Source organism: Papaver somniferum, chromosome 10 (assembly GCF_003573695.1).
Source record: "Papaver somniferum cultivar HN1 chromosome 10, ASM357369v1, whole genome shotgun sequence".
Lineage (NCBI taxonomy): Eukaryota > Viridiplantae > Streptophyta > Magnoliopsida > Ranunculales > Papaveraceae > Papaver > Papaver somniferum.
The window spans coordinates 71,869,655-71,941,743 of record NC_039367.1 but is presented as its reverse complement, the minus strand read 5'-3'; the positions used below and the strand labels follow the sequence as shown (position 1 = coordinate 71,941,743).

General features: G+C 39.6%; 4 protein-coding genes and 1 pseudogene across 5 annotated transcripts in view; 3 read left to right on the top strand and 2 right to left on the bottom strand.

Annotated features, from left to right (window-relative positions):
• The first annotated feature begins 9,382 nt into the window (after positions 1-9,382).
• LOC113314980 (lipoamide acyltransferase component of branched-chain alpha-keto acid dehydrogenase complex, mitochondrial-like) lies at positions 9,383-13,681 on the top strand. Its single transcript, XM_026563308.1, has 9 exons — positions 9,383-9,835; positions 10,113-10,259; positions 10,362-10,487; positions 10,882-11,282; positions 11,522-11,769; positions 11,882-11,970; positions 12,683-12,910; positions 13,145-13,319; positions 13,426-13,681. Exons 1-8 carry the CDS (start codon positions 9,665-9,667, stop codon positions 13,256-13,258), a joined length of 1,524 nt encoding a protein of 507 aa, XP_026419093.1. The 5' UTR covers positions 9,383-9,664; the 3' UTR covers positions 13,259-13,319; positions 13,426-13,681.
• A 16,248-nt stretch (positions 13,682-29,929) lies between these two features.
• LOC113319728 (60S ribosomal protein L18-3) lies at positions 29,930-31,800 on the top strand. Its single transcript, XM_026567973.1, has 5 exons — positions 29,930-30,022; positions 30,107-30,196; positions 30,295-30,423; positions 30,549-30,731; positions 31,484-31,800. The coding sequence occupies exons 1-5, from the start codon at positions 30,020-30,022 to the stop codon at positions 31,637-31,639; spliced, it is 561 nt and encodes a 186-aa protein (XP_026423758.1). The 5' UTR covers positions 29,930-30,019; the 3' UTR covers positions 31,640-31,800.
• A 709-nt stretch (positions 31,801-32,509) lies between these two features.
• Positions 32,510-65,044, bottom strand: LOC113319107 (annotated as a pseudogene).
• A 1,978-nt stretch (positions 65,045-67,022) lies between these two features.
• On the top strand, positions 67,023-67,797 carry LOC113318140 (putative invertase inhibitor). Its single transcript, XM_026566266.1, has one exon. The coding sequence runs from the start codon at positions 67,094-67,096 to the stop codon at positions 67,673-67,675; it is 582 nt and encodes a 193-aa protein (XP_026422051.1). The 5' UTR covers positions 67,023-67,093; the 3' UTR covers positions 67,676-67,797.
• Positions 67,798-67,909: 112 nt separating this feature from the next.
• The window catches only part of LOC113318139 (condensin-2 complex subunit H2-like), a 4,345-nt gene continuing 165 nt past the window's right edge, over positions 67,910-72,089 (bottom strand). Inside the window, exons 1-11 of one of the 2 annotated variants that reach the window (XM_026566264.1) lie at positions 71,739-72,089; positions 71,530-71,629; positions 71,295-71,407; positions 71,050-71,192; positions 70,509-70,956; positions 70,196-70,371; positions 69,948-70,118; positions 69,676-69,780; positions 69,076-69,177; positions 68,760-68,924; positions 67,910-68,534 (exon numbers count right to left, since the gene is read on the bottom strand). The exon at positions 71,739-72,089 is cut by the window's right edge and continues 165 nt beyond it. In XM_026566264.1, coding sequence (XP_026422049.1) covers positions 68,145-68,534; positions 68,760-68,924; positions 69,076-69,177; positions 69,676-69,780; positions 69,948-70,118; positions 70,196-70,371; positions 70,509-70,956; positions 71,050-71,192; positions 71,295-71,407; positions 71,530-71,629; positions 71,739-71,928 — 2,103 coding nt within the window. In that variant the 5' untranslated portion in view covers positions 71,929-72,089 and the 3' untranslated portion in view covers positions 67,910-68,144. The remainder of the gene's footprint in view (positions 68,535-68,759; positions 68,925-69,075; positions 69,178-69,675; positions 69,781-69,947; positions 70,119-70,195; positions 70,372-70,508; positions 70,957-71,049; positions 71,193-71,294; positions 71,408-71,529; positions 71,630-71,738) is intronic. The other variant, XM_026566265.1, reaches the window with a different exon arrangement.

Below are 72,089 nucleotides of genomic sequence, written 5' to 3'. Positions count from 1 at the left end.
AAAAGTTGAGAGAGAAATAACCATGCCTTATCGAAAGAAGTTCGGGTTCAGAGTGATCGAAAGTCTCGACTCTGCCTCACAGAAAGGGTTTATGAAGTGCTCTCAATAATAAATAGCTTTTTATGGGTCACACATGTGTCCAAGTAGGAGTGAAGAGAGAATCTTGCGACACCTTAATGGTAGGAAGGCAAAAACCCTCTGAATTGTTTTGAAAATCCACATCTTTTATTCATTTTGAAAACCTTTTTTTTCTGACGATCTCTAAGAAAAGAAATCAACCACTTAACGAATGTGGGAATATGCTTACTTACCTCGTTATCGGTCGGCGTGCAGTTAGCACCACTCTCACAACATCCATAGAAACGTCTTCGGTCTTCAATCCTTGTCTTCGTCTTCGGTCTTCAACTCTTGATGATAAAATCTTGAACTTCGTAAAATCTTGACAATATGATTTTTCCTCTAATTCCTTGTTGCCTGAAACTTCCATAGGCTTTATTGAATAAATACAAAACCAAACATGAACTAAACAAACCAAAATATGATGCAATGAACTTCTTTCTTTTTTTTTTCACTTTTTTTTCTTTTTTTTTTTTTTTTTTTTTTGAGATGCAAGATAAATAAAGTAAATACAAAAACAAACAAAATATTAAAACTAATGATGGACCTAATAAACTTTTCTCTTGTTTTATTTTTTATTATTATTTTTTTTTGTGACAAGAGAAAATAAAATACAAATTAACAAATAAAAATAAAGATAAAATAAAAATTTAAGTACAAAGGCCATGGTGTAAGTACTTTACCGCTCGATTCTTCAAAACTTGTATGTCTCGATATCATAAACTTCTTGAATTCTCATCTTGATAATATTCGTTCTTGTACAATAGTCTTCAACTTGTAAAAATTCTGCTCCTTGTCTTATTGCTATACTTGAATTTGAAATTTGCTCATTTCTGTTTGTTGCTTGTAAACCTTGAACGTCTTCAACTTTCCTTCGAATTTATGATGCTCCTCTTGTTGATGATGATGGTGTTTCTATGAATCTGTTGGTGTAGAGAGAGATAAAGTGGATAGTGCTAACTGCGAACAAGATTACAAGTGGTATGTAAGTTAGCAATTCGATGTCACCATCATGATTGATAAAATAGCACTCAAGAGATCAAAATAGTGCTTCTATTGGTGGGAGGTTGGGTAGCTCACAATTATACCTGGAGCTTACGTACGGTGACACACACTCTAAAAGCACATATTTAGACACTTTCAAAGAAGTGAAGATCGGTGCCTCTCATGATGTAACATGGATAGCCTCCACTATAGGGGACCACAACTCTACTATCGAATTCAGTCTGCGCCTCATTTTCCACTGGCATGGTTAAATCCAACTTTAACTCTCATACAAGTAAGAAACCCGATCATGTTCTCTGTCATCTCTAAGTTCAGTCACTTTATGAGAATCTCGATGTAATCTTAGCGACATGTATACTATGTGACTCTAAACTAACTACAAGTTGGAGTTTTTTATTCACTAATTTACACAAAAGTTAAAAAATTTGAAGAAAAAAATTACAATGCAAATGCTTAACCACTCCCCCACACTTAAACTTTACATTTTCCTCAATGTAAATTGAGTCATCTAAAGTAAGTCAAGGTGGGAAATCCTACATTATAATGTGACAAGAAATCAGAAAAAGTAAATGCAAGAAAAGAAAAACTAAAAAAAAAAACAAGATAAGAAAAGAAAATAAAAGATAAGAGATACAAAACCAACTGGGTGCCTCCCATGCAGCGCTTGGTTTAAAGTCGTCAGCCCGACTATCTCCTTGTTTGCTAAGCCTTAGCCGGCTTCCAAAACATTAATGGAAGCTCCTAAATCTAACATAGCTTTTGTAAACCTAGTTTTACCAATTGCGCATGCAATTTTGAAACTACCGGGATCTTTCAATTTAGGTGGGAGTTTCTTTCGAAGATATGCCGAAGCATTCTCCCCCACACTCATTACCTCATTACCCGTTAGCTTGTGTTTGTTAGTGCACAATTCCTTTACACACTTTGCATAGCGAGGAGATTGCCTAATTACTTCAATGAGTGGTATATTCACTTGGACCTTCTTAGAAACATCCCAAATATCCCTATCTTGCTCCACCTTTCTATTAGCTTTAACGAACCTGCCAGGAAAAGGTAGAGGAGGAACATAAACAGGAATATGATTTTTAGAGTTGGAAATAGGTACCTCGGAAGTTTGGGAGAAATCAGCATCATTTTCCTCCAAAACTGGTTTCTTTGGGGCTTCTTCTTTACCTGAATCAGTAATTTCAGGTTGCACAAGTCGTGTACCACTTCTAAATGTAATAGCATTGACACCATCTCTTGGGTTAAGAGGTTGGGAAGGGAGTTTCTCACCATTTTGTGCATGCAACTGATTAATCTCCTCATCCATCGAACCAACTTGTGTTTGCAAGTCCTTGACTGCGCCCTCCGTTCTTTGCATAAAAGATTTCAGCAACTCTTCCATATTGGACCCTTGATTTTGAGGTTGTTGTTGTTGTGGTTGACCAACTTGTGATTGCAACTCCTTAATTGCATTATCCGTTTTCTGCTGATTTAAGTTCGCTAGTTGTTGATTTTGTTGTACCACAGACATTAGAGCCTCCACCAAAGTAACCATCTTTTTCAATTCTGAATTTTGGGCTTGTTGCGGTTGTTACACTTGTTGTTGGAACTCACTCGGATGGTTGTAAACAAAACTTGTACTTGCAACTTGCTCGTAAGTGTTGGAGAAAATACTATACGGCTGAGTAGAGAATATAACATTGACATGCTCTACATTCTCATAAGTTGTGCGTGATGGTTTTACAACCACTGCTGCAATTTGTTGCATCATTGCCATCATATTGCTCATTTGTTGACGTAATTCAATAATCTCGTCAACTTGATGAACTCCCTTGGTAGGTGGTTCTGATCCATGACTTGAAAATTGTTGAGAATTTGATGCCATACTCTCAATCAACTCTCTAGCATGTGTCACCGTCTTGTTCATAAGTGCACCACCACTTGCAGCGTCAATAAGATTCCTATCACTTGCTTGGAGACCTTCATAGAAGTATTGGATAATCATTGCGTCACTAAATTAGTGATGAGGGCAGCTTGCTACCAATCTCTTATACCGTTCCCAACATTCATACAACGATTCTCCCACACTTTGTTTCATCCCACAAATCTCCTTGCGAATTTGAGTCGCTTTCGACGCAGGAAAATATCTCTCCAAGAAAAGTTTCTTCAACCCATTCCATGTTGTAATACTACCAGGCGGTAAGTAATATAACCAATCTTTAGCTGCATCGAATAAAGAGAAAGGAAAAGCACGCAACATTCCTTCATCTGCATTAGCCCCATTAGGTATCATGTTTGTCATCAACCATTGAAACTCCATAAGATGCTTGTTCGGATCTTCCCATACACATCCATGGAACTTTGGTATTTGACTGAGCAACCCTGGCTTGATATCAAAAGTGGAAGTTGCTTCAATACACCATCGTTGTTGATCCAACTTCTGAGAAGCTAGCTCCTTGAGTGTACGATTAGCATCACCCATTGCTTCCCTCGGTTTGTATTTCAGCAAGGTACCTGAAACACAATTCTCAAAACGAAATTAAAAACAAAATAAGAATAAGAAACCAAAACAAAATAACAATCGCTGACTCCCCGGCAACGGCGCCAAAATTTGATCGTTGTCGTATGCGTCAAAAATAATTTCACTTTCTTATTTAATCTAAATTAAATATAGTATGTGATAAGAAAGAGTTCGTTCCCATAGAGAGGCTTTTGTTGTTATAAAATTTCAGTTTCTTAGTAACCAAGGGGGGATTTTTGTTTTAGAAAAGCAATAAGAGTAAATCAAAGCAAAGTAATGATTGGAATAATCAATAAGGAGAAGATATTGGTCACGTGATAGTATCATTCACAAACATGTATTTTCATCAATGACTAGAATTGATATTTTAATCTCTCATTTATTAAAAGTCCTAGGATACCTTGATCGCAAGTATATCCCGCTAATTCCCCGATTTCATCACAACCACATTAAAAGATGCATATGTGAATCTTCCTAGAAAGCAACCTAAAGTGTAAAAGCACAATTAAGTTTAACTCCCTAAAAGCACTAAGTTCTATGGAATAAGACTAATCAAGGGAATCAAACGTGTAAAAGCACTAATTCAATTTAACCAAGGTTATGATTCATTTGTGACTAGTAGGATATATCACTACAAGCACTACCCACGATTATGCTACTTAGAATCAGGGATAAACAACTTTTTCGTATTGAAAACCCTAATATAGCTTTAGAAATGAATGCAAATCGGATTGATTCCGGACTCAACCAAACAAACAATCAAATCATATGACAATATAAACCATGAATCATAAACAATAAATTATTGAGACAAAACTAATTCATTGAAGCAATATCATGTTGTGAAATCAACTTTATCCCATAACCAATAATAGTTGTTTAGCTACTCTTAGTTTTTGAGTTCATCATAATCAATAATAAAATGAAGAAGATGAAAAACAAACGAAAGCAAACCCTAGTTTCCGCTCTCCAATACTCCAAGTAGAAAATACGTTCTCCAATGAAGTATAAACTTTCTCTTTTTGTAGCTTCTCCTCTTTCCAAAACTAGGTCTTCAAAACCCAAAGTCCAATACAAAGATGTCCACCGAACCCATATGTGAGGAATACCCATGTGAAATATGTCCCAAAAGTAGTCGCCGGAAAACTGGTAAAATGGTCAGAACTTTGCCGGAGAAGTGACCGGAAGAGAGCTCAGGTGACCAGCAAAGTCAAACCAGTCACCAGTCAACTGGGTCAACTCGGTCAAGGTCAGGCCGAGTCAGCATCTTACTCAGCTGGATGGGCTGTGTGTCCAAGGCCTGAGCCATTGCAATCTTGCACAGGCCAACCCACTGTTGCACCAGTTCTCTGCTAACTCTTTGCAGCATCAACATCCACCAACACCAGTTGCATAACTCCTTCTCTCGCTGTTAACCTTAATATTACAATGGCAGCACCACTCCAGTTTGTGATCTTCCCTGTCTCGGCAAAATATACACACTAACTCCCATTTACAATCCCTGTAGCTTCAGTTCTCAAGCAAACTACCACCACTGAATCAAACCAGATTCCATCAACACTGCCAACAATTCCATTAGCATCTTCTTAACAGCAACACTTCATACAGACAGCTTCAACTCTATCTTCTATTAGCTTCTTTTCCCATGACAACTTCAGTTCACCTGCAACTTCATCATGAACCAAACCCATAGCATCATCCTCATATCACCACCATCACCTGCCATTCATTGTTATCTTTGGCAACACCAACAACATCACCACAAACCATCACTGCAACCTGCAAACAGCCAACACCAGTACCACCTGTGCCTTCAGTTGCACCTCCATTCATGCACCTGCAATGTGTTCATTCAGCACTGCTTATTCTTCTATCTCTGCATCATCTGTATCACTCTGCACCTTAATTGCTTGTAATCTCAACTGCAACAACTTGATTCAAGCACATTTATTCCCTTCCAATGCAGACAACCAATTCATCTCTGCCTAGCCATGGCACCTATAACATTCATTCCTTTAAACTTCAGTTCCACAATTCAGTATCACCAAATCCATTTCCTGAGTCTTGCGCCGCAGTTCAGCTTGAACACAACCGATGCACCTGCAATTCCCATCTGTAGCTACTACCATTTCACTAGCAGCTCACTTCACTGCCTTCCTTGATTTCCAGCTGATTCTATCTGCAGTTCAGCACAAAACCCATTTCATTTCATAGCAGCAACGCCACAACCAGTTTGCAATTCCATCAAGACCACCACCAATTCCACAGACCCATTAGCTCAATCTGTGTTTCTTTCTTGTAAATGCTATCAATAACAGTAACTCTATCTCAGAATCACCTTCTTTACTTCTCGCATCAATCATCAAACTCATAATTTTACACAGTATCATCATCTTGACAAATCCTAACTTCAATTTCTGCTAAAACCCAAATTTCTTCATTAATCTTCATCCACAGTAGCAGACTCGACTTTCTCAGATCTTCTTTCTCACAGAAACCCTTTCAATCTCTCCTTGACTTTGCTTAGCACCATCGGTAAACTCCCATCTAACACAATTTCAGAAACCCTCATCCACAATCTTCAATTCTTTATGATTTTCAGTAACACAACCACATCAAATCCATTTCTCGAGCTTCTCCATCCATCTCAGCATCAAACCCTATCTGAGAGTCTCAGCTTCAGAAATTCATCACAAAACCCCCATCTGAACAGAAAACAATCCTTGATCTTCTCAGCCTTGGAACTCATCAGATCCTCGTTCAATCTACAGAAGCAGCTTGTTTCACTACCACCGATTTCTCTGAATCTCTCGATTTCTCAGAAAGATTATGCCTCCATCTCAGTTTCAGGTGGAGTAGGTAAGAGAAAATAATACAAGAGAATGAATGCTTCTCTGAATTTCAGGGCTAGGTAATAGCCAAGACTTCTATAGACACCCAGCAGAAATATAGGCCACCAAGCTCATATATGGCTTATCGGCTTCGGAGAACCGACAACCTAATTCCTTTCTCAACTCAACTGTCAGTTTTGAGAAACTGGCAGTTCATTCTTCACCTCTATCTCGCGCACCTTAGCCCGCTCCAAGTATAGCTCGCATGTGAATTGATATTTTTGCTCTTTACGCTCCAAATGGAAGTTGTTTCCTTCTTTTGCTCCAAAGAACTCCATTATACCTAATAAACTCAAACTCAAACTCACACATAAGATACATAATTCACAAGAAAAATAGCAAAGAAAGCATAAACTATAGATATAAATGAAGTTGTTTATGACACCTATCATTAGTCACTTGGTGTACAAAGCTTATTCAACAAATATGTGTTTACACATTCTTTTTTGTAATTCAAGACAAACTTCTCACATGCTTGCATGATCAATATATACTGAGAAATTAATATTTATTGGTATCAAAGTAATTTATAACCATGAAAACTAGTTCACGAACTTAGATTTGATAGTAAGATACCTAGCCTTGTTCACCATTATTAAAGTAGGACTCTACGCATACTAGAATTTTAATCTTGGCACATTTATGTCCTAGTTGCAGACATATTCCTTCTCTAAAGACCTAGGTTTCTTGGTGAAACTATATTACGTTAAATCTCGGTTTGACTATTTTTTACTTGATAGTTCTTAGAATATGGAATCTTATCTTGATCATCATAATTCTTGTCTATTCTATTATACGACCATTCAAGAATTATCAGTTAGGGAATAAGATTGATTGAAATTACAAAGTATTTTTCGTCTCAAACTTTGTAATTCCACAAGTATCACATATGCTAGGTTGATATTGTGAGGTAGAATTGATTAGGCATCTATATAACCTTTCAACGAAATTAAGATATCCTAGTTGTTGAGGTTTGCTTGATATCTTCTTTACCTTGAAGATCTCTAATAAGCAAACATATTTCCATTGCCTTGATTATATATCTTTCTAAAGGAAATCAATAGGCTATCTTTTAGAGGTAGATCAGTCAAAAGTCTTCGTTTAGGATGCAGCAACTCCTGCATATGTAATGGATGTCAGCTAGGGTAATCAAGTGCACAAGATCTTGCGACATACATAAGACATAAGGAATACGACTGAAGTTGATTTTTTCTTAGGGCGATTCGGTCTCAACTACATTCCAGTCTGAAGTCTGATAATAGGCTAGTGTTTGTAGCGGCTTAATACAGGGCGGTGTCCCAAACTGGACTAGGTCACGAGATTTTTCTGCACATTGCAGTTTTCTCGTTAACGAAATTTCCGGTGACGTATGTTATTTCTTTTCCACATTATATTGTTTATCTTTATAATAGAGATATCATAAATAGTACGTTGAACAACCTAGTCATTTTCTAAACTCAAACTGTATGGAACGTAAAAGACTTGCTCTTGTGAATTTATATTTTGAAATATAGATTACAAGACTTGTTCTTATTGGAATTTGGTTCGTGTACAATTTGACAGGTACACTCTAGGTTGGTTCTTGGATATTGATTTTTGAGATCGTCCAAATAACTTTTGTTTATGTATTACGTACAATGATCTTTATTGTTGATTTATATTTACAAATTATAAAAAGTTTGTCCATGCAGGTTCCAAAACGAAAAAGTTGGTGGTGTACTTGGTACCCTCACTTTTTCACCTAATTATATGGAATGACGTGTAGATTCTGAATCAAGGAGTTCACTTGTTGAATGAACGATTCTTTTCATAGAAGTTTCACATTTCGTGGTCCCTATTAATATTTTTGATCATATAGTATTCCTTGGCCATGTGATTGATAAGCTAAAAGAATTTAGTAATGCTCTCGATGGACCGGGGAGAAACTCCTGGGACATTAGTGGACATATGATAGGGGATCAATATGCGTAGGCCCAAAGTGATTGTAGGCACTGGGGTGTTGCTGAAGCGGGGTAATCATAAGGGCTCTTTTTCGTCTCAAGTACATTAGATTGAAGTCGCATAATATGTGAAAATATGACAGATCAATTCGGCGAGTATTCAAAATTGGACCAAGTCTTTTTCTGTATTTGTAGTTTTACTCGTTAATAAATTCTGTATGTACGTTTTGCTTTATTTTCAACATTAATTTTCTTTGTTACGGTTAAAGTATAAACACCTGGACCTTAAACACCATATTTATTGTGTGATATTTTGTTTCCTCGTAAGATCACTCAAGGTATGTCTTAATTAGGTTTAACAAAAAAAAAATTGACGGTATACTTAATACCCTCAACTTCTCATGAAAAAAAATGATTTTTCACACAATTATGTTGCCTTACCAATAATGATTTTGTCAAGATTTTTCAACGGTATTGTTAAAATTGTAGATTCTTTAGTTATAAATTGGTTAAGCATTCGTAACGTAAATTATTACTAATATAATGTAGAATCTTTAGTCGCAAATTGGTGTAATCTTCCTAGTATTGATTATTATAATCTAAAGTAGAATCTTTAGTCATAAATAGGTGGACTGTCTGTAACATTGACGATTATAATCGGATCCTTATTACTTCTTTCCGATCTTCAATCGGTTTTATCAATTAATATGCTCCATCAAAAAAAAAAAAAAAATCATGCATATGAAATTATGAACTTGCCTCTTTTGGAAGGAAAAAAAGAAGTGTAATGACACAATGGCATCCCTTTTGATGACCAAAATGATTCATCGGCATTTTTTTATTTGATTCTTGTACCAGAATTAGCCATCACTCTTTAATTACCAAAATCTTTAGCCATCACAAAACATGTATTAACCCAAATAATTAATTAAGCATATCTTTACAAAAGGGGATTTACATGCTAACATTAATCCAACGTGTCAATCCTCATCAACTCCCAACTGTAAAACCCCATACTGATCATATATCATTACATACATTCACGGATTTCATTTCATCTAGATACTTTTAAATCAATCACAACCGTTTGATTTCAAATTTCTTAAAAAATCACAAAAACTCTCTTGATCTCATCAAAATTTTCTCAATTCCCGCTAAACAATTCTTGTGAAGAAGTGGTATATTTCGCATTTCGGCGTAAAATAATGATTTCCAGGCGTATTTTGCAGAAAAAATCATTCATCTCCGGTGCAAGATATGTCTGTAGCGCGTACGTTAATAAGTGTGTGCCACCATCATCATCAGTAAAGAAGACTTTGATTCTAGGGTTTCCACAATTCACTTCTGTTTCGGCTTCTTCACCTACGCAATTCGATGTAAGTTTACGCATGATACTTGAAAAGTAAGCTCAATTTGGTGTTTCCTTAGAAATAAATTGGGTTTGATCAAATTTCTTTCAGGTTAATTAAGATTTATATGTTTTGTTAAATTGATTCTACTGTTGGCTGTGATTATGTATTGTTTACCCGGGTTTGCTTGAATTGTTAATTTCAGTGAAATCTACATAAAGTTTACATCTTTTTCCCTGAGCAAAGAGAGTTTTAGAGACCTATTTATTTATTTATTATTCTATTTGGGTACTAAATTTTGTAGCTGAAGAGTTCATATGCAATAAAGAAATGTGGATTCTCAACTGAAGCTGTACTTGATCAACCAGTGGGTGAGGTAATTGATGTTCCATTAGCTCAAACTGGTGAGGGTATTGCCGAGTGCGAGCTTCTCAAATGGTTTGTGGAAGAGGTGAGTGTGTGTAATCTTGTCTAAGTTAATGGGACTAGTTCATATTGCTGTGGGTGCTGCTTTGTAGAGAGAGACTTATTAGTTGATGTTTTTATGTGGCAGGGGGATCAAGTTGAAGAGTTTCAACCACTTTGTGAAGTTCAAAGTGATAAAGCGACCATCGAAATAACTAGTCGGTATAAAGGAAAAGTCTTGCAGATTCTTTATGGTCCAGGTGACATAGTGAAGGTAAAACATTGTGCTTTTGTTGCATGAATTTTATGGTGCAACAAGTAAGGGTCCTGTTAAAATATCAGCTACAAACTTTTGTGCATATTTCTCCTTTATATGTCCAAAAGTGTAGCGTATAGGAAAGAAAGGCTAGTGAAACAAACTGGTTTCAGATTGAATATGCAGCTATGTTCAAACCAACATTTATATTTATGAAATAGATAGATGGGACATATAACATATATACTGAAGTCATTAAGGTGATTTGCTTTTCCGATATACTTTTTGGTATATGTGTTTTTGTTTTTTCAACTAAAGGGCAAAGTGAAGGAATAATTTCGCGTTTCTGAATGAGTTTACTTTCTTTTGATACATCTTGAAAGCTCTTTGATGCTATGCGCTCAATATGCAGGTAGGAGAAACTCTTCTGAAGATGATTTCTGGATCTCAGGCTTCTACTTTGATATCTGAGGCTTTAAATGAAACACTACCTTTGCCATCTGACACATTTGAAACAGGTAGCGAAGGTGTTTCATTTGATAAGAATCACAAAGGGGGAGTTCTGTCTACACCAACTGTTCGTCACCTGGCGAAGGAATATGGTATAAATATTAATGATATTCTAGGAACTGGTAAAGATGGAAGGGTACTAAAAGAAGATGTCCTTAAATATGCTGCCAACATAGGGCTTTGTCAATTAGTTGCACATCCACAAGCAAGCTCCACTGAACAGCTGCAGATTAAAGAGGAAGACACTGCATGTGCCTTGTCTTTGGATGGATGTAACTTTGAAGATACAAGAATGCCTCTAAGGTAATGCTTCTTGTTCCTTTGCATCTGGAAAAACTTTCAGTTATATAATCATTACTCAAGCACAAACCTTTATAGGCTTCCGAATATTGCCTGCCAACATATTTTAACACTATGAAGTTCTGACATCCTGTTATACTATGTGTTTTAGTTGTTCTACGTTGTATTCTGATACATCAGCATTGTGTATTTTCTTGAATACGATGAAATTTGGCTAGTAAGATATCAATATTTTGGTACAGGGGATTCCCGCGAACAATGGTGAAATCCATGACCATGGCAGCAAAAGTTCCACATTTTCACTATCTAGAAGAGATAAATTGTAATTCTCTCTTGAAGCTTAAAGCATCTTTTCAGAATGACAACTCCGATCCTGATGTCAAACATACCTTCCTGCCTTTCCTTATTAAGTCTCTTTCTATGGCATTAACTAAATACCCCATAGTTAACAGTTCTTTCAACGAAGAGTTGTATGAGGTCATTCTTAAAGGTATAAAGCATCACACTCTCTCCATATCATCACATCCTTAAACAGGTGTTGAAGTTTTTTCCTTATCATGGATTTTGAACTTTCATTTTGAATTTCTATTGGTTCATGGCAGGCAGCCACAATATTGGGGTTGCTATAGCTACTCCAAATGGTTTAGTTGTGCCGAACATAAAGAAGGTTCAATCATTATCCATTTTGGAGGTCAGATATGCTACTTTTCTCATGTTTCTTTCTCCAATTACTTATTGATTTTCTTTCATCGGGTGAAGTATCTTGGAATGTGACATCTATGTACGTCGTTTATATTTGTAATAGAATATCAAGCTTGTACTTGAATATCATAAATATCGTCATTTTAATCTAACTTCGAAAAGCATCCACAGTCAGGGAGTCAAAATGGTATATTTACCATATTAGTTGCGGCAATGGGTATGCGGGAATTTACCATATATGCTAAACTGAAATGGTATATATAACATTCTAGTTTAAATTTCCCAATTAGAACATACAATGTTCAAAACACTGCATGAGAATGAGTGCATGCTAAAACAGCGCTTAAAAGTGTTGTTGCTGTTTAAAACAGCGCCTAAAGAGTTGATGTTGTTTAAAACACCGCTTACCTATTGATGGTGTTTGTTAAAACACCGTGCACATAATTATAAATTCAAACAGTATTCCGTGTTATACACAAAATATCTTATTTTAGAATACCATTTTAAGATAGCTTTGCAATTTGTGATTGTGGATGCTCTACATCATATCTTCTTTCCAATTTCTCTGGAGTTAAGTTGCTCCCAAGTCCCACTTCTGTTTTGTTGAATAGTGGAAACATATCTTGTTCACCATTTTACTCTTGTTTGATATATGTGGAAGTGGAAATATCATGTTAAAGCCTGTTCTCCTATGTTATTAGATAACAAAAGAATTGTCACGGCTACAACAATTGGCATTAACTAACAAGCTTAGCTCTGAAGATATCTCTGGGGGGACGATAACTTTAAGCAACATCGGTTCGATAGGTGGAAAGTTTGGCTCCCCAATTCTCAACTTACCTGAAGTTGCTATCATTGCAATTGGTAGAATCCAGAAACTTCCACGGTTCGCAGATGATGGAAGTATCTATCCGGCATCAATCATGAATGTAAGTAGAAGTATTTTTGCTGTACAGTACTTGACATTCTTCTTACTACTCTGAATCCATATAAAGAACAAATGGACATCAGCTTAAAGATGATACTCATGAGTTGATTCACCACAGTCACATTTTGCTTTGGTCATCGAGTAGTACACATATATTGCAGATTGGAATTTCATCCCTACTCTTATAGGTGGGTTAATCTGATAATGTATTAGTAATGGTGGTTTCTTTTCGCAGGTTAACGTTGGGGCAGACCATAGAATTGTAGATGGAGCAACTGTTGCAAGATTCTGCAACGAATGGAAGCTATTAATTGAAAAACCAGAGCTGCTTATTTTGCATACGAGATGATTCGTGTTTTCCTCATGTTCAGAAGAGTGAAGACAATCCTCATTTGGTTCACATGTGTATGGTAAGTAAGATAATAGTATGTCGTTTACATGAGCACAAACTTTAAGCCCAACATTACCTGAATTGTTTTGATACACCTTATTTATCAATCTATTCGATTATGGCAGGGAACATATGAGAAAAGGAGCTCAAAATGTGATAGATGTTACATGAAAGTTGGTTGCGTTGAGCGTCAAAGTTTATTATGCTAACCGATGATGTTGTAATTTATTAGAACAACAAAAAAAAAGCACAATAAATAAAACTTTACTAGTTTGAGCTTATACCGGTCATAAATGGCTCCTGAACTGCAAATTAAAAGACAACAGCCGAATCTTAAGCAATTCTCGTTTTAAATAAAGATATCAGAAGGAATTATCTCCATGACATGTCTGTTGAATATTTTGCCTACTGGTTTCTACAGCCAAGAGCATACAGTGCCATCTTTGGGTGTTTACCTACAGCCAGGTACAGTACCATCTTTGGGTGTTTGCCCATTTCCCAGGATGTTTGACTTAGGAACAATCCCGGTCCCCCTTATTGACTTTGAATTGCTGTGGCTGGTGTGTTGTTGCTTAAACTAAGAAGCCTGTTTCTGGGTATATAAGAAACTTTTGCGTTTTTCAAATTGACAATTATATCCTTAGCCAATGGTGATAAGGGGTACCCTAGAGGTAGGTACGTTTACCATTAATTTGTTTAATTTACAAAAATATCATTCTACAAAATTAAAAAACTAAGTTTCTCTTTAAGGGAAAAACATAGAGAAGACAAAGAGTATGAGAAACGGCAAGAGAAATTGTATTGATAGGCAGCAACCATATTACATAGCAGAGTATGCTTTATACACAACCATGGAAAAACCCTAACTACCTAGTTGGGCCGCACATTTATGGGCCATAGGCCCTACAACACTCCCCCTTGTGCGGTTCAATAGAACTTCATACGCAGTGCTTCACATATGGTGCTTCGAATGTAGTTCTTCAAATGTCATCATCTCCTTGATGACTTGTGTCGAAATCAATTACCTCATTAAAACTTTGACAAGGGACAAAACTTCACATGTAGTACTTCACATGTTGTCTCTTACTTTACATGTTGTTCATCACATGCAATACGACCTTCACAAATCGATGAGTCTAAGTTAATTGCCTCGTTAAAACTTCGCCAGGGAAACCCAGAGGGACAAAACCTGAACTAAAGAAAAAGAGTACAATATTAAGCAAACTTATAACAAGTTGGACTTGAATATGTTGCCTCATTAAAACCTTGACAAGGAAAACACAGTGGGATAAAACCTTGACGAAGGGAAAAGAGTACAACGTGACAGATGCAAGTAAAGGTGATCTGTTGCAGATGATCACTTTGTCCCCTTGAAGTTGATTAGTTGCTTCACAACTCCTAAGGCAGAAAATCCTTGTGGGAAATACAATAGCCTTAGTTGGGAAATTACTTCCCGGTGTTTGTTGTTGTCTCATTTAAAACCTTGCCGAGCAACAAAACCTTGTGGGAAAAAGTAACCTCGGTGAAGGAAAAGATTTCAACACACCATTAGATGCTCCCCCTAATGTCAGACAATTTTCATTAGTCTAATGCAGTCAAAAGGAGTTTATCACACTTTACTTTGGTGACTTGGATGTTTATAGAACCATGTTGTTGATTCTGGAAGTTACGTTGCTTAACGGACTATCGTGTTTCATTTCTTTGATTCAGATATTTTCAATAATATCAACGCGATCTTTATGTCTTCAAAGTTCAACATACTTGATGCTTTTAGTATTGTCTTGCTAAAAACCTTGTCGAGTAACAAAACCCTTTGGGAAAAACTATTCTCGATCGAAGGGAAAAAGAGTACAACACAATTTCAATTTCGAAGTAAATTATGTCGACATCATATCCTTGGATCCTCCCCCTGATGTTGGCATCTCCCCCTGATTACTTTCAGAGTTTTTCCAGACTGTTCCTTTAGTCATGTACTTTTCGAAACTGAATATCGGTAATGACCTAGAAAATAGTCTACCGTACTCCCCCTGATTACTTTCGTTGGGGAAGCGATTAGTGTTCCTTTATAATCAACAACCTTTGGATTGCACTTTCGTTAGCATTCCTTTTTTATGTCTTTGCATGGATAAAACAAATTTATGTCAATGGTTACTTTTAAGTACATGATTACATTCACTATACCGTTCCAATGACGTTGCATTGGCGCTGAGCTATATCTAGCTAACAAGTTCATTGAGGATGTAACATTTGGTCGAGTACATTATGCTAAGCACAATAATACGTCTATTATACTTAGATAAGGAAAGTTCATCTCCCGAGCCAACTTCGTCATCTTCCTTTAGACGAATTGGTCATTTATGAACATTTGAAACTCGACTAATCATGGGAGTACTAGCATCATGCACGTCCTTGTTAAATTGCCTGCCAATGGACATATGCAAACTGGTGGAATAATATACCACAAGCTCGGTCTTCTAGCTTAGAACATAGATAAGATCGAGATTTCCCAGGATTTTAATCTCAAATTCAGATTTTAAATAGCTTGTAAGATCTCTTATTCCAATAAGATTACTTATCATGTCCATACCGTCGACATAGATAGCTATAATTCTGAATCAGGAACTTATTTAATACGCATGGCACGAAACCTTACTTGTTTATCCCTTCCCAATCAAATAGTCACTTTGACGGGTATACCACATCCGCCTGATTGTTTAAATCAATAAGTGAGTGTTCCAGTGTAACTGCAAACACACTCCGTGGTTTAGAGTCATTCGACTTGGGAAGCAAAACGCCATGATGCACTTTTGCAAATATCTTTGAGTCTAAATCTCCAGAGATAGAACCACATCTACCATGTTTCAAGTTCCTTTGAAACTACCAAGCAAACTAATTAACTGAACATTATAATGTTCAAAAGAGTAAGCGATTCAGGGTTTTGTGAGAAACCTCGCGCCACAAGGTGATTCTTTATACTTTAAGACCTCATTCTTCTCACTACACTTTGTGACAAATAACCACATATGTCCCACAGGCTTTACACTAGGTTGGTTAGCACTACCAAACCAAATACCCATATATTTGTCAAAGAACTAAGTTCTACCTGGATTGCGTAGGCCAAATATGCTATTTATTTGAAATTAATCAAAATAAAGCATGGTTCGATCTCATTGTGCTCTACTTCTGGAGCAACTAGTTACAGATTTCTTCATGGGAGAAAACTATTTCTGCTGGTTTTGGTAAATTTGGGTGTGTGTGTGTGTATGAGAAACGAATCTAAACCCTAAAAAAATGCATTGCACGGGAGTGCTTTTGATTCGAGAGATCAATCTATACAATTTTGGCCTAAACCAAGAAATGGTCGTTCCAGACTTGCTTCGGTCACAAAGTGAAGGAGATGGGGTTGATCTTAGGGAGGGAAGCGAAGAAGGTGTTGAGATTATGAAGGTGTTGGCTGTTTATGACTTGTATCAGAATGATGAACTGGCTTGCACAGTGAAAGTTATCAGTTCTGGGTGTTTTCTGTATACTATGACAACACTTGGTTTTCTCTGTGTCTTTTTCGTGTTGTTTGGAAATAGGCAAAGGACCTATTTATACAAGTCACTGAGAAAAAACCCTCATCTCGTATGAAGTGGAGGAAGTTGAGTGATGGAGTAGTGGGGTCGTGTAGGTGATTGCACGATTACGTCTTAGCCCACTTCCCTCATTATCTTAACTGTCCATGCCTCCTGACACGTTCTTATAAATGGGTGTGTTGCACGCCGCACGCTGTAAACCGCCAGACCAATACCCCAGTAAGTATCCCCCAGTTTGTGACATGCTTGATGTCTCGAATGAGTGGATCGTGGGACCCACATGAAGTAGCATACGGTGCTAGGTTAAATAACTGAGTTATTTAGGAAAATCGATATTCATGAAATATCGTGTATACTTTATGCATGTAATGCATCGAATACAATAAATATGTATGAAGCATCGCTGTTTTAAAGATTAACGGAGTAAGTCGCGGATTAAGCGTCTTAAAATAGTTGCATGCCCAACCATCTTCGAGTGATCGTTTAGAGGACGCATGGGTGGGCCATCCCTTGACCGATCACTCCTTGTGGTAGAGTGACAGTCGGTAATCACCAAGGTGCCTCATTGACCGTTTAAGTCTTAGCCTAGGTTGTCCGACCAAGCTGGCAAAGTTGGACGGACGAGATGATCTGCGGCATATGTATGCGACCGTTGATGAATTTTGGGGTTTTAAAGAGGTGCGCAAGCATCACTCTTTAGCTTGACCGAAACCAAGCATGGACAAAGTTTTTGATGGGACCGACCGGGCATGCGTGTAGACGGCCTGCCGGTGTGCATGTCCGTACCACTTTGTCTCATGAAGGTGTGATCTAGGCCACTCAAGTCGACTGGTAAAGATGAGTGGTCGTGATCGATTCGCGATAGAAATCCTCTGCCGCATAGGATTTGGGAACTGCGTGACATGCCTCCTTTGGGTGCGCATTTCGAGGCGCTCGTCCATGGTTGGCCTAGGCCGATCAGTCAACGCATAGGTGGGCACACGGTGACCACGTTGATACTCTTGGTACCTCTTAAGGTTACATCTACACCCTCCGTTTAGGCTGGCGAAGATGGATGGACGTGATCGAACTGCGACAGTTATGCAGCGCCGCAAACCCTAATTAGGGTTTTAAAACGGTCACGCACGCGTGACTTTGGCCAATCGGTTTGGCAAGTTATAATTCTCCTTTGGAGAGGCCGATTGTGTGGGGCCCACGTTGTGCTGACGGTGAACGTATATGCACCTCCCTGATGGTCATAGGCGCGATCTAATCCATCCAAACATGCTGGCTAAGTTGGATGGTTGAGATCAATTTAGGACTCTAGTGGGATTTCCGCGACCCTTTAAGCATCACGCCATCCACACTTCGAGCAAGCGTTCATTTCTCTAGGGCTAGGTCGTGAGAAAACCGATCAGGTGGGCGAGGAGTGGGCCCCCTAATGTGTGCATTAGCGCTTCACTGATCAATTGTGGGATGATCTAATCCGTCCAACCAGGCTGGTGAAGTTGGACGGTCATGATGATTTTAAGACTGCTTTGAGCGGTCTTGCTCGTTTGATCCTTCCCCAAAGCAACGCGACCATCCCTCTTTGGGGCCGGCATTTGACAGGCGTTAGGGGTATATCGTGGTGTTCGGCCGGCTAGGGAATAGGCGGGCCCGCCGGTGAAAATCACAGTGATTGCCTGCTCTTGTTAGGGTTCGTCTAGGCTAGTTAAATTATGCATCCAACTTGCGTGGCCGTGATCGTTTTGAGACTGACATGGACATTCCAGATTTCCCTTAGAGAATTAAACATGCTCGATCGGGATAATATAAGTGCACCGACACAGGGTTCTCTTGGTTAGAGAATGGTATGGCATGCGGGTATTTCGTGCATACCTCACTATTGACACTTGGAGATTCGTGTTACTCTGCTCAGAGTAAACACTCAGTCATCATGCCGCACCAATAATGAGAGTCCTGCTGAGAACAACACAGGAAATACAAGGCAACTCATGCATTAATTAATAATGCTATAAATACACAGAATATTTGAGATTGTTGCTACATGCACTATTCTGAGTGAATTTTGTATATCTATTGAATTGCTTCAAATAAATAAAAATGAGAGGATTTATGCGCTCATCGTTTGTCAAATGACCTTACCCTTTGCAGGATGTCGGCACACTAAATCTGGTTTTATAATTTTAGCCCTAAACTAAAATCCACCATCAACATTAAGTCTCCTGCCTAGCACATAATGGTTGCATTATTGTGGGGTAGGCATGAGATGGTGACGTATACAACGTAAAAGACAAGATAAAGGAAGTTTACCTGGAGGGAATATGGCCGGTCATGTTGGCAATCATCCGCGTGATTATACTGGGCGTGACCATGGGCCTTGGTGGGACCGGTTTCCTCCTTTGAGTGTTTGAGCCAAGAAGGGAATCCTTCTCCTATTAGAATTCCTCAATTGTTTGTGTATAAGAGGAGTGTTAACCCTTGTATTTACCTTATCTTTTTTTTTTGTTCGCCTAGCTTCTCCTGTCCGTGACCTTGCTGCTACTCCCGTCGACGCCACCTGCCGCCGATGCCGTCCGTCGACAAGGTAAGTGCTTCAAGGTTTTCTCATAGCTTTGTCTTTTTTTTCGGTACAAACCCTAATTCTTAGGTAAACCCTTTTGTTCTTTGAGAAAAACCATCCCGTTGTAGGTGAGGCTTTTTTGCAAAATATACCATGATTAATTCCACTAACAAAATTGATAGCAAAGTCGTCGATATTGCTAGGGTTTCTTAGTAAAACGAGAAACGAACCCTATGAATATACTGTTCTTTTTCGTTGATGCATGCAAAACCTATTCCTAGGTTGTAGCTTGACCCGCCCATAGAAAATTGTGCCACAATTACTAGCCTTTTGCGCATATAACCCTGGACGTGGGACCCGCCGTGTGCATGTTTTGAATAAACGTCAGCCTTGTCCCTGCTGCTTTGCCTGAATAGCCTTGCTGTGCTTGCTCGAGCGTCAGCCTTGCTGCTTCGACCAAACGCCAGCCTTACTGCCTGCTTCGTTCAATGTGGGACTGAAAAAGCGGGAGTCTAACAACACCACCCAATATTTCGCTTAGCAATCTGTATGGACAAACTCGAATATACTTTCAAGAGAATCAACAAGACTCAATCAATTAAAAGTATATCAACGAGTTTATATCTCTCTCTTGATTTGATTTACTCAAGCAGATCCTGCGAGTCTTAATCAAATACAAGGAATAACTTGGACGGTACCAAAGACCAATGTCCAAGGATCAATCAATATCAATAACAACCAAAGGTCGGATTTCCAATTGATTGATTCAAACGCACAACCTGTATTATTTCAATTATATAAACAAATATAATGCGAAAATAGGAATAACACAGACACCAGAATTTTGTTAACGAGGAAACCGCAAATGAAGAAAAACCCCGGGACCTAGTCCAGATTGAATACACATTGTATTAAGTCGCTACAGACACTAGCCTACTCCAAGCTAACTTCGGACTGGACTATAGTTCAACCCCAATCAGTCTCCCACTGATCCAAGGTACAGTTGTACTCCCTACGCCTCTGATCCCAGCAGGATACTGTGCACTTGATTCCCTTAGCTAATCTCACCCAAAATTAAGAGTTGCTACGACCCAAAATCGCAGGCTTTAACATTAAACAAATCTGTCTCACACGACAAGTCTATCAAAGGATCAATCTGTCTCCCACAGAAAAACCCTAAAGTTTGTGTTCCGTCTTTTAATAATAATCAAGGCGAACAGGAACCAATTGATAATCCGGTCTTATATTCCCGAAGAACATCCTAGATTAATCAATCACCTCACAACAATCTTAATCGTATGGTAGCGAAACAAGATGTTGCGGAATCACAAACAATGAGACGAAGGTGTTTGTGATTACTTTTATATCTTGCCTATCGGAGAACTCTCACAATCTCAAGCCAATCAATATGATTGTACTATTACGATAGAAGATACAAGATCAGATTACACAACTACGATAAAAGTAGTATCGGCCTGGCTTCACAATCCTAATGAAGTCTTTAATTCGTTAACCTGGTTTTAGAAGAACAAAATCCAAGGTTAAAGGAGAAACGACTCTAGCACGCAAACTAGTATCACACGTAAGTTGTGGGGATTAGTTTTGCACAATACTAGATGTCTCCTTTATATAGCCTTTCAAATCAGGGTTTTGCCTTAGTTACAAAGCAATCAATATTCACCGTTAGATGAAAACGTGATTTAGATTCAAGCTAATATTTCTGAACCGTTAGATCGAAAACTTAGCTTGTCATACACAAATAACTGTACGCTTCTAGGTTTGTTAACCACACCCAAACGTGTACATTGTTGGTTCAACAATAGTCTACCAAAAGGTTAACCATAAGAGCATTTCATACCAACCATGTTCTTCTTCACCATAACTAGTTCAATTGACTCAAATGAACTAGTTAAGAGAGTTGTTCAATTGCAAGAAATCTTATGTAACTACACAAGACACAATTGAAGCAAAGATGATTTGATTCACTCGAACCGGTTCATGAACTTTAGTAGCCATGGTTTGCAAATGCATTCCTTAGTCTTTCAAGATTAAGTTCAGAAATCATCTTTAGATATATAACCTTCTCAAGTTCGCAGACTAGGTTCGCGGACTTAAGACAATGGATAGAGTTTACAAACTCCAGCAGAAATTCTCGGGTTCTAGAACTTCGCCGGTTCGCGGACTTGGCTCACGTAAATAGTTTGTCAACTCCAGCAGAAATTCTCGGGTTTGAGAACATCGGCAGTTCGCAGACTGAGTTCGCGGACTTGGCACTTGCCATACTTCCGGTTCTCTTGATCAACAAAGTTCGAAAACTTCGGTTCAAGGAATCTATTGGTTATGTAATCTAAACTCTCATTCCAATCATTGAAATATTCTTAGAGGACGTTATATAGTTGTTACACTATTTCTCGTCAAAGAAATTTTCAAAGTGATTGAAACATTCATGACTTTTGTCACTAGGTAAAGATAAACTTGGTCGAAGTGAAAAGCTTACCAACACATATTTCGAGATATAGATAGGCGAGGTATACTCGGCTCGAAATACCAAATGTGTATAATCTACTCTATATATATAGCATACGACTTTTGTCTCAAAGAGTAGGAGATATAATAGATAGACTTTTGAGTGACAGATAAGTTCAAGTCTCCACATACCTTTTTGTCGAGAAGTTCCACCGGTTCCTTGAGTAGATCTTCTACTTGTATGATGAATCGCCATGAAGTCCTTGAGCTCAACTACACTTACTATCCTAGTCCGAGACTTAGCTATAAGAGACTAGAAATCAAGACTTATAGTTTTGATCACTAACATTGACAAACATGCTTGAGATAACAACGGATGCGAGTTTGACCGAGCAGTGCTCTAAAAATCTCCCCCTTTGTCAATTTTAGTGACAAAACTATCAATACATATGGAATACAAAAAAGATATTGAAACTTTAGTAGCTCCTATTCCACATGTCTAATCTTCAACATTCCTCGAAATCTTTTTCACTTCCAAGTACTCCAATGATCCCAAAGGTTGTAAGTTTAGCATCACCGTTGTTGAAGATCCGTAGCTATAACAATGAGAAAGCATCAGTCTCGATCATTGTTATACAGTGTCATAGTATTATTATACAGTGTCAAAGTCCAATTGTATCACAACTTCAACAATAATACTATGGTGATATGTATCACTCCCCCTTAGTCAATACTCCATCTCACATGAAAACCACTCCCCCTTACACAATAATCCAAAAACCATATGTATTTGTAGTGTGAACTACATATTAATTCTCCCCCTTTTTGCCAATAAAATTGGCAAAGGTACAAGAACGGGATCATAATGAAATTTCCGTAAGAGACATTTCATGACTGAGAGAAAGAAACACACATCATCTTATTTAGATGCAATCATATAGCCGAAGCTAACAACATTCATCAAGGAGTTTAAAGATACAAGATAACCCCTCTAAAATTTCACAGCCGCACACCCCTCAAGATATGACCATTAAACACAAGTTCAAAAGAACTCTCCCCCATTTGATGTCATTCCCGAAAGAACAACAACGAGCGACCTTAATTTCAAGAGAAACGAAGGATTTTTATTGGACACCAAAACCATGAGAATGATTTTTATATCCAAAACTCAATCAAATTATTCATAAGTAAACCCATGAATAATTCAATCGGAATACATAATCAAATTAAACACAAAAAGTGATCAATTTTAATTCATTATGCTCAACATAAGTAAACTTACGGAGCAACGACTAAGATAACCATACAAGAGAGTGATTGGCTTAATCGTTCATATACTCAACACAAGAGAACTTGTGGAGTAATAACTAAATAACCAAGAAGATGATTAATTTAGTTCTAAATGCTCAACATAACGTACTTCACAGAACAACCAACCAAGCTAATCAAAAATAATCCACTTAATTGTATCGTTCTCAACATAAGATACATCACGGAGCCTCACGGTAATACAAAAAGGATGGATCAATGAAGATCAATATTGTGGAATACTCAAGGATTCATTCTTTTGCACAAGCATATACAATAGCAATAATCCTTGGATACAAAAGATTTTAACCTATCTTCCGTCAAAGATTGACAATATAGGTTTAACTTTTGTGTATGTCAAAATTCTATTCATTCTTAAACCAATAAATGAATACCGATCATGAACGACTTTACTTTTGACAAAAATATGGGACAACAAAGTTCACGGACATAAACACCAAAATCCCATAACAAGTTGCAATATAACAAATCAAAAATATTGCAAAACATCATCCTCCAAATAGTTTTAGAATTTAACCAAAAACCTAAAAACAAGAAGATGAAAATAATAGCTATGTGTAGTCACAATCATCGCTATTCAAAGCACTAGTTATTCTTCCAACTAAACCAAAAGAAGACATACTAGGCAACAATGTCTTTGAGAAATTCTTTATCATTCCCGAACTCCTTGTCGTCAACAGCCATTGGTACATATGGTTCGTGAAGATAGGAGTTAATATCAACAAACCGTCTTGGATGATGATGTCGAACCGGGGCTTTCTGAATTTCCAAAGATCTTAAAACGCAAACCTTAATATCAAGAATCCCCTTTCTTACTTCCTTCAACTCCTCAAGAACATCGGAGAACTTCTAAGAGTTAGAAGGGACAACCCTTGGTTTTCTTGTATTCCTCCTTTTTCTTTTCAAGGACGGAATTACTGGAGATATCTCTTTTTCCTTGATTGATGGATTAACAATCATATTGGCATCCTTTCCATCCAAAGATATGATGCTTTATGAAACAGTTATAAACAACTGATTTTTGTGAGTGGAATTCACAATCCTAACAAGCAGTCTTAAGATATAAAGGATATCAGATAGGAAAAAGGAATGTAGGGTTCGCAACCTTTAAACAGGTTCGTGGACGTCCAACTCTAAACCCTATAAAGAGTAGAATTGTCGAAAGTAACCCTTCCTTTTATTTGATAGACAGAAAAGGATAAACCTAAGAAAACTTTTCCTAAAGCCTGTGCATTCACAACCTTGTCTCTGTTGAACAGGCACATGAGACAAGATTTACCAAACAACAGAATTAATTTGTGCTGTGGTGAACAATGATTTGTCCACCATTTTCCTCATGAGAGGAATCCTCTGACTTCTGTCTATCAAAACGATTTGACCATACTTTCTTCTCAAATGGTCTTGTTTTGTCTTTGGAAACAGACTTCTTAAACGAAGATAAAACCTTACATACCTCAGTAGTCTTCTGAGCAAGTTTAAGCTTCCTTGCTAGCTGATTTGCTCTTCGTTGAAGTTTGTTGGTGTGCCTCAATTGATGTCTGTACTTGTAACATCTTGATAGTTCATGAACTTTCTGAGAACAAAACGAGCACGTCAAACTTGGATAATAATCAGGCATCTGTGGTGCAACAACAGCTAAACACACGGTAGATCCTGAAACATTACAGATAGGGTTTCCAAATGATGGGTCAATTGATTCGTCCAGCATGATTGGCTTCTCATCTTCACTGAAACCATCAAGATTAATATAGTCGTCTCCAAAAGAATTTTTCTGACGAAGTCATTCATCTCAGAAATTATTAGAGACACAACACTACCCTCATCCTAACTATTCTCAACATGCCAAACTCGTCACCAAATTTTCTTAAGTGACTAGCCTATATTTTCTTTTGTGACTAGCCTATATTACCACCGACGACTCCAATGAGATTTATTACACAAAAGACAAAAATAAACAAATAAGCATTTAAATAAATAAAGAATATTAGTTGAACAAAAAATAATTAGCCTTTAAAATAAATTGTTCAAGCAAGATCCAAACCGAAAAAAAACTGATAAATAAACTACCAATAAATAAATAATCACTACTACTAGTTAAAAAGAAGATAATACTAATACTAAAACAATAATGTAACAATTGATTTTATGGCATGGCATTCAACTTTCGGTTGTTCCATTAGCTGTAATTTCGTTTAGCCCAAGAGTACGCATCAAATTCTGTATGTTTCTTGTGAACTTTTCGTTATCTTCTTTTCACGTTTTGATAACCTCATTATGGGCATATATGGTCATCCTGAGCTTGAATTCTATCAGGCTGCGATTGTGTCATCGCATGAACTCCTTCACTGTTAGAATCAATTGTTGTATAGCTACGAGAAGATTACACATATTAATTGGATGTAGACACAAACAACATAAAAAATTAATAATGTCTATACTCACCCATTTGATGCGATCTTCATCAGAAATCCAAACAACTTCGCCTGTTTTTTATTGATATACGTTTGGGTGCCATAAAAGGTGTCAATCTCAGCTTGCTCGGATCCAGACTTCTGTTTCCGTTTTAGGAAGGAAATGAAAAACAAGTAAGAACCTTACCAATTAAGTTGATGTTGCAACAGAAATAGAGTAAACGTTAGACAAAACATATTCTATCCTAGGCTCCTAAAAGGCAGGTTTCAAGAGTGCAAATAAAAGTCATGGAAAATATATAAACCTTTTAACATTCCTAATCAACATGAATTATAAAAAAGCTAAAAAAAGTTAAACATCGCAGAAACCAAACAATATGTTCCTAAAGTAAAGAAAATGGATATGGTAATGTCAACTGCTATTTTTGGTGGACCAAATTCTATTTTGGTCACGCAACCATGTTTCTTGAATTTTACTCCACAACCTTCCCTTTTTTTCTCTTTTAAAAATTAATATACAAAAAAATTAGCATTTTCGACCACGTATGCCTACATTTATCTGCGTATGTCTGTCTACATTTCTACGTATCTATCTTCGTCTACATGCAAAGAAAAACTATATTAATAATAACGGTGAACCTAGTTGAAAGTTCTATTGACAGAGGCTGCAGGAGCACTAAGCTGTATGTGATCCAAAACCCAAAATTCAAAGCGGAAAGTTACTTAAAAATAATCTAAATGGTATGTTCTTCTAAACTTAATAAAAAACTGACTTACTTTTCTGAAAGAGGCAGGGCATGTAAGAGAATCACTTAATTTCTTTAATATAAAGATATACTATCAGTTAACATTGATTCTTTAACCCGGTACTTTACAATGAGGACTAAGCACAAGGAAACCTATCCCTTCTTTAATGGAGTAAGTATAGGCTCTGGCCCTTCTCATTTGTTGCTTTTACCAAGAGCTTCTCACAACCAACCAATAATAATAAGGATGAAAACTGAATGCTTTGACAAGCAGAACTACTTTTTGTTCCCAATAATTGGTACCCAGTTCCACTTACCAATCTCCTCAAAGGATTTCTAGAAATAACAAGACTTAAACTCCGCATTAGGTGTTAAGACTGATGATAAACAGATCCCTCCTACATTTTCACGAGTTAAATAACATTCATATAGAAATACCTAAGCAAGCATATCAATACCATAGCTGTCATACATCAATGATGCTATGAGGTTATGCTAAACAGAGCACACTGACTGAATGTAAATGTAAAGATGAGAATTTTCTAAGGTTTCATTTAGAATCTGTGATGTCGTTGAGTTGCAAATGCACTTTCTTGTGACGATTAGAAGTTGTTACCATATAAATATTTGCAACCAAACAAGCTGATGGTCACTAAAAATAAATATAATGTCAAACATTTAGTTTCGTCACTATAAAATTAGGTAATGACGAATTAATTTTGTCAGTATAAACTTTTCTTTTGTAACAAAATTTATAAATTATCACCAAAACGATTTTATGTCAATTTTTTAGCATCATCACAATAGAATTAAATGGTGACAAATATATATAATCACAAAAAACTTATTAGTGACTAGACATTATTTCGTCTCTAACTGAGGTCACTAAAACTTATGAGTGACGAAACCCGAAACCCGTCGCAGAAAACCTAACAACGGTGACAAAAATTATTTTAGTCACAATAACTAAGCTTCAACAATGAAATATTCTTCACCGTAAAAACTATCGTCACCAAAGCCATGTTTTCTTGTAGTGCAAGCAAATGAAAATCGTTAGTAGTAAACTACCAAAACAAAACCTTACAAACTCAAGAATGAATTTATAAGCCTTACAATTTTCAATATCACTTGTGCTTTTTTCTTCCAAGCTTGGTCTCGAGTTCTAGACAAGCAAGCGCTTGGAAATCGAAACATCACTGCACTTAGGAAGAAGCTAATCCGTGATATGTTCTTCTTTGAATAATGATCAACTAATAAATCACGCGACTTTTTTTGCGGTTGATAGATAGTTAAATGGAAACGAGTTCGATAGGAAAAAAAAACAGTGCTACTTACCTCGATGAAGTTTCTTCACATTGATGTCTTTGTATTATCTTAAATTCTTCATCCGTGTTGAGTAATTTGGAAAATCCTAAAACTCTACTACCTAATCTATTCCAAACCGAAGATGATTGTAGTAGACTAATGTCTTTTCTTTTTCAGTAGGAAAGTGATAGATTACAATCGCAAGTTAAGCTACATTGTTTTCCTCTAAAGAGGATAATAACCACATAGGAAACTCATTTATTATAAGCAAACAAGAAACGCAATTATAAGCTTCTTTCGTTAATAGATTTGCGAATTGTTGGCCTTTATTGGCGCATAACTGCATTTCAAGATCTGAAACTAGATAAAAGACTTCTACAATCCCTAATTAAAGGATTTGTTGTCCATTTGACGACTGTTTCTTCCCCATTTATAATAGAAATTATATCAAGGTTATGTTCCTCTAAATGCAGGTGCATTATGTTCACCTCCTTTGCCCATAAAGTAGCATTCACTGCACCTATCACCTCAGCCTGCTCCTCATCTGCTATCTTTATTTGGATGCCATTAGCTTTTATGCATGTATCTACAACATATCAAATTATCATACCAATACTCGCATATTATATTTTTTGTATGGAGTATACTCCAACAATTATATCAACCATTTGATGAATGTTTCAAATATTCCCTGCACCAAAAGTAAGAGACTTTTCTCATTGAAAAATAAAGTTGTGTATTAATTAACAAGGGCAACATCTGTTATTTTACTATTTTCAAAAGTTAAAACACATCTAAACTTCCATAAGTGCCACAAAGTGACTCCCACCAACTGAATAAACCTATGTCTTTAAGCCAATTTGTGAGCAACACTTTAATGCCATGGGGTTGGATCCTAGTTAGTAGGTTACGATCAAGGAGCACCCAAGCACTTTTAGCAAAGTCACACTCAACAAAAAGATGTTGTGTAGTTTATACATGATCATAAGAATTCTGACAAGCAATACCAACACTATAACCAAACCTAGTCAGATTATCAAGCACACAAAGACAACCATGGATACATTTCCATAAAAAGATTATAGTTTTAGGTGGCAATTTGAGTTTCAAAAAACTAAGCCAAGGAAAATCACTATTCAGTATGTTAGACAAGTCAGTATTCTCATTAAGAATGGGTTTATAAGATGATTTAACAGCGAAAAACAATCGTAATTTTCCGTCCATCTAATTTTGTTTTGACCATGGGAATCCTAACAAGCAATATCTTCCTAACAATAAAAGCATCAAATGAAGTTTCCAGGATATTCACCTATCAAGTTTTTGTATCACTACCTATTAATTGATCTACCGTTTTCATGTTACTTCCAAATCCAGTTATGAGTCCTATGAATTCAATACATTTCCTAACGTCCTGCCAAATCCAATAGCCATGAAATCGGCAAATACAAAAAAGCGGGTCTAAACCCTCAAAGTACTTATGGATTATTAATATAGTGTCCCCAAGGTCCCACATCCTCTAGGCCAACCTAGAGAGTAAAGCTTGGTTAAATATGTGAGATTTTCTAGTAGATTAATACCAAGAAATAATTTGGTACCTAAAATATGACAACATACTTCACATACCAAGGTATGTAAGTTCAACCAAACATTCGCTATAATAATTTCCTCCTTTGTCAGTATTAGTGACAAAACTTAAAATACATATGGACTTTCTCGAATCTTCAATATTTTTCTATGGTTCACGTTCCGTAAGCATTCATTGAGTATCTACAATTGAAAATTTCGTATTGCAAAAGATTTTTTCTTTATTCTTTTTGGTGTTCTTGCTACAAATTTAAGAGCTTTTTTAGTTTTGATTTTCTCATTTCCCATGTTGTTTTTAACTTAATTTTTAATTATATACTGCGTTCCAAAATGATGGGCCATCCTTTTGAACCACATGTAACAGTTGTTTTTAACTTAATTTTTAATGATATAGTATGAAAATAAAACTTAGATTCAAATTAGGGTAGCAATTTCAGGCCAAAACTCTAGCTATTTCCAATCTAGGTCCAGGATAAAGCTATTCCAGCATTCCAGAACTAATAAAATCCCAGGGAGTTCCACCCAGTTATAAACGGTCACGATTGATTCTAATAAAAAAATTGACACCGATGTTATTAGGTCGTACAGAGGGTCATTCATCTTAGCAGTACCGGATCACTTTAAAACCCTAAAATCCCATCCTTTTAAGATGCATGCAATGCTTCTCTCATTCTTTTCATCCAAAACAGCGGCGTGAAGCAGAAGAGGAAGGAGGAGGCGAAACCCTAAGTTTGCACCACCACCAGAAGAAGAAAATGGTACTTTCTCCCTCTCCCCACTCCCCCCTTCTACTCTCTGCGTCTTCACTGCTAACATCATTTCGACGGTGTTCTGTTTTGTAGGGTATCGATTTAATTGCAGGAGGAAAAAGCAAGAAAACCAAAAGGACAGCACCAAAATCCGATGATATCTACTTGAAACTTCTTGTCAAGGTATAAATCTAGAAACCCATTTCTCCGGTTCTTATAATTTTCATATTCTCGCTTGAAATCTCATTAAATGTTGTCTTTTGGTTCTGTAATGGATTTAGCTGTACCGATTTTTGGTACGAAGAACTGGAAGCAATTTTAATGCTGTGATCCTCAAGAGGTTGTTTATGAGCAAGGTTAATAAAGCTCCATTATCTCTCTCTAGATTGATCAAGTTTATGGAAGGAAAGGTTTGTTTCTCTTTCTTTATTGGAACCTTCTGTTTGTGATTTTGACACAACAAGTATTGAGCATAGAGAATGAGGTGTAATATTGATTTGTTGTTGTTGTTGTGGGTTTGATTTGGTTTTTGTAGGATGAAAAGATTGCTGTCCTTGTTGGTACAGTTACTGATGATGTTAGGACTTATGAAGTACCAAAAATGAAGGTAGCTGCTTTGAGGTTTACAGAGACAACAAGAGCTAGAATTGAGAAAGCTGGTGGAGAGTGCTTGACCTTTGATCAGCTTGCTCTAAGAGCTCCTCTTGGACAGAACACGGTACGTCCTTAAAAAACCCTGATTTCCATGTGGAAGTTACATCTCATTGTGTATGTGCTCCTGTGATGTATATGGATAAAGAGTGTGTAAGTGAGCTGTGATTGTGTGCAGATTAATTGTGACTTTTTATTGTTGAATGAATATTGCTTAATATATTTGCTTAAATAGATGTTTGTGCTTCGTTTCCATTCATATTGAATGGTGTCGACTGTCAACAAAGACCAATCATGTCAATTGGAAATACAGCTACAGTTTTTTGAGCTTGATCTGTAAACCATCTGTTATTTAAGTTGGCATAATTATCATAGGACAGTTACCAAGAGACTATTTGAGCGGGAACTGTTATATTTGTTGTCCTCATTTTGTGACTAGTCTGCATCATAGTTGATTGGTTCACCTGAAGTTATGCTAGTTTTGTATTTATGATCAACACAAAGAACCCCGTCATTAGTTTATGAGGTCATCTCATCCTAGCTTCTTTCATGTAAAGGCATCATTGTGATTGTTTGAAGAACTGTTTCCTGTTTTTCCAATAGGTTATAGTTAACTGTAGTTTCTGAGTTTTGTGCAAACCTAAGAAGATGATCTTGTAGGAAGCCAAAAAACCAACTACATGTGATGGCCTTCTGCATTTTTGTAACACAATAAACTGTCTAAGATTAGTTGTAATGTATCCGTTAAGTTCTTTTCCCCCTGTGGTTCTGTTAGCTATGTCTGTACTGATGTGTCAATTAATTTTGGTTTAATTACAGGTTCTTCTTAGAGGTCCTAAGAATTCACGTGAAGCTGTGAAGCACTTCGGAGCACCTGGTGTTCCACACAGTCACAGTAAGCCATACGTGCGATCAAAGGGAAGGAAGTTCGAGAAGGCTAGAGGAAAGAGAAACAGTAGGGGATTCAGAGTTTAAGTTATATTTTGCTGTGTCTTTTGTTGAGTTAAACTTAAAAGTGTTTCAACTGAGTAAGGATCAAACTAAATTTGCCTGTTTGTTTTTCAAATTTTGTTAGACAAGAATTATTGAAGATATTCAAGTTGAGATCATAGTTTTGGTTCTCCATATATTTGTGATGATCGTGCTTTTCCTGGTATGAATCATAGGTTTTGTCAATTATTCCTTAAAATCAATTTACTTTAGTTTGGTCTTACTTGAAAGCATAATGCCTGAGATAGATCAATATCCGCTAGCTGTTAGGAAATGTGTTTGCAGCCTGCAGCTGAAGCTTTGCTGATTTTGCCCACCAAGTTATGTGATGCAAGATTTTCACTCTTGTGAGTAAGAACACGTCTTGCAGTAAGGATGGATCTTTTGTTGTTCCTTTCTGCCCTCTATTTCAAATAATGAATTCTCCTATTGTTTATCCTGTCCTGCACGAGCAATCAACCAACGTAGCAAGTTTTCCCCCACCATTTTGTGATGCTGATTCTGGAAAATGGTTGATTTGGGGTTCCGGGACTTGTAGGCCTCCCCAATTCTTGGGGAGGGTGGATCTTCCTCCAGCAAGTTTCCCCCACCATTTTGTGATGCCGATTCTGGAAAATGGTTGAGGGTGGATCTTCCTCCAGCTGCAAAGGAAGAGGGTGAGATGCCGCTGCAAACCTCGTGCAGTTTTGTAGGTTGTCATCATAGATACCCTTGCAAAGGAGGTTTAGCTGATCAAGCTCACCCCTTTTCTTTAAGATGAAATGATTCAGACATTGTCCCAAATGTTATGTTTACTGAATGGCCTTTGTTGCTTGGGCCGGTCATAAGAGGCAAAAAGATTCGAGGAGACGGCTAGTTGACGTAAGTAGTTATTTATATATAGATTCACTCTATGCAAGTACATAGTTCTATTCAGAAGCTGAATTTAAGTAGATTTACTGGAGTGGAACACCATGAAGGAAAGAAAAACCAAAACTTAACATATTAGAACTTCTGGATGAAATTATAAATGTGCTCATTAACTTCATCTGGTATTTCCTGGTTCAAGAAACGAGCAACTCCTTCAAGTACAACTACTTCCTGCAAGAAAAGAACATCTTTCTTGAACTCGCCACCATGTATGTATTCCTTTGCCCCTGGTGTTGTATAGGTCACGTCTTCATTCCCAACGATGAATTTCACTGGCACTTTCACTTCTGCATTACACCATGGTGCAGTTAGCTCCCAGCTCCTGCACAAAAGAAAACTGTAAGTTCTTGAATATGGGTCTATTTGAGCGCGGAAATGAATCCACAAACACACTGAAATTATGCGTACAAATCCAGAGCGCGGTAGTAATTCAATCCTCCTGTGAAGCCTTTAAGGTCGAATTTGCTGGCATAGTAAGCGACATCTTCTTCTGTCAACCAAGATGGCAAGGTAGCTGGTTTATTTGGTGAACCTCCAAACCCAATCTCTTTAGGTACACATAGTGGTCCTGGGGTGCGCATGGCGAAAAATTTCGTAATTAGATTCGCTGTGGTGGAACGAGCAAATTCTGCTTCTGCAACTCCAGGTTCCTGAAAACACCATTAAGCACTATAAGTTTGTCGTGTATGGAATTCACAGGATTCAAATTAGGAAGAAAATTAAATATAGGATCTTCTTGAAATACCACAATTCCAGTGATGCTTGCAGAGTATTCATAAACTCCATTGTTGACTAAAGACATGCTCTTAAGTTCACACCGGTATGAACTAGCAGTAAGTTGTATCATGCAATCAGTATAGGTCCTTCAGGATTGAAAATCTAGATTTCAACACATTCATCAAGCAATGCTCGGTAAAAAATGACAACAATCAAACAGGCCAATTAAGTGACACCCCCAAGTAGCAAATCTCTTGGGATTACACACACAATTTTGAAAAGAAGAAAGAAGACGATACCTGAAATCTGCATATATAGTAGTCATCCCCAAAAGCAGCTCTTAATCTCTCAGTTGGTTTGTTTGCTGCTCTTCTTGGAAAAGCAACACTGGTATTCACTAAAGCTTTAACTCTGTCTGGTCTTAACAAACAAAAATACCATGCAATCAAAGCTCCCCAATCATGTCCAACAACAAACACCTAAAAATCGAAAATCAAAAACATTAGCCAAAACCCATTTCTCTGATCCCAAATAACAACAGCAGCATGAGTTTTGCACTGTGTGCACATATTTCATCATCAAACACGTGTATATAGGAACATACGTGGAGAGCATGCGGACAAAGTCATCAAAGCATGATGACATGTGCCCACAGCCAAGATGCCCATCCCGCCGACGTTGGATCTTTGCCCGAACAAATCTAAGGGCAGAAGTTAAAGGATGTTCCGGTAACACGCTGTACTGCGAAGCACCAAATAACTCCCAAAGAGTTACTTTATATCATCCCCAAAAGAAGCCAAGATCAACGATGGAGAGAAGATGTACTGACATGGACGCGACAGAGGCAGAGAACACTTGCCTGACACGAGCAGGCGCCTCAACTACCCGCATTAAACACTCTGAGCAGCATACGTATCGATCAACCCGTGGAACGAACGAGGATGACTCTGCGTGATGAAGTTACGAACGAAGACCCATGCGTGATGGACACAAAACACAAGAAGATAAGGTTCCAACGGCCTTCAGAGATGGGTCCCACACTCTAACCCTATAAATACCCCCTCTCCACCAAGAGTAATGGGATCGAAAAACTGGGGAAGGAGAGAGAGAAAAGATTGTAAGTGTAAGTTAGTCCTTTACAATAGATAGACCTATGTAAACTACAAAGTCACTCGACTATCTTTGTAACCATCAAGTACATAGTGAAACAACAACCCCGTGGATGTAGGCCTTAGTGCTGAACCACGTAAATCCCGGTCTCATTTACACTTCAGCACTTTATTTTTGTCTAACGCTTCATGAGTTTTACTTTTATGCTTCGTTTTCTTTATCTCCCCTTGCGTAAACGCCACTCGCAGTATTCTTAGATGAGGCTATGATAAACCCGAAGGTTTTGAGCCAAGGAATCAATGCCATTGTATTATCAGCACGAGTTGGTACCTAGAGTTTGAATATTGTTTGTGAACATATAGATGCCTACGTGATTTACGTGTTCACAATTTGGCGCTAGAAACAGGGACTTCGTCCCGGTAAAAGATTTATCTTATCCTGTGATTTCATAATTAAATTAGCGTAAGATTGCTCTGCTTCATTATCTTTAACAGTATTTATCTTTTATTAACTTTGCCATGTTCAAAAACGCACCCGTTGTCTTCGGTACTACCGACAGTATCGTCGTTTACTGGTTAAAAGATTTATTACTTAGATCCACGGATCTACATTTTTCTAGATCTCGTACGGACCTATCTTTCCGTTGGGTTTTCGTAAGTTTTCAAAGGATTTACGTGCAGTTTTAAAAGGGGTTTTCTCGCGTTTCCTCATACTTTCAATGAATCCGCACTTTTAATAAGAATTTAATCCATATACTTTAACTCATGTTTGAATCAAATGGGCTACCCTAAGAGTTCTCTGTGGCCCTCGGGCAGTTTCTCCCTGTCGTGGAATTAGGAATTTTCGCAAAAACCCGATCCGCACGGACATTTCTGTTTCCCGCTGTTTGAAATTCCCTTGTGCAGAAAGATGCAAGAAGTAGGAAAATCCAGAGCCACGTCGAAGGAAGCACCGAGGACAACCCCGGTCATCACCCGGAGAGCAGAAAGGAGACAAAGCCAAAATGACCAGTCAGAGACAGGACACTGCGGAAATCACTTCGCCTATGAATGCTAATTCCGTTGCAGCCGCGGCCCTCAGAGCAGCGCGACAAAATATAATACGACAGCGGCAGTCCCGAAGACTACGGAAGCCGTGAAAACTCTTGCTACGAATCAATTTCACCAACCAAAAGAAAGGGTGGATGAATCCAGAACGTACCAACCCGCGCACCCGCCAACCTTCGGAATGCCATCAACCAATGAGCTGAATCAAACTGTGCAGGTGGCTCTAACACCGCAGATGGGCACTCCGCCCGATCTGGGAATGCCAACAATCGAAGCTGAACCTCCCCCGCCTTTAGTACAAACCATAGAAGAAGGCACGGTGGCCGTAATAGCACGAGCTGGGACTCCCAATCAAGGGTCGAACCAATCAGACCGATTGATGGCCGAACTTGAAGAATTGAAGAAAAGCCAAAAGGTTTACGGATGCTGTGGCTTTGTTGGCCAGAGAAAACCAGGATTTAAAAGACCGGATTGCCTTAAGCACAAAGACGAGCCAACAACTCGATGAAGCAAATTCAAAGGCACCCGAACCAAACCGAGACCGAAGAGTCATCGTAGCGGCCAATGGAAACGCGGCCAGAGGAAGTAGCGCATCCGACCCAGATTATAACGATGGAGAGTCAAGCTATCACGAGCAGAGGAATGTAGGGCACCACCGCGCGATGGAAGAGCTGCGTGATGAAATGATGGCAGAGATCAGGCAATTAAAAAGTAGACAAGGCGGAGGAAGGTTGGAAGAAGTCATGAGAGAGGCTAACTCCACACCCTTAACTCATCGCCTGGCCAACACACCTATTCCACTCAAATGCCCTGTCCCGACATTCGAATGCTATGACGGATCCAGCGATCCCGCTGCACACATTCGGTATTATAACCGTGTACTGGCTAGATGGAGCCAGAACGACGCAGTACTCTGTAGATACTTCCCATCGAGTCTGAAGGGATCGGCATTGTCTTGGTTTGATAATCTGCCGCCAAACTCCATCCACTCCTACGACCAACTCGCAGAAAAGTTCTTAAGAACTTACATGTACAACAAGGCTGTTAATACTGGAATGGATAAGCTTTTCACTGGCAATCGGCTATAAGGAAACCACGAGGGAATACACCAACAGATGGCACAAGGTCTGCCAAGCCATAGGAAGTGTGGACCCGGTGGTAAGTATCAACTGCTACAAGTGGGGATTAGACCGAATGAGTCCACTCTTTGTTGAGATTCATGGAAGCGTGCCCAAGACAGAGGGGGATCTTCGAATAATTATTGAAAAACACGCTCGTCTTGAAGAAATCCAGCGTGAAAACCCGAGGGCGTACCCACAGAGAACTCACCGTACAAATTCCGCAGAACAAACCACTGGAACCAAAAGGAATTGCTCGGTGGAACGACCCCACGAAGATAAAAGAACGAAGGGACGAAAGGCGAAAAGACGATCGGAAGTTCGAAGATCAAGTTTACACAAAGCTCAATGCTAGCTATGCTCGGATCCTGCGAGAGGTCAAAGGAAGGGAAAATCTGGAATGGCCATGGTCTAAGGGAAAACAACCCCCAAGAACCGAGAAATCCAAAGATTACTGTGAATACCACTGTTTCAACGGGCACCAGACCGAAAATGTAAAAACCTCAAAATAATGATCCAGAAATTGATTGATGCGGGCGAGCTCAAACATTACATACGAAAGGATGTCGCAGAGGATAGATCTAAACGAACCAAGCCAGTCCAACTTCCAGAAGGGAACCGCACAATCAACACCATCTCATGTTCTGAAACCGCAGGGCCCTCACTTACAGCACAGATAGGAAAGAGGTTACGGAAGCAGTTCGAGGACCGATGCGAATTGTATAAGATCGATGGGATAGAGGTGGACGAACATGAAGAGTGGATGGACTCACCTATATATCTTCGATGCTGAAGATATCGACGAAGATATGGAAGACCATAACGACCCCTTGGTCCTCACACTACCCGTGGCTGGATGTAACCTTAAAAAGATCCTCATAGACGGGGGGAGCTCAGTGAACGTTCTATTCTACGATGCATTCAAACGAATGAAGCTCCATGAAGAACAGCTAATGACCTCTTATTACACCATCTACGGATTTAATGGAGCACCCACGAAGCCCTTGGGAGACATCGTGTTGCAGGTTGACGCTGGACCCATGAAAGTAGAAACACGGTTCAGCGTAGTGGACGCCCCGTCCCCCTACAATGCCATCATTGGACGAAAATGGTTACATAAACTCAAGGGGGTGGCGGCAACGTACTACCAATATCTCAGATTCCCTACACCTGAGGGAGTAATGGAAATCAAGGGAGATCGGGTCTCTGCAAGAGAGTGCCAAGCCACTCAGGATCGCATCAACAACGAACAAGAAAAGCAACACAAAACCCGAAGACTTAAAAATAAAGAAGCTGCGAAAGAAAAGGCCATAGACCAGTTCCTCAAGGAAACTACTGGAAGGGATTTGACCAAAGATGATAATGTCCGGAACACAAAGACAAGTACTTCAGCATCCAACGCTGGACAGAAACATACCAAGTAGCAATTAAAGAACGCCCCAGTCCTCGGGGATCCGAAGCCGGTTTTCACACCAGTAGAGCCCGTAAAAGAAATCAACATAGGAACGGAGGAAAACCCGAAGATAATCAAAGTAGGGACCATAATGGACGAAAAGAGAGAAGATTCCCTGACCAAGTTACTTAAAGAATACGAAATTAGGAGATATGCCTGGGATTGACCCAAAAATAATCCAACATGAGCTGCGCATCAAACCAGGCACGCCACCTTTCAGACAGAAAATAAGAAAAGTCGCGCCGGAATATCATAAGGCAGTGGAAAAAGAACTTCGAAAACTACTAGACGCAGGTTTAATCAAGGAGGTCAAGTACCCTACGTGGATCTCCAATATGGTCGTCGTTCCTAAGAAAAATGGGGGGGGTTAGGATATGCATCGATTTCACTAACCTCAACAAAGCATGTCCAAAGGATAGCTATCCATTGCCAAGCATAGACCAGCTGGTAGAAGAAGAGTAGAAGGATATGAAGAACTGTCATTCATGGATGGACATTCTGGCTACAACCAAGTGGCCCTGGCAGAAGAGGATCAGCCACACACAGCGTTCTACACACCACATGGTCTTTATTGCTACACTAGAATGCCTTTCGGACTTCGAAACGCAGGGGCAACATACCAAAGAATGGTCGATGCTATTTTCAGGCCATGGATTGGAAGCACCTTAGAAGTCTACGTTGACGATATGCTCGTCAAAAGCAAGCTGCGCAAAGATCACCACAAGGATCTGAGAGACATCTTCGAAGCAATGAGGAAACACCGCATGAAAGTAAATCCAGAGAAATGTACTTTCGGTGTCACCTCAGGGAAATTCCTCGGGTATTTGGTAACAAAAAGGGGCATCGAGGTAGACCCAGTGAAGATTCAGGCCATAGTAGAAATGCCATCCCCAAAGAATTTAAAAGAAGTTCAGAAGCTCAATGGGTCCATAGCAGCCTTGGGCAGATTTATTGCCCGATCTTCGGACAAATGCAGACATTTCTTCAATATTCTCAAAAAAGGGAGCAAGTTTGAATGGACCGCAGAATGCGAAGAAGCCTTCCAAAAAATCAAAGAACACCTAGCTTCGATTCCGATCCTGCAGAAGCCGGATCCTGATGAGGTTTTGGCATTATACATAGCAGCAACCGAAGACGCAGTCAGCGCAGTGTTGGTCAAAACCAATACGAAGATAGAACAACCTATCTATTACGTCAGTAAGACCCTCAATTCTGCGGAAAGGAACTACACAAAGATCGAACAGCTTATCCTAGCATTGGTATGGGCTACTCAAAAGCTGAGAACCTACTTCCTAACTCACTTCGTCCGGGTCCCATGCAAAGCACCACTGGAAGCAGTCCTCAAAAGCGGGAAAAGTGGGCAGAATAGCCAAGTGGAACACCCACCTGGACCAATTCAACATCATTCATGAAATTCAACATTCTCGAAAATCCCAAGTTTTGGCGGATTTCTTAGCAGACCTTCCCCTGGACAACGACGATGAGATTAAGGGAATACCAGAAGCCGAGGAAGAAAGCAAGGATCCAATGGATATCCTCGAACCCTCGAGTCAAAGACAATGGGAAGTCTTCGTCGACGGTTCCAAAAATAAGGAAGGAGCAGGAATAGGCATTGTCATCACCACCCCAACCGGAGAAAGGATTGTACAGGCACTCAGGTTAGAATTCAAAGAGCATACCAACAACATCGTCGAATACGAGGCAGTCGTACATGCCCTCCGAATAATAATAGAGATGGGAGTAGCCGACGTAAGACTAACAAGTGATTCACAGCTTGTCATACGGCAAATAGGGCTCGAGTACAACGTGTACGATGACACCCTCTCAGCTTACATGGCCTTGGTCCAAACATTGGCGTCACAAATTCCGAACATCAAGTTCCGGCACTTATGCAGAAGGGATCTCAGGCACGCAGATGCCCTGGCATATATATCATCCATGCTGAAGGACGAAAGCATCGAAGCTATTAAAATAACAAGGGTATACGAGCCTTCGATTACACCTCAATTCTCCTTCGCTACCAATCAAGATACAGTGGAAGAAAATACCGAAGACCAGGTAGGAGAGGACATCCATAACGATTTCGACGAAGAAGATATCCTGTCAAGAGCAAATCAAGACGAAGACTTCAGCAACGAAGATGATTGGAGAACGGTGATCCATGCGTTTCTCGAAAAGGGAAGTTTACCCGCGGACCATAAACAGGCTAGGAAAATACTCTCCAAAGCAGGAAGATATGATCTTCGGGATGGGGTCCTGTACAAGAAATCCTTCCTCGGACCGTTACTACGTTGCTTATCTCGAAAAGAGGGGCACCGAATTCTAAATGACATCCATTATGGGGACGCAGGGAATCATAGCGGTATGAGATCACTAGCCGACAAAGCCAAAACGCAAGGATATTACTGGCCCACGATGATACAGGATGCCGCAAGAATGTCCCGACGATGCGAAGAATGTCAGCGTTTCGCCAAAAAGATACACGCGCCAGCAACAATGTTAAATTCTGTAGATAGCCCGTGGCCATTCGCAAAATGGGGCATAGATATCGTCGGGCCTTTCATCGAAGGATCAGGGAAAAGACGATTTTTGATAGTAGCCACGGACTACTTCAGTAAATGGGTGGAAGCTAAAGCCTTAGCTAGGATCAGAGACGTGGATGTGTTTACTTTCATATTCCAGAACATCATCTGCAGGTTCGGCATACCAGCAGAAATCGTATCCGATAATGGTAAGCAATTACAAGGGAAAAACATAGACATGCTCTTCGATGCTTTCAAAATAAGGAAGAACAAATCCACCCCTATATACCCTCAAAGCAACGGACAAGCGGAATCCACCAACAAGACCCTCGCCCTTATCCTCAAAAAACAATTATACGAACATAAGGGGCGGTGGTGCGAACAGTTACACAATGTGTTATGGGCATACATGACAACGCGAAGATCTGCCACTGGGGAATCCCCGTTTCTTCTCACTTATGGATCTGAAGCAGTCATCCCTACAGAGATACTCATGCCAACCACAAAGACCGAATCGTGGGAGAAAAATCTCACAACAGACATGATGTTAGAGATATTGGACGACCTAGAAGAAAGAAGGGAAGCAGCATTGCAGAAGATGGAAAATTACCAACGAAGACTTGCAAGGGAGTACAACAAAAAGGTAAAGCTTCGGAATTTTGTAGAGGGGCAGTATGTGTTGAGAACACTCCCACAGTATCAACGAGAGAAGAGATGGGGAAAGTTAGCACCTACGTGGGGATGACCTTTTATAATACACGATATTGCGGGAAGCGGTTCCTACTACCTTCGTAATCTGAAAGGCGAAGTCCTCCGACATCCTTGGAATGCTAAGTGGCTCAAACCATACTTCCCATAGGGGCAACGCAGCCTTGCAACTGCGTGAAGGGTACCCGAAGAAGAAGGGAGCGTGACCACTCTACATGTTTCTATCTCTGGACGAGGAATTGCAGGCCTCAACCTATCAATCAAACAAGCTTTCTATATATCAACTAAACCTATCGACAATATTGGGGAAAGTGGTTAATCTACAATCTCTCAGGGCTCCCCCGTCAGTGTCCATGAGTGTAAGACCAGGGGGAAGGCACCCGGCAGAAAGAGATACCCAACCAATCTTAAGGCAACGGGTCGACGGAATGGGTGTATGTAAATTTTTTAACCCCATATCCTAGAACGTTGCCTCGGCCCCCACCGTCTGGGAATCCTCTGGCCAAGGGTTCGCCAGCGGGGTGACAGGTCTCAAGCCGATCACGAAGGTACCTCCCTTCGGGATCGCACCCAAACACTTCAAATCCTATTTTATTTTTAGAGTCTTTCATCACAATGACTAAAATAAAACAACAAACTGTTATTGCAGGTATATCAAAAAAATGATCCATTTCATAAAGGTTGGTTACAAAAAACGACAAGGCCATGGATTGTAAATATACACATCCAAAATTTACAAGGAATACACACCAAAAATATTCTCTTTTCACCAAAAATTTACAAGGAATCTCAACGGAAGGATAACGATGTTGCGGTCTCTACTTAGAAGAGGCCACCACATCAGCAGGATTGTTCCGAAGAGTTGAAGGGACGCTCCCACCAGACGAGGGTCTCGAAGAGCCAGGCAGGGAAGCAGGCACTGGACGACGTGGATAGCTTTTCACAAGGCCATGCTCGGTCTTAAGGCCAAGCTCAATCTTCTCCAGCATCTTGTTTGTCTCCTCAGCCAATTGACGTCGAGCCTTGTGCTTAATAACTATCGTCCGATGTTGGGCTTGGGATAACAATGAAGACAGACGATTCACTTCTTTAGAAGCTGCACCAACGGCCTCTTCGCGGGACGCCGCCAAACTCTTAAAATGATTAGTCTGTTCTTCCTGTTGCGTTAAGGAAGATTGAGCCTTTTTAAGCTTTTCATTTGCAACGCGGAGTTGTCCCTCGAGCTCTGAAAAAGACACCACAAGGGAGTTAACACAGTAAAGATACAATCACACTCGATGAAATAGAGCTATACCTTCGACACAAGCCGAAGCCTCTTCATACTCATTAACAACCGCATCTCGCGCTTCATCAAGATGGTCATATTCCGCGGATAATTTCTTATAATCTAGTTGAAGGTTGGTGAGAGTAAATTGACTGGCATCTAATTCTACCTGCTTCATCGAATCCATGTGACGAAGGTGGTCGACCTCTTTGTTTATCTCTGATACCCCCTTGCTCAATCTGTACATACACACTTCAAGATTTCTCTCAGACTCAGCCTGACGAGCTACTTCAGCGCGGGACGCGGCAAGGGCCTTGCTTAGAGCATCGGCTTCGTCACGGGCATTGTCCCTTTCTCTGGCAAGACACAACACACTATCCTTAACTCCTGGAAAAGGGAGGGATCGAGCCTTTTGTAATTCCTCTTCCAGAAGTTGTATCCTAGACTCCAACAAGGAAGTACGCTCATGGGATTCCCGCAAATTCTCACGTGTCCACAACAGTGTACCGTTGAATAAAGCACGGTCATGTTTATACAGATTCTGCATATCAACTATCTGAACATGCCTTGCGCGCCATACCTCAGCCTGAGCGTCCCACTTTTTGGCTTCGCTTTTAATTTTCTCAACAAGCTCTTTGATACGAGATTTCTACCGTGCCATTTCATTGCGGAGCCATATCAGCTCGGGGATGCCACCCACTGAAGATAGCGTGGGGAGACTCAGACAGAACACCCTAAGTAATGAAGGAATTATGACACATTGCGAGGGAAAAAGAGGAAAAAGAGCCAAACCTGTGAAAGCTGAAACTTGGCCGCGAGTTTGTTCTAACTCGGCGCGAACGACTGCAAGATCTGAACGAAGACCAGCCTCCGCTTCACCCAGCTTTTCTTTCTCTTTGAGGTTTTTCTTCAGCTCTTCAATTTCCACCTCAGCGGCAGATAATTCCTTTTCTCTGTGACGAAGCTTAGCCTCGAGCTTCAGAGATTTCGCTTTGAAGAACTGATACAACACGTGGTTACAATGCTCACTCCTCATCATCTACACATCAAGACGACAAACATCATTTTACCGAATAATTCGATCGTCACGAAGAAATATGTACGAAAATTTACCTCCAAGACACGCTGCTGAGGAAAGCCATATTGATACCCGTCGGCTATGGCCATCATATCCTCAACGGAAGAAGAAGGCTCAGACACAAGGGTAGCTTCGGGAACACTCAAATTTCTTCCCCAGGCCTCAGATACCCGCGCCTTGGAAGACATTTCCATTATACGACGGGTATACGCATCAGAATCCTTTTCACTAGTAATAACCGGGGCGGGATGAGGGACAAATAGCAGATCCTTTTTCTTGAGCCAATCCATTATGGCGTCCTCACCCTCAGATGTCGGCGAATGAGGAAGATCCGCGGCAGGCGAATCAATCACCGACTTCCCCTTTTCTGATACGGCCCCTTCAGCACAAATGTCGGCACCAACATGCGCACCATGCTCCTCCACGCCACCATCCTGAACAGCAGCGTCTTCGTTATCAGCAACCCCGAGCACATCCCAATCGTCATTGGGGGAAAGTAGAGAGAAGTCCTCAGGAAAATCGAGGGCATCGTCGAAGAACTCCCCTGTGGAATACATCCGGTCAAAAGAAAACTCTTGAGAAAGGGTGGGGAGAGTATCCGCGGCATCACCAGCAGGGACAGAAATATCACCATTAACACCGCCATCATCTACCACGGCGTTGTTTCTCCCTTCATCACCATCATGACCCGCACGGACCTCTTCTTCGATATTGAGAGGGGAAGTATCAGTACGTTCCTCCCCATCTGTAATCTCCTCATCCTCAGCAAACTCTTCGTTCACCGGACTGGTAACTTCTTCATGAGCCTCAGCCTCACCCATCACAATGGTAGAAGACTGCTTCGGATTAATCTTTTTCTTCTTCGACACCTGAACCAACACCACAAAAAGAGTTATTTTTCCCCGAACAGTTGAATTTCTAAAGAAGGAAAAGCGCAGCTGATGAGTGCCAAATATTGTATATATTTATCCCTTTTTGTTGGCATTTTAACTCATCTTTTGTGCATTAATTCTACATTTTATCCCATATTCTGTATTTTCATTGTTTTCAAGAATAAATATTTTTCTTACTTAATTTTGCATTTTTAGGTAATAAATAAAGTTCGGATGAGTCACGGAGCGAAAAGAGCAGAAAAGTAGTGAAAAGCCGGGAGAAATCACGCAAGGAAGCCGCGAAGAATGGTGCGCACAACCTCATTTTCTACACACAAAAGCGCCTCCGTTCTCAGCCATCAGATCAGTTCTCAGAAGCATCCGACGGTCGCTCCTTCATAGATCATCAAAATCTGATGTCTCTGCCGAGCACCACAGCGCTGAAATTCCAAGCCTTCAGATTAGATGGTAGTTGAATCCAACGGTCGCCCCCTTGCTGTTCATCAACGTTTGATATCTCCGCCTTACACTACAACACCTAACCCCATCTAGAGCCGTTAACTTCGTTGTATCAAAAAATCTGACGGTCGCTACCAACCTCTTCAGGGGGAACCATCCGATCCACCTACCAGCTTCGCATCCAGTGACTCAGCTCGCAGAACATCAAACTCGATACGCCCGCCTAACACCCTAGCAACCGAATCATTTAACCTCAACCAAACATCTCCTCCTTCCTCTCCATCGACCTCACCCCCTCTGCAGAGACACCATGTCCTGCCACCACCAGAACACCACCTCTGCCACTGCCGCTTCACCACCACACCTCCACCATCATCACCCCTATCCTCCACCATCATTACCCCCTTTGTTCTAGCCTCCTATTATATAGTTTTCTCCCCTAATTTCTCTCTAAAAACCTAGGGAAGAAATCAATAAAATAGGACGAGTTGGAAAGACGTAATTGAAGCATGGGAATGGAGCAGGAGACTGAGGAGAAGAATGGGTCGAGAGAAGACTCGTCAAATCACATGTTAGGTGAGTTTAATTTCAAGCCCTAATTTCTCTGTAATTTGGGGGTTTTTTCTAGAAACCCTAATTCATGTTGGAACCGTACCAGGAGAGAATTAGAGTAGGGGAATGGGCTCAATTAGACCCATGACATTAGATAAACAGTAAACCTAATTGTACTGTTATATTGGGGATTTTTGGGTGAAAATGGGTAGAACCCTAATTGTGCTGTGGGTATAAATATGTAGTGTGGGTGTGTTGTAAAAACCATGTTTGGATTAGCCTGCATCCAGAACTTTCAAGTTCTGTTAATTTTTAATTTACAAGCTCAATTTCAGTTCATGTCCTGTTAATGTTAATTGTTATGTTATGTTGTCTCCTGTTTGTGTTCTGTGTGTGATTGTATTATCCATGTTATGTTTGTGTTAACTAGTTTGTGTGTTTTGTTTCTACACATGATCCTGTAAGTCCCCTGTTGAACTCACATGTTCTTATTCTGAGTTTTGATGCTTGACAACCATGAGGACTCTTAACTGCAACATGTTCTAATTCCCCACTAGGGTGAGAGAACAACTGAACCATGATGGTTAGCTATTAGGATGGTTTTTGCTGAGCTTAAAATAGCTTAGGCTAGTTAGACTCCTAAGTGCCCAACTGATTTGTGATTAGTGGTGCTGTAAGAAGACCACTAATGCTAGGGGTCAGTGGTGGCTCTAAGGAATTAATTAGCTACATTAGTTAGTAAACCACTGCCTAGTTAGTCTGTGATTGGTTGTGCCTTAAACAGACAGCCAATACTAGGGGTTAGCTAAGGCTGTAAGGTTGGTTAACTAGATATTTGACAAGAACTTAACCTAGGTGAACTGGCTAGGTAAAGGAAACTCTCATCCATCTCCCTGCACTTCCCATCCACAATTTCTTTTCTATGTTTGTTCTGTTAGCTTCACCACAACCCTGCCCTTGGTCTTAGGCCTTGGTTCATTCTTGTTTTGTTTTGCTTTTGTTTTGTTTTTGCTGTTTAGTTCTTCCATTGCTTTTGCCTTGTTGTTTCTTCCCTGCCCTGCAACTCTGTTGCTTCTCTGGTTTGCTTCCAATTTGGCCTAGAGCCACTGTTTACCACTCCTTGTGCTGCTGTTGTTGTTGCACTTGCCCTGCAGCACTTTTCCTTTTGCTGTTGCTGTTGGCCTTGCTGTGCAGCTCTTGCTCCTGCTGCTGCTACTACCTGCTGTGCAGCTGCCCTACTGCTGCTACTGGTGCCTGCTGCTTCTTTGCCTCTGCCAAGCCTGCTGCCAAGCTGCTGCCACTTCTTCTCCTGCAGCTGCTGTGCAGACTTGCTGCTCCTGCAGCCAAGCAAAGGCCAATCCAACTGAGCCCAATTCACTTCAGTGAAGCCTAAGGCCCAGTCCTCAGTAACCAAGCCCAGTTTCTAAAACCAAAAGCCCAGAGCACAACTTGGGCTCATCAGAAGACCAAAACCAAAGCCCAAGTTCATTATTAAGGCCCAATCCAATTCAGGCTTAATCAAAAGCCTAAGTTTAAGGCCTAAGCCCATTTGCATTTCAAAGACCAACTGAGCCCAAGCTCAGTTCATTTTATTGTGAACAAACCCATTAGTACTCAAGCCCAATTTAAGCCAAAAGGCTTCTAAGCCCAAAGCAAATCTAGGAACCCAATTAGCTAAATCACTTCCAAAACACACCCGATCTCTGTGGATCGACCCGTACTTGCACGAGCTACAACTGACGACCGTGCACTTGCGGTATTACTGTAGGCCCCCGTTTTTATCGCTTCAATTATACACATCTCCGGGCCTACCAAGTTTTTGGCGCCGCTGCCGGGGATTGGTGCTGTGTTTTATCTGTGTTTTTCTTAGCTATTTTTGCATTTCACTGCATAGCATTTGCATCTGCATCTGCTTCACTTCATTTGCTGTTGGACCTGCTGTTCTGAACCTGTTTTTCCTCTGCTGGGACGCCACCAAGGAAAAGAACCAAAACCCAACTGGGTTTTTGCAACAATATCAGAGCAGCTGGGCTGTGCTAAAAAGGTAAGCCTAAACCCATTCCATTGAGAGAACCCAACCTGTGGGCTTCCAATTTTTAATTGTGGGCTTGTAATAATTAACCCAATTTTTTGGGCTTTTTATTTATCTATTTTGGGTTTGTAATAATTTATTTTTGGGCTTGTTTAAATTCTTTCATTGGACTTGTATTTTGGACTCTGGGTTTAAACCCAGCTGAGCTTATAACTGATGGACTTGTATTCCACTCAAAAGTGGACCTCGAAACCAAAGTTTTAAAACAAACGTCGGGCCTTAACCAACTGGGCCAAATTAAACTTTCAAAATTAAAACTTGGATTTTCGTAGGCCGCAGCCTTCATTTCATTAGAGGCTTGCACAGTGGGCTTGCTCCCATTTCAAAAACCAAATTTTTATTTTCTTCTTTTTATTATTTAAAAAAAAAAAAAAAAAAAAAAAAAAAATTTTACTTGCTCCCAGATTTTGAAACCAAATTTTATTTTGCTCCCACAGTAACAACCAATTTTTTCTTCTAATCCCGACAAAACCAAAATTCTCCATAAAAACCAAAAAGTTTTCCAAAATCTTTCCCTAAAAAACCAAAATTTTTCTTTTTCCCATTAAAACCAAATGTCTCCCGCCAAAACCAAATTTTTCCCAACAAAACCAAATTTTTCCAAAAAGTCCAATCCCTTAAAAACCAAATTGATTGAATTATGAGCTTGAGCCCAATCATGTATAGATCTTTTTCTACTGTTGGGGAATACAACGAATCCCTTAGAGAACTTGCGTATGGACAAACTTCACGTTATGAACCTCCCACAGACCATGATGTCAATAGTATAGGAATTATTATGGACATTTTCAAAGTCCCGAGCCGCAATACATGAACCCTAATGACTATTCATACATGCATCATTTTCGCAACGTGAAAATGAACATTTTGCTAGTGCCTCACTCACACAATCATCTCTGATGGATCAATTAGAAGCTCGAATCGCAGCTTTAGAAATGCAATCACATGAGGAATCTGTCACATCTAATTTTCTTAGGCAACCTGAAATCTATGCATGTCCCGCATGTGGTAGTTTAGACCACCCTGTTGAGCATTGTCATATTTTGCATAATTTTAGGCCATCAAGAGAAAATCCAATGTATGAAATGCCCATGAATTGTGAGAATGGTAGTCATTGGGACCATAATCAATCCTTTGAGGGTTGCGATCAATTTTTGTAACCCTAATGACCATGCACACATGTACCATCACCACAATTTGAACATGAAGAATTTTGTACTCCCATGAATTTAGACTCCACCACAGAAGCTTTAGACTTAGTGAGCAAAACTTCGATAGATCTACATCACGAATTCAGGCATATTTAGATCAGATTTTGCTTCACCTACAAAAGGAGGAAATTCATGAGGAAATGTATGTTGTCCCTAATGAAGTGTCTAGTCCCATTCATGTAAATGATGTTGAATATGAACCTAATTTAGAGGAACATGAATGACTAACGACACCACCACTGTTAATGAGGACCAATATGCATGCTACCATGATGATGATTATGATGATATGTTAGAAGAACATGAAAATATTGTGGAACCTGTTGGTTCAAAAACATATGGCTTCTCGCCCTCGACCTTCATGAATGTTGTTTTTCTAATACTCATTGTAATTCATATGATTTTGATATTGACATGGGATTCGTACAATTATTCTGTGAAGATGAACATGACATAGGAATAGTTGAATCTTCTGTAGACACTAATATGCATGAAAATATATTTGATGTGTCTGATTCTCTACCTAGGTCACATTGTGATATTTCTCCTGATTTGCCAATGCATGAGAATGAATTTTGATGATGTTGATGATTCTGAGTGTGAACTTGCTAAACTGTTTGATGATTGTGAGCATGTTGTGACACTTGTAGAAGACTTAGGAGATTTGATGTGATTAGTAATGATGCCTATCTCTACAAGTCACAATCTGATGGCCTTCCACCCAACCTAGATTTGGTTTGTACCAATATTGTAAAACCAATTTTTCTGAGAATGCCCAACCTAGGTTTGGAACTGTGTGCTTCCCAAGTCCTCTTGGACTATTTGCTTCTAAGTATAATACATCTGAGGAACCACAGTTGGAATTAGCATGTTTGCCCGTCCCTAGCACAGTTCATTTCGAGCTAGACCTTTTGCATGATGAACCCCCGAAACTGCGCGATTTTGTTTTCAAAATTATATCTTCTGTAAAATCCAGGTTTGGGGGTAGCTCATTTTGTTTCACAGTTTCACTTGCGTTTCTTTCCTATTATTATGTGTGAAGCTGTTGAAATGTCTACACTTTGTCTTTTGGGTTGATCCTCAACTCTTTAGATTGTTAGTGTATGGTGAATTTTTTGTATATAATCCAGTAGATAAATTTTAAAAACCCTTTTGTTCCTTTTGTATATATTTTGCTAATCCAATATGATCTCGGCTGAAATATGTTGGATTTTTGCCTTGAATAACGGAGTTTTAATTCTGCTTTCGCCGAAATCGGGTATTCTCTCTCCTTTTACTCTACTCAGCATGTCCCTTTCCATATGTTGCATTTTAATTCTTTCCATATTTTGAAACATTGAGGACAATGTTTAGTTTAGGTTTGGGGGTATAGAGTAGATACCACGATAATTGCCATAATTGAAAACGAACTCCTTCTTTTTTTGAAAAAATTGAAAAATTCCAAAAAAATTGAAAAAATCAAAATTGAAAAAAAAAAAAAAAAATTAAAAAATGAAAAATCATAAAAATGGAGCTCATTTACCTTGAAATGTTGACTCTTGTGCAAATATGTAATTATTAGGAGTCTTAGTCTAGATATTTAGGCACCCTGATTCTAGCACAATTCACATAGTGATAAGAAATTTGCACGCGCACGATCTACCAATACATGTATGGCCTCGATCTTCAAGGTGTTTGATAGGAAGTTACGATTGCCAATCACTTTAGAATACTGAACGAAACTTGACTAGCTTGTTCTTTGGTTGGTTGGGATAGAAGGTGGAGGTTACATTAAGAAAGACAACCATCGAATTTAACTGGGTGCATCAAAAAGGGCTACCTCTTGCAAAGTGTCATGTAATTTTGTTTCCTTTTGTTATGTATCAAAAGTGTATCTGTTAAAAAAAAAAAAAAAAAAAAAAAAAAAAAAAAAAAAATCGATGTATATTCAGAAAAAAATATCAGAAAAATACAAAAAAATCAAGTATTGCAATTCCATCATCTCTTGTTCCAAAATAAAAAGAGAATAGTCAATGTAAATAGTCATCTTTTGTTGTTTTTGTAATAAGCAAGGAGGGTGTATGCCATTGATGTACAACGCGAGAAATTGTGAAATACCTCCAACTCATTCACAATTCTCGTAAAGTCCGGACAGCTAGCTAGATTTCGACCTCAGTTCTTAGCCTGAGAAACTATCTCTTGGTGATTAGTAGTCATGACTTCAGATCTTTCTTTACACATGTGTAGATACACTTTACACTCTTATCACATGTCCTTTTTGTTATCAGTGCTAGGATTGTGCCTTCGATAGCTAGATTGACATCTCCATTTTGCTGTGAGCTTAAACTGTTTTGCACATGTCATTTGATGGAATCTGAGCTTATATTTGTCCTTAGGTTTTGTAGGCACACCTCTGGTAAACCTTCACGAGACTTCAACTCGTCCACTAGGGACACTTAGTGGTTTAAAAGGCTTAGTGCATACGCTAAATGCATTCGAGAGACCAGCGACAGTGGTATAGTTAGGATTTCCTTAGTTTTGTTTTACTTGAGGACAAGTAAAATTCAGGTTTGGGGGTATTTGATGAGTGCCAAATATTGTATATATTTATCCCTTTTTGTTGGCATTTTAACTCATCTTTTGGGCATTAATTCTACATTTTATCCCATATTCTGTATTTTCATTGTTTTCAAGAATAAATATTTTTATTAATTAATTTTGCATTTTTAGGTAATAAATAAAGTTCGGATGAGTCGCGAGCGAAAAGAGCAGAAAAGTAGTGAAAAGCCGGGAGAAATTACGCAAGGAAGCCGCGAAGAATGGTGCGCACAACCTCATTTTCTACACACAAAAGCGCCTCCGTTCTCAGCCATCAGATCGGTTCTCAGGAGCATCCGACGGTCGCTCCTTCATAGAGCATCAAAATCTGAAGTCTCTGCCAAGCACCACAGCGCTGAAATTCCAAGCCTTCAGATTAGATGGTAGTTGAATCCAACGGTCGCTTCCTTGCTGTGCATCGAAGATTGATATCTCCGCCTTACACTACAGTACCTAACTCCATCAAGTACCGTTCGTTTCGTTGTATCCATCTGACGGTCGCTCCTCCTCTCGCAACCGTCCGATCTACCTACCATCTTCGCATCGCAGCTCAGAGTCACAGAACATCAAGACTCGATACGCCCGCCTAACACCCTAGCAACCGAATCATTTAACCTCAACCAAACATCTCCTCCTTCCTCTCCATCGACCTCACCCCCTCTGCAGAGACACCATGTCCTGCCACCACCAGAACACCACCTCTGCCACTGCCGCTTCACCACCACACTTCCACCATCATCACCCCTATCCTCCACCATCATTACCCCCTTTGTTCTAGCCTCCTATTATATAGTTTTCTCCCCTAATTTCTCTCTAAAAACCTAGGGAAGAAATCAATAAAATAGGACGAGTTGGAAAGACGTAATTGAAGCATGGGAATGGAGCAGAGACTGAGGAGAAGAATGGGTCGAAAGAAGACTCGTCAAATCACATGTTAGGTGAGTTCAATTTCAATTCCTAATTTCTCTGTAATTTGGGGGTTTTTTCTAGAAACCCTAATTCATGTTGGAACCGTACCAGGAGAGAATTAGAGTAGGGGAATGGGCTCAAATTAGACCCATGACATTAGATAAGCAGTAAACCTAATTGTACTGTTATATTGTGGCATTTTGGGAAAATGGGTGATAACCCTAATTTGATGTATTGGGTATAAAATGTGGGTGGGTTTTTGTAAGACATGCTTGGAGTAGCCAACATCCAGGACTTTCATGTCCTGTTAATTAATTTCTGCTAATTTCTTTATGTCCTGTTAATGTTAATTGTTATGTTATGTTGTCTCCTGTTTGTGTTCTGTGTGTGATTGTATTATCCATGTTATGTTTGTGTTAACTAGTTTGTGTGTTTTGTTTCTACACATGATCCTGTAAGTCCCCTGTTGAACTCACATGTTCTTATTCTGAGTTTTGATGCTTGACAACCATGAGGACTCTTAACTGCAACATGTTCTAATTCCCCACTAGGGTGAGAGAACAACTGAACCATGATGGTTAGCTATTAGGATGGTTTTTGCTGAGCTTAAAATAGCTTAGGCTAGTTAGACTCCTAAGTGCCCAACTGATTTGTGATTAGTGGTGCTGTAAGAAGACCACTAATGCTAGGGGTCAGTGGTGGCTCTAAGAAATTAATTAGCTACATTAGTTAGTAAACCACTGCCTAGTTAGTCTGTGATTGGTTGTGCCTTAAACAGACAGCCAATACTAGGGGTTAGCTAAGGCTGTAAGGTTGGTTAACTAGATATTTGACAAGAACTTAACCTAGGTGAACTGGCTAGGTAAAGGAAACTCTCATCCATCTCCCTGCACTTCCCATCCACAATTTCTTTTCTATGTTTGTTCTGTTAGATTCACCACAACCCTGCCCTTGGCCTTAGGCCTTGGTTCATTCTTGTTTTGTTTTGCTTTTGTTTTGTTTTTGCTGTTTAGTTCTTCCATTGCTTTTGCCTTGTTGTTTCTTCCCTGCCCTGCAACTCTGTTGCTTCTCTGGTTTGCTTCCAATTTGGCCTAGAGCCACTGTTTACCACTCCTTGTGCTGCTGTTGTTGTTGCACTTGCCCTGCAGCACTTCTCCTTTTGCTGTTGCTGTTGGCCTTGCTGTGCAGCTCTTGCTCCTGCTGCTGCTACTACCTGCTGTGCAGCTGCCCTACTGCTGCTACTGGTGCCTGCTGCTTCTTTGCCTCTGCCAAGCCTGCTGCCAAGCTGCTGCCACTTCTTCTCCTGCAGCTGCTGTGCAGACTTGCTGCTCCTGCAGCCAAGCAAAGGCCAATCCAACTGAGCCCAATTCACTTCAGTGAAGCCTAAGGCCCAGTCCTCAGTAACCAAGCCCAGTTTCTAAAACCAAAAGCCCAGAGCACAACTTGGGCTCATCAGAAGACCAAAACCAAAGCCCAAGTTCATTATTAAGGCCCAATCCAATTCAGGCTTAATCAAAAGCCTAAGTTTAAGGCCTAAGCCCATTTGCATTTCAAAGACCAACTGAGCCCAAGCTCAGTTCATTTTATTGTGAACAAACCCATTAGTACTCAAGCCCAATTTAAGCCAAAAGGCTTCTAAGCCCAAAGCAAATCTAGGAACCCAATTAGCTAAATCACTTCCAAAACACACCCGATCTCTGTGGATCGACCCGTACTTGCACGAGCTACAACTGACGACCGTGCACTTGCGGTATTACTGTAGGCCCCCGTTTTTATCGCTTCAATTATACACATCTCCGGGCCTACCAGCAGCTAGAAACCGCATACCTGGGCAGTCGAGGCACTCCTCGGTGGAAGTATAGCACCAGAACCTTCCTCCTCGTCTCCCTCAACGACGTCAAGGGCATAAGGAAAACTCATACCTGAGAAGTTTAAACGCCAGGGACAGAAATCTCCATAACGAGCAGGGGGAGATTCACGTGGCCTGCTACTCTCAGTAGGACTCCAACCGCGTGGACAGGGAATCCAACCGTACGCCCAAGGACCAACAACTTCGATAACGGTAGCGTGCCACTCGTAGTCATGGTCGCGCTTGATCCTCTCGCGTGCCGGAAAAAGTTTCCGCTGACTAGACCCTTCCGTGTCAGGAACATACTTCAGCTTGGCATCGCTGACCTCATTTAACAGACGAATTTCGCCCCGAGGAGCAGCGAGATTCCGAAGGATAACACTCCACGGCTTACGGTTCCTACTATTGACGTAATCACCGAAGGAGTTATTGAAATTCTCAGGAGTATACCATTCCTTCTCCGCGGGATTGGGAACGTAACAAGTCATTGTCGTCTCCCCTTACTCCGTAGATAGTACTCCCTCAGTGCACGGAGATAATTCCCCGATAGTTGCGATACAGAACGGCTGTGAGTATTGGTGGAAGAGCCTTCACGACTAGCAAGCACATCATAGTAGAAGGAATCACCTGACTTGTACAACGGCAGCATAAGACCAGCTTCGAACGCTCCAACCGTAGTCAACAAATGAAATTCATCGAACTCATACCTTGAGATAAGCTCATAAGTAATATCATCCTCAGGGGCATAGAAACGAACCTCGAAGGCTTGAAGCTCATGCTTTTCCTTGAATATTTCGAGATCAATATGCTTGAACGTTACTTTTTTCTTGCTGACCGAAACGCTGCGTATCAATGGGGCAGCCTCATCCTCCTCGGCGGGACCGGATGAACCAATAAAAGCCTCGGAAGCCTTTCTCTTCAAAGAAGGATTTTTTGAAGACTCAGCCCTCGGAACACCACCTTTGGTATTCTTCTCTTTAAAAGAACTTATAGGAGGGGGCGGCAGATGACGCTCGGGCTCTACAGAACGTAGAGGAGGAACATCAAAAGCGACAGCACGAGTCGGTGGCTGCTGGTAGGCTTCTAAAAGGTCCTAAAAATTATCCCCGGCCAAAAACTTGGTGGGCCCGGAGATATGTATAAAATTAAGCGCAATGAAAACGCGGGCCTACAGTAATACCGCAAGTGCACGGTCGTCGGTTGTAGCTCGTGCAAGTACGGGTCGATCCACAGAGATCGGGTGTGTTTTGTTGTTTCTAGCTATTTTAGGTTCTAGCTGCTATTGGGCTATGAAGCCTTTTGGCTTAAATTGGGCTTTGAATACTAATGGGTTTGATAACAATAAAATGAACTGAGCTTGGGCTCAGTTAGTCTTTGAAGTGTAAATGGGCTTTGGCCTTAAACTTAGGCTTTTGATTAAGCCCACAGTTGACTGAATTGGGCTTTTAGCCTTAATGAAATGGGCTTCAGTTTGTACAAACAATGGACAGTGGGCTTAGAACTGAGCTTGGGCTTTTGGGATTGTTGTGAGCCAAGCTCAGTTGCAGCAGCAGCAGCAGCAGGGGAAGGGGAGCAGCAGCAGCAACAGGGTTGCAGCAGCAGCAGCACAAGGCAAAGAAGAAGGAAAGCAGCAGTACTGCGGCAGCAAAGCTGGAGAAAACAGCAGCAACAGCAGCAGCAGTGCAAGGAAAGCAGCTGCACAAGCACTGAGTAGCAGGGTAGGGAAGCAACAACAGGGCAAAAGCAACAGCACAAGGGCTTCTGGCTTAGTAGCAAAAGAGGAGTGTAAACAGTGGCTCTAGGCCAAAGATGGAAGCAAACCAGAGAACAAAAGAATGGCAAAAACAGCAAAGATTAAACAGACTAAAAACTAAACAGCAAAAGAAAGATGACAATGCAGAAAACAGTGTGAACAAGATAAATGAACCAAGGCCTAAGACCAAGGGCAGGGATGTGGAGAAGAAGTAACAAAGCAAAGCTAAGGCATTCATCTAGAGTGGGAAGAGAACTAGCTTGCTCATTGTCACTAGTGAGCACTAGTTTCTCCCCACTACTCAATCAACACAATGCACCTAAGCATACAAAAATGGAATGGCAAGATAATCAGCTTGCTATGAGCACTGATTTCTTCCATTACTCAATCAATTCAGTACTTCAAAGGTTTCCAGCCTAGCATTCCATTAAACTAACAGTAGTGAACTAAACATTAACATTACACAAACATCAACAGGAACATGCACATTTAACAGGAACATCAACAGAATATGAAAACAAGCACATTAACAGGAACATTAACATTACAACTAATGGAGAAATTGAACAATACACAGAACATGGAAAAACATGGATAGCAAACACATGAATTGAAAACATGATGAACTAAAACTGAATTTGGAATTAAAATTGCAAATTAAAATTAAGTCTACAAATACAGAACAGGGAAGAAAAATCTACCCAAGAGGAACTGGCTAGTCCAGCCCTCATGGGGATACACTGGCTAGTCCAGAGATAATCCATTACACCCACCACAGTCCCCTTTTTATACCCAATTACATGATTAGGGTTTACACCCTTTTCACCCAAAAATCCCCAAAACAGTAGACATTAGGGTTCTACCTAATGTGACAGAAAATCACAGTTAAATTCAATTACCTACCCTATATCACCCACTTTATCTTCTCCATGCTCTATCTCAACCTAATTAGGATTTATGTAAAAACCCCCAAATTGACAGAACTAGGGTTTGGTAAATTCTTACCCAAATTGATGTGATTTGACGAGTTTTTCTTCGACCCATTCTTCTCCTTGGTCCTCTGTTCCATTCCCATGCTTCAATTACTACTCGAGACTCACCTATTTGACTGATTTCTCACCTAGGGTTTCAGAGAAAAGAATGGTGAGAAATCAGTGAAATAGAGGGCTAGAGAGAGGGGTATTAGGTGGTTTAGGTAATATGGGTGGTTGCATGATGGTTGTAGCAGGTGAAGAAGGTGCTGGTGATGATGGTGGTGCGGCAGGTGAAGAAGGTGGTTCTGCAGAGGGAGGTGAGGGAGGAAAGGTCGATATAGGTTAGGGTAGGGGCTGTTTGTTTGAGGTCTAGGGTTCGGGTGCTCCAGTGTGTGGCGGCTTCATCGATTTTTGATGTTCAGCGAGACTAAGCCGTGAGATGTGGAGCTGGTAGGTAGATCGGACGGTGATGCGGAGGCAAGCGAGGAGCGACCGTCGGATGAAGGGATACAACGAAACGAACGGTACTTGATGGAGTTAGGTACTGTAGTGTAAGGCGGAGATATCAAACTTCGATGAACAGCAAGGGAGCAACCGTTGGATTCAACTACCATCTAATCTGAAGGCTTGGAATTTCAGCGCTGTGGTGCTTGGCAGAGACTTCAGATTTTGATGCTCTATGAAGGAGCGACCATCGGATGCTTCTGAGAACTGATCTGATGGCTGAGAACGGAGGCGTTTTGTGTGTAGAAAATGAGGTTGTGCGCACCATTCTTCGCGGCTTCCTTGCGTGATTTCTCCCGGCTTTTCACTACTTTTCTGCTCTTTTTGCTCCGCAAGTCATCCAGACTTTATTTATTACCTAAAAATGCAAAATTAATTAATAAAAATATTTATTCTCGAAAACAATGAAAATACATAATATGGGATAAAATGTAGAATTAATGCATAAAAGATGAGTTAAATGCCAACAAAAAGGGATAGATATATACAATATTTGGCACTCATCAAATACCCCCAAACCTGAATTTTACTTGTCCTCAAGTAAAACAGAACTAAGGAAATCCTAACTATACCACTGTCGCTGGTCTCTCGAATGCATTTAGCGTATGCACTAAGCCTTTTAAACCACTAAGTGTCCCTAGTGGACGAGTGAAGTCTCGTGAAGGTTTACCAGAGGTGTGCCTACAAAACCTAAGGACAAAATATGAGCTCATATTCCATCAAATGTGACATGTGCAAAACAGTTTAAGCTCACAGCAAAATGGAGATGTCAATCTAGCTATCAAAGGCACAATCCTAGCACTGATAACAAAAAAAGACATGTGATAAGAGTGTAAAGTGTATCTACACATGTGTAAAGAAAGATCTGAAGTTATGACTACTAATCACCAAGAGATAGTTTCTCAGGCTAAGAACTGAGGTCGAAATCTAGCTAGCTGTCCGGACTTTACGAGAATTGTGAATGAGTTGGAGGTATTTCACAATCACTCGCGTTGTACATCAATGGCATACACCCTCCTTGCTTATTACAATAAAACACAGATGACTATTTACATGACTCTTATTTACATTGACTACTCTCTTTTATTTTTGGAACAGAGAGGATGGAATTGAAAAATACTTGATATATATATATATATATTTTTTTTTATTTTTTATTTTTTTTTTCTGAATATATACATCGTTTTTTTTTTTTTTTTTTTTTTTTTTTTTTTTTTTTTTTTTTTTTTTGAACAAAGAAACACTTTTGATACATATACAAAAGGAAACAAAAGATTACATGACACTTTGCAAGAGGTAGCCCTTTTTGATGCACCCAGTTAAATTCGATGGTTGTCTTTCTTAATGTAACCTCCACCTTCTATCCCAACCAACCAAAGAACAAGCTAGTCAAGTTTCGTTCAGTATTCTAAAGTGATTGGCAATCGTAACTTCCTATCAAACACCTTGAAGATTGAGGCCATACATGTATTGGTAGATCGTGCGCGTGCAAATTTCTTATCACTATGTGAATTGTGCTAGAATCAGGGTGCCTAAATATCTAGACTAAGACTCCTAATAAAAATACATATTTGCACAAGAGTCAACATTTCAAGGTAAATGAGCTCCATTTTTATGATTTTTCTAATTTTTTAATTTTTTTGAATTTGATTTTTCAATTTTTTCAAAAAAAGAAGAAGGAGTTCGTTTTCAATTATGGCAAATTATCATGGTATCTACTCTATACCCCCAAACCTAAAGTAAACATTGTCCTCAATGTTTCAAAATATGGAAAGAATTAAAATGCAACATATGGAAAGGGACATGCTGAGTAGAGTAAAAGGAGAGAGAATACCCGATTTCGGCGAAAGCAGAATTAAAACTCCGTTATTCAAGGCAAAAATCCAACATATTTCAGCCGAGATCATATTGGATTAGCAAAATATATACAAAAGGAACAAAAGGGTTTTTAAGAAAATTTATCTACTGGATTATATACAAAAAAATCACCCATACACCAAAAGTCTAAAGAGTTGAGGATCAACCCAAAAGAAAAAGTGTAGAGACATGGAAAGTTTCAAAACACTAAAATTGGACTTAAATGGGAGAAAAATAAAACTTTTTTTTTTTTTTTTTTTTAACAAAGAAAATGAAATTTGGTTTTTGAATGGGAGCAAAAGAAAATTTTGGTTTTTTTTTTTTTTTTTTTTTTTTTTTTTTTTTTTTTTTTAAAGAAAATAAAATTTGGTTTTTTAAATGGGAGCAAGCCCACTGTTTGTCCTCTAATGGAATGGAAGGAAGGCTGCGGCCCACGAAACACTAAGTTTTAATTTTGAAAGTTTAATTTGGCCTAGTTGGTTAAGGCCCGACGTTTGTTTTAAAACTTTGGTTTCGAGGTCCACTCTTGAGTGGAAACAAGCCCACAATCGGTTACAAGCTCAGCTGGGTTTAAACCCAGAGTCCAAAATACAAGTCCAATGAAAGAATTTAAACAAGCCCACAAATAAATTATTACAAACCCAACAGAAAATAAGAGAAGCCCAAAAATTGGCTTTAATATTACAAGCCCACAATTAAAAAATTGGAAGCCCACAGGTTGGGTTCTCTCAATGGAATGGGTTTAGGCTTACCTTTTTAGCACAGCCCAGCTGCTCTGATATTGTTGCAAAAACCCAGTTGGGTTTTGGTTCTTTTCCTTGGTGGCGTCCCAGCAGAGGAAAAACAGGTTCAGAACAGCAGGTCCAACAGCAAATGAAGTGAAGCAGATGCAGATGCAAATGCTATGAAATGAAATACAAAATAGCTAAAGAAAAACACAAGAAAAACACAACACCAATCCCCGGCAGCGGCGCCAAAAACTTGGTAGGCTTCTAAAAGGTCCTAAAAATTATCCCCGGCCAAAAACTTGGTGGGCCCGGAGATATGTATAAAATTAAGCGCAATGAAAACGCGGGCCTACAGTAATACCGCAAGTGCACGGTCGTCGGTTGTAGCTCGTGCAAGTACGGGTCGATCCACAGAGATCGGGTGTGTTTTGTTGTTTCTAGCTATTTTAGGTTCTAGCTGCTATTGGGCTATGAAGCCTTTTGGCTTAAATTGGGCTTTGAGTACTAATGGGTTTGATAACAATAAAATGAACTGAGCTTGGGCTCAGTTAGTCTTTGAAGTGTAAATGGGCTTTGGCCTTAAACTTAGGCTTTTGATTAAGCCCACAGTTGACTGAATTGGGCTTTTAGCCTTAATGAAATGGGCTTCAGTTTGTACAAACAATGGACAGTGGGCTTAGAACTGAGCTTGGGCTTTTGGGATTGTTGTGAGCCAAGCTCAGTTGCAGCAGCAGCAGCAGGGGAAGGGGAGCAGCAGCAGCAACAGGGTTGCAGCAGCAGCAGCACAAGGCAAAGAAGAAGGAAAGCAGCAGTACTGCGGCAGCAAAGCTGGAGAAAACAGCAGCAACAGCAGCAGCAGTGCAAGGAAAGCAGCTGCACAAGCACTGAGTAGAAGGGTAGGGAAGCAACAACAGGGCAAAAGCAACAGCACAAGGGCTTCTGGCTTAGTAGCAAAAGAGGAGTGTAAACAGTGGATCTAGGCCAAAGATGGAAGCAAACCAGAGAACAAAAGAATGGCAAAAACAGCAAAGATTAAACAGACTAAAAACTAAACAGCAAAAGAAAGATGACAATGCAGAAAACAGTGTGAACAAGATAAATGAACCAAGGCCTAAGGACAAGGGCAGGGATGTGGAGAAGAAGTAACAAAGCAAAGCTAAGGCATTCATCTAGAGTGGGAAGAGAACTAGCTTGCTCATTGTCACTAGTGAGCACTAGTTTCTCCCCACTACTCAATCAACACAATGCACCTAAGCATACAAAAATGGAATGGCAAGATAATCAGCTTGCTATGAGCACTGATTTCTTCCATTACTCAATCAATTCAGTGCTTCAAAGGTTTCTAGCCTAGCATTCCATTAAACTAACAGTAGTGAACTAAACATTAACATTACACAAACATCAACAGGAACATGCACATTTAACAGGAACATCAACAGAATATGAAAACAAGCACATTAACAGGAACATTAACATTACAACTAATGGAGAAATTGAACAATACACAGAACATGGAAAAACATGGATAGCAAACACATGAATTGAAAACATGATGAACTAAAACTGAATTTGGAATTAAAATTGCAAATTAAAATTAAGTCTACAAATACAGAACAGGGAAGAAAAATCTACCCAAGAGGAACTGGCTAGTCCGGCCCTCATGGGGATACACTGGCTAGTCCAGAGATAATCCATTACACCCACCACAGTCCCCTTTTTATACCCAATTACATGATTAGGGTTTACACCCTTTTCACCCAAAAATCCCCAAAACAGTAGACATTAGGGTTCTACCTAATGTGACAGAAAATCACAGTTAAATTCAATTACCTACCCTATATCACCCACTTTATCTTCTCCATGCTCTATCTCAACCTAATTAGGATTTATGTAAAAACCCCCAAATTGACAGAACTAGGGTTTGGTAAATTCTTACCCAAATTGATGTGATTTGACGAGTTTTTCTTCGACCCATTCTTCTCCTTGGTCCTATGTTCCATTCCCATGCTTCAATTACTACTCGAGACTCACCTATTTGACTGATTTCTCACCTAGGGTTTCAGAGAAAAGAATGGTGAGAAATCAGTGAAATAGAGGGCTAGAGAGAGGGGTATTAGGTGGTTTAGGTAATATGGGTGGTTGCATGATGGTTGTAGCAGGTGAAGAAGGTGCTGGTGATGATGGTGGTGCGGCAGGTGAAGAAGGTGGTTCTGCAGAGGGAGGTGAGGGAGGAGAGGTCGATATGGGTTAGGGTAGGGGCTGTTTGTTTGAGGTCTAGGGTTCGGGTGCTCCAGTGTGTGGCGGCTTCATCGATTTTTGATGTTCAGCGAGACTAAGCCGTGAGATGTGGAGCTGGTAGGTAGATCGGACGGTGATGCGGAGGCAAGCGATGAGCGACCGTCGGATGAAGGGATACAACGAAACGAACGGTACTTGATGGAGTTAGGTACTGTAGTGTAAGGCGGAGATATCAAACTTCGATGAACAGCAAGGGAGCAACCGTTGGATTCAACTACCATCTAATCTGAAGGCTTGGAATTTCAGCGCTGTGGTGCTTGGCAGAGACTTCAGATTTTGATGCTCTATGAAGGAGCGACCATCGGATGCTTCTGAGAACTGATCTGATGGCTGAGAACGGAGGCGTTTTTGTGTGTAGAAAATGAGGTTGTGCGCACCATTCTTCGCGGCTTCCTTGCGTGATTTCTCCCGGCTTTTCACTACTTTTCTGCTCTTTTTGCTCCGCAAGTCATCCAGACTTTATTTATTACCTAAAAATGCAAAATTAATTAATAAAAATATTTATTCTCGAAAACAATGAAAATACAGAATATGGGATAAAATGTAGAATTAATGCATAAAAGATGAGTTAAATGCCAACAAAAAGGGATAGATATATACAATATTTGGCACTCATCAGCTGCGTACTCCTAACATCATCACGAGGACGAGACACCGCGCGATCGACAACTTTTCGAGACCCAGAAGGATTTGTCGAAGGAACCTATTCCCTAGAAGATTAGGCCTTCGCCCCAGAAGAAACTCGATTTCTACGAACATCATCTTGAGACTCTCTACGCGGAGGAGATCTCGATAGACCAGAACCAGGAGTCTGATAAGGAAGCCGCGGACGGTCAGAGATGGCTGCGAAAAGATTAATCATAAACAAGTCAAAAACAAACACAAGGACATCATAAGATCAAAAAAAAAACCACATAAATAGCAATCCACACACGATAACGCAGAAACCCTAAAATTAGTATACATGCTCGAAACTCCCTAAATCCCTACCCTGAAAGGCTCAAGCAAAACAATGGCCTCCTTGATTTAAGACGAAGAACAGGTGCAAACTAGCATGCAAGCATTAAAAGAAGTTCTTCATCACAAACAAGGGACAACAGTAGCAGAAAATTTACAAATCAACATAGCGTAAAACAGTGGAAACAAAGAAAAGAAAAAACTTACCCGCAAAAACAGCAGTAGAAAGAACAAATCAAAAATAAAGAGGAGGCAAGTGTGATTAATGCTAAGGCGGAGAGAATTTAAGAATGAAGACTGACAGAGAATTTAAATAAAGACTGACAGAGAATTTAAGGGCTGAAGAACAAGGAATGAAGAGCAAGGAATGAAGACGGAGAGAATGAAATTAATTTTTCTCTCTTCCTTAATATACTCGAAAGAAAGAGGAGGAAGTTAAGAGAGGAATGGTAAACATGCCCATTAAATGAGCAATTAATGCACGAATAAAGAAACATGCCCAAGTATCCAGGAGAAGTTATTAGGAGAGAGGAAGAATATGTAACGACTATTTTCTTCAATGCTCCCGCTAAACACTCAAGCCCGAAGAAAACGGGCAAATTGTGTGCACATATTTCATCATCAAACACGTGTATATAGGAACATACGTGGAGAGCATGCGGACAAAGTCATCAAAGCATGATGACATGTGCCCACAGCCAAGATGCCCATCCCGCCGACGTTAGATCTTTTCCCGAACAAATCTAAGGGCAGAAGTTAAAGGATGTTCCGGTAACACGCTGTACTGCGAAGCACCAAATAACTCCCAAAGAGTTACTTTATCTCATCCCCAAAAGAAGCCAAGATCAACGATGGAGAGAAGATGTACTGACATGGACGCGACAGAGGCAGAGAACACTTGCCTGACACGAGCAGGCGCCTCAACTACCCGCATTAAACACTCTGAGCAGCATACGTGTCGATCAACCCGTGGAACGAACGAGGATGACTCTGCGTGATGAAGTTACGAACGAAGACCCCTGCGTGATGGACACAAAACACAAGAAGATAAGGTTCCAACGGCCTTCAGAGATGGGTCCCACACTCTAACCCTATAAATACCCCCTCTCCACCAAGAGTAAAGGGATCGAAAAAACTGGGGAAGGAGAGAGAGAAAAGATTGTAAGTGTAAGTTAGTCCTTTACAATAGATAGACCCATGTAAACTACAAAGTCACTCGACTATCTTTGTAACCATCAAGTACATAGTGAAACAACAACCCCGTGGATGTAGGCCTTAGTGCTGAACCACGTAAATCCCGGTCTCATTTACACTTCAGCACTTTATTTTTGTCTAACGCTTCATGAGTTTTACTTTTATGCTTCGTTTTCTTTATCTCCCCTTGCGTAAACGCCACTCGCAGTATTCTTAGACGAGGCTATGATAAACCCGAAGGTTTTGAGCCAAGGAATCAATGCCATTGTATTATCAGCACGAGTGGGTACCTAGAGTTTGAATATTGTTTGTGAACATATAGATACCTACGTGATTTACGTGTTCACATGCACAGTTCTTTACCTGATCTAAACCAAGAGTGTTAATAAGAGATACAAGGTCACCAACTATATGAAGAACCGAGTAACTTTGTATAGAAGTAGGTGCATCAGTATCACCATAACCTCTAAGATCAGGAGCTATACATCTATAACCGCGAGAAGATAATGAGAGAATTTGATGACGCTATGAATACCAAAGTTCAGGAAATCCATGAAGAAACAAAATTGCTGGGTGTTCCTTGTTTCCTTTCTCTGCTACATGCATGTTAATACCATTTACTAACACATTTTTGTGTTCAATTCCTTCCATTTTGTATCTGTTGATTGACTTCAGTTTTGTTTAGGTATTATAGATTTGATTTAGATTCAGATAGTGCAGAGAGTGAGAAATGAGAAGAGATAATAATAAGACAAGCGTCGAGACTTAGGTTGTGGTTTTGGACAATCATTGATCCTACACGTTGTCTCATGTGGTTGGATTCTAGAAAATAAATGAATTATAGCTGCATAGGACGTTATAATAATGAGGTTCCCTTTATTGATGCTTCGCCTTTTTTGTGTTTAGATCCGGGTAAGTAAATGATAGTTCGTGTTAAGGTGGGAAATCTGGGGATGGAGATTGCTAGATAGAGCAGTGAACACACTAAAAAGAATACATGGAGATTGCTAGATAGAGCTAGATATTACATAATTGCAGCTTGCCAGTTTCTGATAGCTAAGTCTATAGAAACGCCATTGAGAATAGTAAGCTTTGCAGCTACTGACCAATTGAAAAATAAACATTTAACGTCATCAACCAGTCTTGCAGTTGGTCTATAAATACCCATAAAAGTTCTTCTATTCCTCTCTAACCATATTGTCCACCAAATTGCGAAAGGGATTAAGTCCCACAACTGCCATTTCTTAGCTCTTTTCTTTCTTCTCCTCCATTCCCAAATGAAACTTTTAACCGAGTTTGGAAAAACCATATGCACTCCATAACAGCTTAAGAAGTAATTCCAAATTGATAAGACCTCCTCACAATGCAGAAAAGTGTGATTATTTGAAATTGTTATTCCAAATTGTGGAGACTATTTTTATTAGCATGGTTATTCTATGTTGATTGTTGCGCTCCGTATTGAAAAACTATGCCGATTATGATAAAAAAGTATTTCCAGTTCGTGAAAGTATTCTCGAATGTGGGTTCTTCGCTAAATCATAAAACTAGTGAGTGTGCATATTTTTCCGCCTGAAGCGACACAAAATCTAGATCATCCCGGCACTAAAACAGGCAGCTTCATTTTAGGAAAAATGTTACTTGGAAAAGAAAAAAAACAGTCTACATTGTTGATGGGAAAAATTGAAAATGTAAACGTATCATTATTTCTAAACTGGGAAGCACTGACACAGACGCGGGACACGGACACGACACGATACTGACACATGGATCGCCAAAACTCAAAATCATCATGACACGGACATGTTTATATATATACTAATTAAATAATTTTTATATACTAAAATCATAGTTTTAAGGTATATCAAATACATTAATCACGTAATTATATGGAAAAAACTCAATTTTATGGTGTTAGGTTAGTCTACATGTAGAAAAATTAACTATATACTAATCTTCATGACACACTAGATTACCCAACTAATAAAATAGGACATATAATTTTACACATGCGTCGTGCCGGTGTCCCACGCACGTCCTGTCCGACGTGTGTCGGACGCGAATACGACACCAATACCGACATCTAGGTGCTTCGTAAAAGTTCCTAAGGGAAAAAGAAAATGACAGTATGGTTTTCACGCGTTGAAAAAGTAAAACGGAATATCAATTTTACTGAAGGCCAATAGTACAGTTTTCATGAGTTGACGCTGATGTTACAGCAGTAACGTTGTTTCCCATGTTATGATTATTGTTGGTCATTAGAACAACAGTACAAGAAATGTCATCATCTGGTAACATGGGTATGTATGGACACTATTTATTTACTAGCAAAATGCTTGTGGGGCGTTCATTTTGAGGGCAATTCCTTCCCATGATTTTACTCTTCTTTTCTTCCCTAAATAGGTTGGCCCCTTCTTAAATGATAGGCCATTTCTAATGTAATGGTAAACCTCAATCCTCTCCTAATCAAAATTTTTAAAGTTAACTTGCTTAATTAAGCTCTTCTCTATATTATAACAGCCACTAAATATCCAGTTAATCATAACCAGAACCATTATTAGAAAAACTGTTAATAATTCACTAAAAATGGTACAAAGTTGAAACAATACTAACCAACCTAGCAGCCCTATATGAAGACAACCCATGAACATCATGACAATTGCCATCACAATTTGCTTTTGCAGGCCAAATTTTATTCTTTTTTCTTTAATTTGTTCTGAAAGCTTTAGCAATGGATCATCACCAAACCATGGCTTCCGTTCTCTTGATCTTTCTTGTTTCAGCTCTCTCATGCACCCATCAAGTCCTTGCAGCTACACTACACCCTGCAGCTTCACCACGCAATGCACCAACCACAACCGACTTAATCTCTAAAACATGTGCAGCTGTCCCATTCAAAGATCTCTGCATCAAAACCCTCAGCGCAGACCCGGACAGCGTAGAAGCTGACTTAGCCGGTCTTGCTTCAATTGCAATCAAGGTTGCCATGCAAAATGGAACTGACACATACAACTACGTTGATCAATTGCAAAAGAAGGCACAATACCAGCCATTCACACAACAATGCTTGTCCGACTGTTCTGAGCATTACATGGATGCAGTTGATCAGTTGGAAGATTCACTTGCTGCAATTGATGCTCAGGGTTTCAATGACGTGGCTATATGGGTGCAGGCAGCTATGACTGATGCTGAATCGTGCGAGGACGGATTTAAGGATGGTTCTGGTCCATCCTTGCTGACTGACAGAAATGCTATCTTCAACCAATTATGCAGCAATGCACTGTCCATCGCCAACATGTTGGCTAAAGCTTAAGTGATTCTCTGCCTTGTTCAGTAATTCGTCTTGCTACTATATATATGTATATAAATGGAACTAACTTGTCGGATTTAATATAATTCTATTTGATCCGTACAGCCTTCTGCGGTCATTGTTTCTTTTTTTCTTCTTTTCAATTATTAATGTGCTCGATACAAGCAAGCTAACCAACACATCTAAAAAAAATAAGAGAGAAGCCTAACAACACATCTAAAAAAGATCAGGAACAGAGACACAGAAACAAGGACAATTGAGAACTAAATTAGAACATGACATTACAAGCATACAGTACAATTTGTATATCCAACTAATCCTAAGTCACACTCACAATCAGATACCTACAGATACATGCTCCCAATCTACTGGTGTTAGAAAACCTTGGGTTTCAGTAGGTTAGCGAGGGCAAGTCACTACAATCTCTAATACCATACAATGCCTAACTGGATATAAAAAAATAACCAGTATCTCATCCTGCAGATTGCAAATCTACAGGCTCAAGCAGTCGAGACTTTCGTCTTTTCTTCCCCTCCGGGGTACACCTCACTGCACTTATCTTTCCAACCTTAACAGAGAACTTTCCATTCGATTGTGATGACTTTGACGATGAGGCGATTCCCATAGAGGAAGAACCTACTTTCTGAATTTTTTCTCCACCGCCACCACTCTTCTCCTTATCAGCTTGATTGCCTGGTTTCTTGATAGGAGAATTTGGTCTCTTTTTCGAGGACCGAAGTTGCACTTCCTTTCTCCTGGCATCAGTAAGGAGTCGGACAGAAAAGGGATTTGTAGCAGTGTAACAAAATGATCGACCACCACTAGATTCAGATTTAATCAGGTCAACGTTTCCATTATTCACCTGTAAAAAGTAAATGACAGTAAGAATAAAGCATCTTCTACATGTACAAATTTCAAGAAGACTGCGTAAAAAGCAACAACTAGTAATAATGATATACTATCATGGTCGATTGCAGAAATTCCCCTAGGAAAACTTTGATTTTTTATTCTTTTAATCTAGGAAATCCATCTACCAATATAATAAAAGGAGACCAAGAAACTCTTCAGATAGTCAAAAGGAAATCACCAGCTGCAGTAGTGCAGAGAAAGTCCTCGCAACATCATGCTTTTCGTTTCCCTTAACAACATCCGTAAAGGGTATTCCACTACCACTTGCACTATCTGCCTCGAGCGACAATTTGTTCAAAACCCTTTCACCATATTCATGAATATCAAAAGGTGGGCGTAAATCCTGTCAGACAAAGTTCTTGTAAAGTGAGACCACTGGGAAAATCCAGGCTATTCCATGAGACAAGAAATGCAAATTCTAATTAGATAATATAGAGTCAAATCAGAAATCTGAACAAGGCAAATGAAAAGCTTTGCAGTTAATACGTTAATACCTGATCTTCCAAGGTTTGCTCGATTCTTTGTTTCCATGTTGAAACCCGGGTTGCCAACTCAGTTTGCTTCTCAGTTTCAGCTATGCTTGCAAGGAGGTCATCCTACAAAACGAAGATGAGGTTACGTCACAAACATACTTGCCACAAGAATTGGACGTTAGAGACACAATTTTTTGTCATCAACATAAGGTGCATATAAATCACATGAAGACAGATAAACTGAAGACAGTACCTTGCAAGCATATACTAGTAGGACAGCCTACTGAAGAAAAGTGCTAGCAAATTTCAAATAAAAGAAGACTCCAGCACCCTAAGTTCACACACATGCGAGCCTTGATATTACAAACTCAGCTTCAGAAATTAGCCTCTGAGTTACCTCTCATTATGTTGTCCACAACGCAAATACCTTTGGCTTAAGAATCATATCTTATTTTGTATTGAATGCTGATAAGTGCACTTTTGTTAGTCTTCATCACTTCCAAAGTTTCTGGGTTAACTAAGCTACATCTATCTCTATACATGTCCATATGTTGTTTTATACTGACTGCTTAGACTAGCAACAATTACCATAATGTAAAACAAGTTCCAAAAATGGCATACCAGATGCGAACGGCAAAGATCTTCAAAATCTTCCAGTTCAGGTTCTACATGTCCAAAATCAGTACTTTCAAAGTGAACGGTCTGCTCGTCATCCTGTAAATGAATCTTTTAATAAAACATTCACTGGTAAATAAGAAGTTAAAAAATAAAAAAGGTGCTGATGTGATATTCTAGTATAAAAATTAAACGAGTTCCCCCACAATGAGGTCAGACATATGAGACCCTATCACACCAGAATAATCTCCTTAACAAATAAAAATAAGCAAGCTTACCTTATTTGCGTTTAAGGGTTCTTCCACATCCATGAAAGTATTTTCAGGCATGTCAAAGTCATCTTGGTCAAAATCTGGGATGTCATGCTCGGATTCATTACCTTTGTCAGCTTCAGCACTACCAAAAGGATTGGACGGTTCACTTCCTCCGATAGTAAGTGACTGTCGAAGCTGTTATTGGGATATTATGTATCAGCGGCAACCTCGACATTCATAAAATCAAACTACACATTTGATGAAAACCAAACCTGTTCAAAAAGTGGAAGCGTTGTGGATTCCCGGATAATTTCACAGGCACGGTTCTGTGCCTCCCACATTTCTGCAAATTCTGGACTTACAATACCAGTCAATTTTGCAATAGGAAATTGCATAATAATAGAAATGTGTTTACTGGGATTCGGCTTCCTCCTTTTAGGAATATTTCCTGTTTAACAAATACAAGGGAAAAAACACGCTCTCAGTATAGAAACTAAGAGCATTTAAGGAACATCACCCTAAAAGAAAAATAAAAAGAAGTAAAGAAAATAGGAGAGCCCAGATGGAAACAGGATACTTGGATACCTTTTTTAAACGGTTTTACTTTCAAAGTCCCTGGTTCATGAGGATTCAAAGGTTTCCACGGATCATCCTCATCAGTATCATCTTCTGACATACTCTCATGTAATGAACCATTATTGTTATCATCTCCATGGTAGTCATTGTTATCATCTCCATGAGAGTCATTTTCAGGAAAACTACAGTCAGGAGGATCCTGAGAAATACTATTATCATGGTTGCAACCGATCATAGGAGACTTTTCAGGATTGACATTGTGTTTTTGAGTTGATTTACGGCAGCCAGTTCCCCCAGTTCTAGATGGAGTTTGACCAAAAGTTTTGCGACCCTTGGACCTAATTGAGCTACCTCTATGATTTACAGCAGCTCTGCTATGCTTTATGAATTTCTGAATTTCTTCCGCATCACAAGGATCTAACAGAATAAAATCCTCATAGAGATCACATGTGGACAACTGCATTCACAAACAATAATATCACAACAAAATTCACATAACTTCGCGTGAATCAAGAAAGACAGTTCAGGTTTGCTAAAACAAACATAGTACCAGATACGTTTCCAGTTCCCCAGTTTCGCCAGTAGGATCAAAACAATCTCCTTCTAGTACAACCAAATTCGACGGTGGCTTCACAAACTGATTTAAGTTATCATCTTTCCCCGGCGCACCATCCAAAGAATTGTTAGCCTCCACTATATCAATACAAACAAACCATCAACCAACAAGCAAACTATACATCAAGAATACTTCACCAACACCAACACGCATATAATAACATCAAGTAAATTACTTACCCGGAACATCATCTAATCCCAAAAATAGTTCATTGCTTTCATCAACATCTGCTTGGTTATCACGTCTTCCTTCAGTACGCTGTACCGACGCTTCCGCTGGTTGTTCCTCTTGACTATTCACAACAACAATACCGCCAACACCATAAATTTACTAACTTGGACCCCCTGACAAGACCCAGATTATGCAAACAACTCCAAACTTAAATATTTGTAATGTTTCATAAAAATATCTCACCTTTTTTGAGAAATGAAGTCCAAAGCATGTAAAACTAATGTATAAAGATACTCAACTTTTCGACTATACACTTGAATTGAACCTTGAAGTAACAAAGCAGCTACATTTACACAACAACAACAACAACAAACAAAACTTTATCAAAAACCCTAATTTCAATACAAACCCTAAAACTGAAAGACTCCTAAAAAAGGGGTAATTTTTTTTACCTTCAGCGAAATTAACAGATAAGTGGGCATCTTCTTCGTGGTTAATAGGTTCACCAGAACATATCTTCAAGAGATAATCTTCGAGATTTTTAGCAAGATCAACTGACCAATTTGACTGTGGGTCACGAAGCGGTTGTACAATATGAAATCTCGAACTACTACCACTCCCGTCTTCTTTGTCAAAGTTCATTTTTTCTTGTATGAATAGAAAAACCCATGCCTTGATTTCATCTCATTCCCATCTCAAAAACCCCTAATTTCAGAAAAAAGACCCAAATTTGAGGAAATTGGAAGAAAACCCTAAATTGGATGTTTTTGAGAAACCCTAGAAAAGGGGTTGTGAGAAATCAG

Excerpts from the sequence above, each read along its gene's own strand:
- LOC113318140 (XM_026566266.1), top strand. The coding sequence starts at position 67,094 with ATGGATCATCACCAAACCATGGCTTCCGTTCTCTTGATCTTTCTTGTT.
- LOC113319728 (XM_026567973.1), top strand. Across the intron at positions 30,197-30,294 it reads ACTTGAAACTTCTTGTCAAG|CTGTACCGATTTTTGGTACG; the intron begins GTATAAATCTAG and ends TAATGGATTTAG. Across the intron at positions 30,424-30,548 it reads TCAAGTTTATGGAAGGAAAG|GATGAAAAGATTGCTGTCCT; the intron begins GTTTGTTTCTCT and ends TGGTTTTTGTAG.
- LOC113314980 (XM_026563308.1), top strand. The coding sequence starts at position 9,665 with ATGATTTCCAGGCGTATTTTGCAGAAAAAATCATTCATCTCCGGTGCA. Across the intron at positions 10,488-10,881 it reads GTCCAGGTGACATAGTGAAG|GTAGGAGAAACTCTTCTGAA; the intron begins GTAAAACATTGT and ends CTCAATATGCAG. Across the intron at positions 11,971-12,682 it reads AATCATTATCCATTTTGGAG|ATAACAAAAGAATTGTCACG; the intron begins GTCAGATATGCT and ends CTATGTTATTAG.